General features: G+C 47.8%; 2 protein-coding genes across 2 annotated transcripts; one reads left to right on the forward strand and one right to left on the reverse strand.

Annotated features, from left to right (window-relative positions):
- Window positions 1–16,777: 16,777 nt before the first annotated feature.
- Window positions 16,778–17,722, reverse strand: LOC142004478 (olfactory receptor 6F1-like). The gene has a single exon (XM_074982122.1). It carries the CDS (start codon window positions 17,720–17,722, stop codon window positions 16,778–16,780), a length of 945 nt encoding a protein of 314 aa, XP_074838223.1.
- A 20,136-nt stretch (window positions 17,723–37,858) lies between these two features.
- Window positions 37,859–38,824, forward strand: LOC142004479 (olfactory receptor 6B1-like). The gene has a single exon (XM_074982123.1). It carries the CDS (start codon window positions 37,871–37,873, stop codon window positions 38,822–38,824), a length of 954 nt encoding a protein of 317 aa, XP_074838224.1. The 5' UTR covers window positions 37,859–37,870.
- The last annotated feature ends 23,878 nt before the right edge of the window (window positions 38,825–62,702 follow it).

Here is a 62,702-nt window from a genome sequence, read left to right on the forward strand (position 1 = left end):
CTAGGACTGTATGATTCTATTCCCACATTATCTATCTATTCCCATATACTGTATCTACCTATTCCCATTTGCCGTATCTCTTTATCTATCCCCATATACCGTATCTATCTATCTATTTATCTATCCCTATACACTGTACATATCTGTCTATCTATCTATCCCCATACACTGTATCTATCTATCTATCTATCTATCATTTTCCCCATCTCATCCATTGGTCTCAAAGTTTCTTATCACATGGGCGTCCTGGCAGAAGAAGTGTAGCATTCTTTTGTGGCACAGGCACTGGACAAGGAGTGAGGTGATCTGGAAGCTATCCATCTTTGATTCCTACCCATAACTGCCCTGTCCTGTAAACTCAAGGATGGCACGCGCAGGCCCATGCCTCAGTTTTCCCAGCTGTCAGATGAGGACAGCGGTACTACTTCGCTTTTGCTTGGAAATATTTTGCAACCTATGGGTTCAGTACACATGATCAGGGCTAATTAAAAGTGTTTAGCTGACTTGTAGGTGGCCGATGCTCTACGCAGAGTACAAGGGTTAAGTAATGGTAATAGTAGCTAATGGAAGTGAAGACTGAGAGATTACTTGGCTGCTTTGAATAAGTTCATCTGTAGGAAGGTAACATAAAATACTAAATGGATCATTAATCTAGTGGAGAAAAACCAGGAAAAAAAATCCAATCTCTGGAAGAGACGCTAGACCAATAAGCAGTGAGGGAGATTAACAACTTCAGGGAGAAACCAAGACAGTGCTGGAGTTTCCATTTCTTGATGTCTGGTTGCATTTTGGGAACTTATGCTTTAGTCAAACACAAATCATGCTTTAGACAAATCCAGGTTATTAACCTCAGTGGAGGGGTAACTGTGTGAAATTTAATGGCCTTCTATGTACAGATCTCTTTGAAAAATCTTCCTAGTTCCTTTGTAAAGCTCCACCCCAAAAACAGACTACACAGAAACTTCTGGAAAGGGTTTCTCCTAACAAAAGCTTCTGAATCCTGTGCAAATAAACCAACATATCTCTGGAGTAAGCCTTCCAGTACTGAAATAGGCCCACAACAGAAGAAAGAAAGAAAGAAAGAAAGAAAGAGGACCTGCAGAAAAGGACCTGGGAGTTGTGGTGGACGAGAAGCTGGACATGAGTCAACAGTGTGCCATTGTAGCCAAGAAGGCTAATGGCGTATTACATTGCATCAAGAGGAGCGTTGCCAGTAGATCCAGAGAAGTGATTGTTCCTCTTTATTAGGCTTTGGTGAGGCCGCATCTGGAGTACTGTGCCCAGTTCTGGGCCCCCAATTATAGGAAGGATGTGGATACACCGGAGAGGGTCCAGCGGAGGGTGACCAAAATAATTAGGGGGCTGGAGCATATGACCTATGAAAAAAGGTTGAGAGAACTGGGATTGCTTAGTCTGCAGAAGAGAAGACTGAGGGAGAACTTGATAACAGCCTTCAACTTACTGAAGGGAGGTTGCAAAGATGCTGGAGAGAGGCTGTTCACAGTGGTCGCAGTTTTTTAGGCCTCTTCCAGCTCTATTGTTCTATGATTCTATGATTCATTCGTTTCAGGCTTGCTGGCTTGTCCTCAGGCAGGCTCACCCGGTGGGAGATAAACTTCTCCAAGGCCTGCTGTTTCCATGAATGGCGCATTACCTTGATCAGGGCCTTCCCAACCTGCTGACTGACTATTCTCCGCTGATATGGCTTCACATAGCCAAAGAGACTAACAAGGAAATCCTTCAATGGAGCTTGGCTCTCCAAGACTGGGATGCATCTAAAGAGATTCCGTCCTGAAAACTACACAGCTGGAAATGACAGCTATAGCCTCTCCTTTCCCTGGATAAATTGGTGTTTATGTTATGAGATCCTGTGGTCAAACCTCAGGAGACTTGCATTCTATTTCCACTCCTATCACTGATCTTCTGAAATGGGCTAAAATTAGACCTTGCTACCCAGCACGTTGCCTGCGGTGGACCACGCTGAGAAACAGACACCTCTGGGGGACCCTGGGTAATAAGACCAGCTCATCCCATACCATAAATAATGGGCTACCTCAAGGCTCTCGATTTGCACCAACCCTTTTTTTAATATTTACATCCATCTACGCATGAAAATGTGGAAATTCAGATGATCTGGACATGACAACACAAGCATCAAACCATCATGACTCTGAGAAAGCATTAACTGAAGACCTCCAAATGCATGAAAAACAAATGCTTACTAAATAGCAAAGTCACAGATGAAAGAAAGAAAGAAAGAAAGAAAGAAAGAATTATAATAAAGTTCTCGGTAGTTCACATGACTCACACGAGCAATGACTTCATACTATCAGATCATTTCTGTTTTACTGTATGTTACAAATTGTCCTTTCATATTGTATGGCTGTTTTTGAAAGAAACTGGCTTAAGAATTGCTTTCCTCATGGACTCATTGACCTCCTTGTTTCTCAGGCAGTAGATAACAGGGTTGACCAGGGAGTCAGGACTATGTAGAAAATGGAGAATATTTTATGTAGGGCCTTGGACGTGTTGGCTGTTGGGACTACACAGACAGTGATCAAGGTCCCATAGAAAACGGTCAGCACAAAGAGGTGGGAGGAGCAGGTGGAAAAGGCCTTTTGCCAACTGGTGATGGATGGGATTTTTAGGATGGTGGTGATGATACAAACGTAGGACGTCTGAGCAGTAGAAAGGGCGCAAGTGGCCCTTTGGAAGCGACAGTAAATATCAACAGTTCCAGAGTCTGTGTGTCAACACAGGACACCTTTATCATGAGTAAAATATCAGAAAGAATGTGCTCAGTTTCCTTTGAACCACAGTACGTTAATCGAAGCACAAAAAAAATATTTCCTGTGGTGGTTAACAGAAAGCTGCCTGTCCATCTCCCTGCCACTAACTGTCAGCAAACCTGGCCATTCTTCAGAGCAGCGTAATGGAGGGGACGGCATATCGCTAAATACTGATCATAGGACATCGATGTGAGTAATAGAGGTTCTGCACCTGTAAATGTACCAAAGCACAATGATTGCACGATGCAGCCCTTAACAGCGATGGAGCCGTCCTCAATCAGCAGACCAACCACCTGCCTGGGCAGGAAGATGGAGGTGTAGCCGATCTCCACAACAGAAACGTTCCCCAGTGAAAAGTATAGGGGGGTGAGAAGGTGCTGATCAGCCACAACTAGAGCAAGGATGAGTCTGTTTCCAGTCACCAGTGTAGCATAGATAACTGGAAACAGCAGGAAGAGAAGGGCCATTCCCTTCTCCCAGCTCAGGGCCATTCCCAAATCCCAAGAGGAGGACATCCATGATGAGCGTTTGACTTCTTCCTTCTGCTTTCTCCACCACAGAATCACAGAATCCTAGGGCTGGAAGGGACCTCAGGAGGTCATCCAGTCCAGCCCCCTGCTTCAAGCAGGGTCAACCCCCACTAAGTCATCCCAGCCAGGACCTTGTCCAGCCAGGACTTAAAAACCTCGAGGGATGGAGAATCCACCACCTCTCTAGGCAACACATTCCAATGCTTCACCACCCTCCTGGTGAAGTAGTTTTTCCTAATATCTAACCTACACCTCTCCCTCTTCAACTTCAGACCATTATTCCTTGTTCTGCCATCTGACACCACCGAGAACAGTTTCTCACCCTCCTCTTTAGAGGTCCCCTTCAGGAAGTTGAAGGCTGCTATTAAATCACCTCTAAGTCTTCTCTTCTGTAAACTAAACAAGCCCAAATCCCTCAGTCTCTCCTCATAGGTCTTGTGCTCCAGAACCTTCATCATTTTTGCTGCCCTTCACTGAACCTGCTCCAGCAAATCCACATACTTTTTATTCTGGGGGGCCCAAAACTGGACACAATATTCCAGATGTGGCCTCACCAGTGCCAAATAAAGAGGAATAACTACTTCTCTAGATCTGCTCGAAATGCTCCTCCTAATGCACCCCAGTATGCCGTTAGCCTTCTTGGCAACAAGGGCGCACTGTTTGCTCATATCCAGCCTTTCATCCACCATAACCCCTAGGTTCCTTTCCATCATACTGCTGCTGAGCCAGTCGCTCCCCAGCCTGTAACAATGCTTGGGATTCTTCTGCCCCAGGTGCAGGATCACATGTATCTAGAGAAAGAAAACCATCAAATATAGGTGAAGTACAGTCAGGTTGTGCTGTCAGTTACACTGAGAGAAACTGGGAGTAGATAATCTTGTACCACAGCAGCTCTCCCCGGAAGAACACAGATATCAATAAACATTGGATGACTCATATCACTAAGACGATGAGCTTCCAACATAGATGAACTACGAGTATGGAACCACACTGAATGGCAGGAATGTCCCATGTGACTCCTTTTAGCTCTAGTATCAGAGGGGTAGCTGTGTTAGTCTGGATCTGTAACAGCAACGAAGGGTCCTGTGGCACCTTATAGACTAACAGAAAAGTTTTGAGCATGAGCTTTCGTGAGCACAGACTCACTTCATCGGATGCTGGTCATGGAAATCTGCAGGGCCAGGTATAAATAAGCCAGAGCAGGGCTGGGGATAGCTTCCTTCCTGACTGAGCTAACCTTGTTATCCCCAGCCTTGCTCTAGCTTATTTATACCGGCCCTGCAGATTTCCATGACCAGCATCTGATGAAGTGAGTCTTTGCTCATGAAAGCTCATGCTCAAAACTTTTCTGTTAGTCTATAAGGTGCCACAGGACCCTTAGTTGCTTTTAGCTCTATTAACTCAAACATAACGACTCTCGGGCTGTGAATGAGAAATATTATGAGTATGTCAGGATCAAATCAACTGCTGTAGAAGACAAAATAAATTATCAATCGATTTGAAATGTGAGATATCTGGAGTTTAAGAGGTGTACTACTAGCAGATTTCAGTTACTCCAACTTAAATTGCATCATTTTCATGTGGATTTACACACATGCAACTGGGATCAGAATCAGAATATAAAAAAACACAAAAGGAAAATACAAATGACTTCTCAAAAAGAGACAAATAAGAGAGTCACTTCCATCCAAACAGGAGAGCATGTCCTGAGAAAATTGAAAGACGGGAGAAATTGAACGTTTATTTCTCCCAAAGCTCTGAGCAATAAAATGCAGAAATGTTTAGAGAAAAGAAGCTGACCTTTGTGGTTAATGCAAAAGTCTGAGAGCTTGCCTTTCCCTCTACACATTTCTTAGAATCCTAGAACCCTAGGGCTGTAAGGGACCCCAGGAGGTCATCGAATCCAGCCCCTGACCCGACGTGGTATAACCTAACTCCTTATCTCTGCATCCACTGATGTAGGAAGCACCCATAGAAATGATGTCACACTGGCAGTAGCAATGGTCCATTGACACAGATGCAACATAAATTTATGACCGAAAGAGGAAAATCCACAAAACCACATAGCGAACACAGACTTTTTGGCTTCAGAATATCAACAAGCAGTAAAACTCCTATGATTAAAATAAAATACACACAAAGAGCCTGTCAAACAGATCAATCCATGGAGGACAGGTCCTATCGGCTAGGATGGACGGGGATGGTGTTTCTAACTTCCCTTTTCCAGTCACTCAGAATGAGGCAGTGGCAAGGGGTTGGCTGAGGATCACCTGCTCTATTCTTTTCCTCTGAAGTATCTGACCCAATAGTGCCATTTTTATATTCCAAGTGGGAGAACATTTCATTGTTCTTTCTCAGCTATGTTCTGTTCTAACAAGGTTTGCTAGAACAACCTAGAAATCCCATTAGCCTGGGTCTGGCCCTTCCCCCAGGTCCATCTATGTTCCTCAGGCCTTTACGTGGGACCTCTCGAGTGGGAAACAGCTGGTGAAAATCATGCCTTGCCTTAGCTACCGGCGGTGTAGGGCAGAAAACCTTTGTTTCAATTCTTGATTCTTAGACCAGTGTGTTGAAAACAATACAAACAGCCCATGATGGAGCCTGGAATCGTGTTATTTACTCCCATGCCCTTGAAATCTCACAGCCACCTTTAGGGACAAACTCGCTGGAGAATCCTCAGGGAGGCTTACCCAGTGGGAGATAGACTTCTCCAAGGCCTGTTTTCCCACTAATGGCTCATTATTCTGATCAAGCCTTTCACAAACACCAACCTATGCTGAAAGCCTCTTGCCTGGCGGGAGTTACCCAGAGTCCCGCCACTGGCAGTACCAATACAAAGGTCCATCTTCAAAACCTCAGATGCTAAAATGACGTGTGGTAATGAGAGGTCTGACAACCACGCTTGGTGTAAAACCTAAGGCCCACATCCTGAACAGCACAAAGGGTTAACTATGCTAACATAATGCAGAAAGCAAAACTCAGGTCATAGAATCCTAGGGCTGGAAGGGACCTCCGGAGGTCTTTGGTTCCAGCCCCCTGCCCAAAGCAGGATCAACCCCCACTAAATCATCCCAGCCAGGACTTTGTGAAGCTGTGACTTAAAAACCTCTAGGGATGGAGAATCCACCACCTCTGAAGGTAACAAATTCCAGTGCTTCACCTCCCTCCTGGGGAAATAGTTTTTCCTTCTAACCAACCTGCTCACAGGAATTTGGCAAAACCAGGACTGCTGATCTTGCAGAGACACACTAGCTATATATGTAAACTTTCCAGGAAGGTAGCAGAGCACGTTGCCTGGTACCAATGTGCTCCCCTCAGATAATGAGGACATGCTGGCCCACGTTCAGCACAGGGTCGGGATGACGGCATGATAGATAGTGTTGTTTTGATCATACCAACACCCACAAGATAATGGCTGGTATCTCATTAAGTCAAGGGCTGGTCACCTCATACGTTTAAGGGGAGTCACCTACAATACATTACTTGTTTCCGCTGGGTATAAAAGTGACACTCAGAGGGGTTACGTGGTCCAGCCTGGAGACAGTTTGGAAGTTCCTGGCCACCGAATTGTGCAAACTCCATTGTCCATTTTAGAGCTCCCCTTCAGGAAGTTGAAGGCTGCTATTAAATCACCTCTAAGTCTTCTCTTCTATAAACTAAACAAGCCCAAATCCCACAGCCTCTCCTCATACGTCTTGTGCTCCAGACCCTTCATCATTTTTGTTGTCCTTTGCTGAACCTGCTCCAGCAAATCCACATCCTTTTTCTTACTGGGGGGCCCAAAACTGGACACAATATTCCAGATGTGGCCTCACCAGTGCCGAATAAAGAGGAATAACTACTTCCCTAGATCTTTGTGGGATATGATCCTGTATCTGTGTTTTGATCGTGTTGGTAATCATGTCTCAATTTCAGAAAGGAAAAGGAAGCTTGCAGGATTCCTGCTGGGAAAGGCAACACACTTTTTAAGAAAGAAAAGTGAAATTAAACATGAAGTGAAACTGGCTTCATTAAAATAGGTTCGGGAATGAAAGTTAGGAAGACCGTGGTACAAACACACGCATGAGAAGGGGGAGCAAATAGAACATGTATAAAGTTTGTGAACAGCCCGCAGTAGTCATGGGTCACGTTCCAAATCACTGTGTGTGGCTGTAGTTAAAAAGGGGTTGCAGAAAGTACAGATTGACGTTATTTGTGCAGGTGTGTCTCGTATTCACTTGCATTGCGGCTCTTGAATTATTGAGTTTTTACCACATTTTTTAAAAAAATGGCTTTTCTAGCTATTTTATTCACCAACCGCTGCCCTAACCCCTGACCCCAAGCAAACACCAACCCTAACCTGAACCTTCTCCAGCCTTCACGAGAAGCAGCTGAATTTTAGCTCCGAATCTAGAGGCTCCTGCATTTGAGCTCCCTTAAGCTCAAAAAGTCCCAGGTTTGCATTTTCCTGTTTCCTCCTCCACCCTCAACTGTGCCTCCATTTCAACCCCATGTGACCCCTTTGCTCTGCGCCAGGTGCCTGCATTCTAACCACGTACAGCTGCTCTGTGCTTCTTCCCTTGTGGGAATCTTTTCTGCATAAAGTGTTTGGGGAATTCCTCAGGCTTTTGAGGTCAAACTGTGTCAGCACGGCTCACGCGATCACACATGGCATGAAGGCTTGTTGTGTGCAATAAAATTAGTTTTACTTGCAGTTTTGCGCCTTTAGTTAAAGTCCAGTTACCCCCTCACTGGAAATTATGAGAAGAGGGGATATTATCTATTAAATAAGCAATATATCTCAGAGGTAGCAGTGCTAGTCTGTATCTTCGAGATCAAGAAGCCCTGTTCCACCTCATAGACTAACCCCTTATAACGTCTTGCACCTGATAGACTCACAGATATGTTGGAGCATCAGCTTCCGTGGGCAAAGACATGCTTTGTCAGATGCAAACGGGCCTCTGCTCATGAAAGCAATAGATGATTCACTATTTTCTAACATACTGAAAAAAGGCAGTTCATAAATAAGAATCTGAGAATAGAATCATAGAATCAGAGAACCACAGAATCCTAGGACTGGAAGGGACCTCGAGAGGTCATCGAGTCCTGCCCCCTGCCCTCAAGGCAGGACCACGTACTGTCTAAACAGTCCCTGATAGACATCTATCTAACCTGTTCTTAAATATCTCCTGAGATGGAGATTCCACAACCTCCCTAAGACAATTTATTCCAGTGTTTGAGCACCCGACAGTTAGGAACTTTTTCCTAATGTCCAACCTAAACCTGCCTTGCTGCAGTTTAAGCCCGTTGCTTCTTGTTCTATCCTCAGAGACAAAGAAAAACAAGTTTTCTTCCTCCTCCTTATGACACCCTTTTAGATACCTGAAAACCTCTATCATGTCCCTTCTCAATCTTCTCTTTTCCAAATTAAACAAGCCCAATTATTTCAGCCTTTCTTCATAGGTCATGTTCTCTAGACCTTTGATCATTCTTGTTGCTCTTTTCTGGACCCTTTCCAATTTTTCCACAAATTCTTGAACTGCGGTGCCCAGAACTGGACACAAAACTCCAGCTGAGGACTAACCAGCGCAGAGTAGAGCAGAAGAATGACTTCTCGTGTCGTGTTCACAACACACCTGTTTATGCCTAGCAGAATAATGTTGGCTTTGTTTGCAGCAACATCACACTGTTGACTCATATTTAACTTGAGGTCCACTATAACCCCTAGATCCCTTTCTGCCACACTCCTTGATAGACAGTCACTTCCCATTCTGTATGTGTGAAACTGATTGTTCCTTCCTAGGTGGAGCACTTTGCATTTGTCTTTACTTTCCTTCATCCAGTTTACCGCAGACCATTTCTCCAATTTATCCAGTTAAATAAATTAGTCCACTTAAATAGAGCTGTGCAGTGATAACACACTTGCCCAGGTAGCAAAGAGGTGCGCTACAGCTAGCTGTGTGTTGGAGCTGCAAAGCAGAGGACTACAACTGTTACAACTCTGTCCTCTGCATGCCCCTTCTTCCTGGCTCAGCAGAGGCTATGATACCATCAGGCCAGTCCCTCCTGTACATCTCCTGTCCCTTGCCAAGGAAGGGGAAAGGTTAGAGCAGGAGTTGGCTGGGCTCTGCTATGCAATGGGACCTGCAGGCAACAGGGAGCTGGAGGGAAGTCCCAGGAGCTGTAGCTGGAGTGTGTGGTTACTGAGGTTCATCACACCTGAGAACGGGACAGCAATAATGCATGGGCAGGGGTCCCCAATGCAGTGGAGCACAAATGAGACAGAAAAGTTGAATCTGGCTTGGAGGCCTGCAAAATGTATTTGTTTGAATAGAGAGTTGTCTGGACAGGACTCCCCAAGGATTACACCCAAAGACCCTGGGCTCTTGCATTGCCGGGAACCCAAATAACAATGACATTTCTGCTTATTTGGTGATGAGGAGGCCACATCTAGAGTATTTCATCCAGTTCTGGTCCACTCAATTGGGAAAGGATGTAGAAGCATTGGAGTGAGTCCAGCAGAGGGCAATGAAAATGATGGTGGGGCTGGAGCACATGACCTAAGAGAGGAGGCTGAGGGATTTGGGCTTATTTAGTTTGCAGAAGAGAAGAGTGAGGCTGGATTTCATAGCAGCCTTCAACTTCCTAAAGGGGGATTTTAAAGAGGATGGAGAGAGGCTGTTCTCAGTAGTGACAGAACGAGGAACAATGGTCTCAAGTTACAATGGGTGAGGTCTAGGTTGGATATTAGATAAAACTATTTCACCAGGAGGGTGATGAAGCACTGGAATATGTTACGTAGGGATGTTGTGGAAACTCCACCCCTAGAAGTTTTTAAGTCCCGGCTGGGATGATCTAGATAGGATTGTCATAATGTAGTAAGAAAAGCCAAAAAAGATTTTGAGGAACAGCTAGCCAAAAATTCAAAAAATGATAGTAAAATGGTTTTTAAATACATTAGAAGCAGGAAGACCACTGAAAAAGCAGTGAGGCTTTTGGAGGATAAAGATATAAAAGGAGAGATCAAGGAAGACAGTGCCATTGCGGAGTGATTAAATGATTTATTTGCTTCAGTTTTCACGGCTGAGGATGTTACAGAGGTTCCTAAATCTGAGCCAGCCTTTTTAGGTGACAAAACTGAGGAACTCTCCCAGATTGAAGTGACATTAGAGGAGGTTTTGGAGTTAATTGATAAGCTGAATAGTAACAAGTCTCCAGGACCAGACGGTATTCACCCAAGGGTTCTGAAAGAACTCAAATGTGAAATTGCGGAGTTAATAACAGTGGTTTATAACCTATCCTTTAAATCCGCTTCGGTACCCAATGACTGGAGGACGGCCAATATAACGCCAATATTTAAAAAAGGCTTCAGAAGAGACCCTGGCAATTATAGACTGATAAGTCTAGCATCAGTACCAGGCAAATTAGTAGAAACAATAGTAAAGAATAAAATTGCAAGGCACGTAGAAGAGCACGAATTGTTGGGCAAAAGTCAGCATGGTTTCTGCAGAGGGAAGTCGTGTCTAACTAATCTATTAGAATTCTTTGAAGGGGTTAATAAACATGCGGACAAGGGGCACCCAGTGGACATAATATACCTAGATTTCCAGAAAGCCTTTGACATGGTCCCACACCAAAGGCTTTTATGTAAATTAGGTGGTCATGGGATAGGAGGAAAGGTCCTTTCATGGATCGGGAATTGGTTAAAAGACAGAAAACAAAGGGTTGGAATAAATGGTAAATTTTCACAATGGAGGTGGGTAACTAGTGGTGTTCCCCAGGGGTCAGTCCTGGGACCGATCCTGTTCAACTTATTCATCAATGATCTAGAAAATGAGGTAAGCAGTGAGGTGGCAAAGTTTGCATATGACACCAAGTTGTTCAGGACAGTCAAAAGCAAAAGGGATTGTGAAGAACTACAAAAAGATCTCAGCAAACTGAGTGATTGGGCAGCAAAATGGCAAATGAAATTTAATGTGGGTAAGTGTAAGGTAATGCACATTGGAAAAAATAACCCAAATTACACACACAACATGATGGGGTCAAATTTAGCTACGACAGATCAGGAAAGGGATCTTGGAGTTATAGTGGATAGTTCTCTGAAGACATCCACGCAGTGTGCAGCGGCAGTTAGTAAAGCAAATAGGATGTTAGGAATTATTAAAAAAGGGATAGGTAATAAGACAAAAGATATCATACTTCCCCTATATAAAACTATGGTACGCCCACATCTTGAGTACTGCGTACAGATGTGGTCTCCTCACCTCAAAAAAGATATATTGGCATTAGAAAAGGTTCAGAAAAGGGCGACTAAGATGATTAGGGGCTTGGAACGGGTCCCATATGGGGAGAGGCTAGAGAGACTGGGACTATTCAGTCTGGAAAAGAGGCGATTGAGGGGGGATATGATAGAGGTATATAAAATCATGAATGGTGTGGAGAAAGTGAATATAGAAAAATTATTTACCTTTTCCCATAATACAAGAACTAGGGGACACCAAATGAAATTGACGCGTCGTAGGTTCAAAACTAATAAAAGGAAATTTTTCTTCACACAGCGCACAGACAACCTGTGGAACTCCTTGCCGGAGGAGGCTGTAGCCGTGTCTACACATGCACGCTACTTCGAAGTAGCGGCACTAACTTCGAAATAGCGCCTGTCACGGCTACACGTGTTGGGCGCTATTTTGATGTTAACATCAACGTTAGGCGGCGAGACGTCGAAGCCGCTAACCCCATAAGGGGATGGGAATAGCGCCCTACTTCGAAGTTGAACATTGAAGTAGGGCACGTGTAGCCGATCCGCGTCCCGCAACATCGAAATAGCGGGGTCTGCCATGGTGGCCATCAGCTGAGGGGGTTGAGAGACGCTCTCTCTCCAGCCCCTGCGGGGCTCTATGGTCACCGTGTTCAGCAGCCCTTAGCCCAGGGCTTCTGGCTGCTGCTGCTGCAGCTGGGGATCCATGCTGCAGGCACAGGGTCTGCAACCAGTTGTCGGCTCTGTGGACCTTGTGTTGTTTAGTGTAAGTGTGTCTGGGAGGGGCCCTTTAAGGGAGCGGCTTGCTGTTGAGTCCGCCCTGTGACCCTGTCTGCAGCTGTGCCTGGCACCCTTATTTCGATGTGTGCAACTTTGGCGTGTAGACGTTCCCTTGCAGTGCCTATTTCAATGTGGTGGTGTGCAACGTCGATGTTGAATGTCGACGTTGCCAGCCCTGGAGGATGTGTAGACATTATTCATCGAAATAGCCTATTTTGATGTCAATGTCGATGTAGGCTTCACGTGTAGACATAGCCTGTGAGGGCCAGGACTCTATTAGGGTTTAAAAAAGAGCTTGATAAATTTTTGCAGGTTAGGTCCATAAATGGCTATTAGCCAGGGGTAAAGTATGGTGCCCTGGCCTTCAGTACAAGGGCAGGAGATGGATGGCAGGAGATAAATCACTTGATCATTGTTTTCTGTTCTCCTTCTCTGGGGCACCTGGCATTGGCCACTGTCGGCAGATGGGATACTGGCCTGGATGGACCTTTGGTCTGACCCAGTATGGCCATTCTTATGTTCTTATTGATCCTGCCTGGGGCAGGGGGCTGAACTCGATGACCTCCTGAGGTCCTTTCCAGCCCTAGGAGTCTATGATTCTGACTTTTGTTGCCTTTTCAACGCAAGTGTCTGAGGCTTTGTGCATACAGGCTCTACAACATCCCCCTTTGCCACCAACTCAGTGAAACCCACATTCCCTTAGCCCACTGCCTGCCTGGTTATTGGAACCCTCCAGGGAAACCGCAAGACTAGCTGCTGAAGTTACAGTACAGTTCCGCACGGACACGACTGGCATGGTGAAGTTTGCAGAACAGAATCACCACAGTAACTGCACAACACTGATTTTTTTTAAAGATCTGCTTAATTCAGATTCTTTTGGGGAAATTCCCGGATTGGTGTTGTGTAGCAGTTCACACTAGATGTTCGTAATAGTCCTGTCTGTCCTTGGTATCTATGAGTTGTGGCACTGAAGACCCAGATGGCAATATAGAAACATAGAATCCTAGGGCAGGAAGGGACCTCAGAGGTCATTGAGTCCAGCCACCTGCCCAAAGTAGGACCCACTCCAAGTAAACCATCCCAGCCAGGGCTTTGTCAAGCCAGGACTTAAAAACCTCTAGGGATGGAGATTCCACCACCTCTCTCAGTAACACATTCCAGTGCTTCACCACCCTCCTGGGGAAAGAGTTTTTCCTAATATCCAGCCTCGTACTTCGTCCTGCCATTGTGGCAGGGGGCTGGACTCGATGGCCTCTCGAGGTCCCTTCCAGTCCTCATATTCTATGATGTGATTGTATGATTGTATGATATAGTCCTCCCTCCACTCTAACTTCAGACCATTGCTCCTTGTTCTACCATCCATCACCACTGAGAACAGCCTCTCTCCATCCTCTTTAGAGCCCCCCTTCAGGAAGTTGAAGGCTGCTATCAAATCCCCCCTCACTCTTCTCTTCTGCAAAGTAAATACGCTCAGATCCCTCAGCCTCTCTTTGTGGGTGTTGTGCTCCAGCCTCCATCATGTCTCTAAGAAACACCCATAAATTAATAATGGTTTTTTTATTCCAATTAATTTCAGCATTTGGGGGGCTGGCAGTGGAATCTGAACGAGATACGGCCAAACTCTTCTCTTTCATCGGGGTGAGAATTCAGGTGTAGTCACATTCCAAACAGAGAGAAGTTAGACAACAATCTCAACTGCTTTCTCAGAAAGTTTCCAAGAGCCACATTTACATTAGCCGACTACTTCAAAGTAGCCGGCCCATCTTCGAAATAGCGCGTCGCATTCACACACGCCACACGCTACTTCCAAGTTGAAATCGACGTCAGGAGGTGAGCCGTCGAAATCGTTAGCCCCATCAGAAGATGGGAATAGCGCCCTACCATGGAGGACCCCATTATTGCGAAGTAGCAGGAAGTGGACCGTCTACACATGCCCCACTTCGATGTTTAACATTGAAGTGGGGCACGTGTAGACGGTACACTTCCTGCTACTTCAAAATAGCGGGGTCCTCCATGGTGGCCATCAGCTGAGGGGTTGAGACATGCCGTACAGCCCCTGCAGGCTTTATGGTTGCCATGCGCAGCAGCCCTTAAAGCACCACACACCCGCATTTCCTGTGCAGAAAGCTGAGAGTTTGCAGGCAGCAGCACACTTGTTCAAACTGCATGCTCTCCAGAGGCCCCAATTCGACCACCTAGCACCCATGGCATCCAGCCAGCCCCCTGAGTGCCCTAAGGGCACCATTCCCCAAGGGGACCCAGGGAAAAGAGGCGGTGGGGCCCCTCCTGGGTGGACGCCAAGCTCCAAGACTTGCTGGGGCTCTGGGCTGAGGAGGAGGTGCTCCAGGTAATGGGGAGCAAGCGGTGGAATGCAGAAGCCTTCTCCTGGCTGGCTGAGGGCCTGGCCACCCAGGGTCACCCTGTCGCACTCCTGCCCAAGTAAGGAGTACAGTTAAGGATCTGAGGCAGGGTTACAGCCAGGCCCAGGACACGGCCAGCCAGTCTGGGGCCACCCCCGCTGCTTGCCCCTATTCCAGGGAGCTCAGGAAAATCCTGGGCCCCCGGCACACCTCCTCCCCCCCAGCCACCCTTGGCTGTGCAGCTGAGGAGCCCCGGCAGGGGACCACCCCTGGGGATGATGTGCTCAGGGCCGGAGTACAGGGGATGGGGACCTGGTGCCCACAGGGGAGCAGAGGTGGTGGGCATGGGCCATGGACCAAGGCCCAGTACTAATGGCTGTCCTCTCTCTTCCCCCAGTCTTTCCTCAGCTGCACCATCCGAGGCCCATGACAGCACTGTGGCATCCATGGCACCAGACAGCCCACCGGGGATGCCACACCGTGGCAGCCAGCCTGGGCAGGGACCAGCACCAGGACCAGCCTGCCACCGCCGAACGTCAACGGTGCCAGCTCCAGAGGATGTGGATGCTACAGATCGAAGCTACTTCGATGTCGTGCTCTAGTGTAGATGTAGCCAATGTCACACAACTCAGTTCCTTAAAATCTGGAACTTTACCAGGCAGCAACAAAATCAGGAAAGAACAGAACAGGCTGCTCCTTAAAGCAGAGGGGAACAAGCCTCCACCTTTGTTCAGGCTGGCTCCTAAAGGACTGACTCCGATAATGCACCTTCTTACAAAGCCCAAAGACCACTAGTTTGCAAAAGGAAGACAGTACTGACTCCCTCTCCCCAGCCACCACAAACACATTTAAAGTTATAGCTTGCAGTTTCAACTCTGCTCAATACACCATAAGTTCGTTTGGAGACTCCTACTTGTCTGATTGGAAAAATTGTCTTAGTGTCTCCAGGGCAGCGGCTTTCACTACAGGTCATCTGTGACACGGACTGAATGGAAATCATAGGGTGGATTAGCGTAACTGCTCACAGGTGGCCTGGAACATGGGATTTGTGGAACTCAGGAAACTCCAGATGTGCAGCTGAAAGCCAGCTGGCTCTTGGATAAGCTTGTAGAGAAGATTCATTCTTTCTCTCTGTATAAGTGGTCTAGGTTCCACTCCATGGGACAATGACCCACACCCAGGTGTGTTGGTTGCATCCTTCCCCTTGCTGATGAAACGCGCCTGGAGCGTCCAAGACACAGCTGAAACCCCAGACAACCTGCGACTTGTAACTTCCCACGGGCAGACGCAGACATGGTGTGAAATCCTGGTGGGAAAAAGGTTTTATTAAAGCCCCAATTTCTCATAAAAATGAAAAAAAAAAGCGTTGCCAGAAATGTTTTAACCAGCTCTATTTTTCAATCAATTTCTTCTGAAAATCCCAGTAGGCACCTACCTGTTTCATCAGCCAACTAAATACCTCAGCAAATCTCTCCCTTGAAAGCTTAAATCTGACAGATTTAGAATAAAAAGTAAGGTCTCAGAAGCCAGGTTTTTAATTTTATTTAGGTATGTATATTTAAATGCCTATTTTCTTCTGAAGAAGTGGGTCTTCCCCGCAAAAGCTCTCGACGTAAAAAAATGTTAGTCTGTAAGGGTGGGTAGACATTACGCAAAAGATCAACCCAGTCGGGGTTGATCTTCCAGAGTTTGATTTCGTGCACCTGATAGAGACTCACAAAATTGGACTATATGTGGTTGGCAGTCAACCCAAGTACTCCTCAGTACTGTGAGGAGTAAGGAAGGACAGTGGGAGAGTTTCTCCTGTCAACCTTCCTCTGTAAAGATGGCCAGGAAAGTCGATCACAAATAACTCAATTCTCGCTATGCAATTGCTGTAGCTTGAATTGCACATCTACAATCAACTTTCCTGCCTCGCGTAGACAAAGTCTAAGTTGACACCAGACTGCTTGTTATCTGTGTAGCTACAGACTAACGCAGATACACCTCTGAGACGGAGTGCCTAATAGACTTTCCCATGCTAAAGCAACATGAGCACAGCCTGAGAATCAGTACCAGCAAGATCTCAAGCAGAAAAAAAATTCACATCCTATTGAACATCTTCCACAGAGCCTCTTTCACTTCTTTATTTCTCAATGTGTAAATGAAGGGGTTTAACAGGGGTGTTATAATAGTATTGAAAATGCTGATCACCTTGTTCATTTCCACGAAGTTCTCCTTGGAAGGCCGGACGTAGAGAAAGATGGTGGAGCTGTACCAGAGAATCACAACGGTGAGGTGGGCTGAGCAAGTGGAAAAGGCCTTTCGCCTGCCTTTGGCCGACGGGATCCTCAGTATGGTGGAGATGATGTAAAAGTAGGAAACTAGGGTGATGGAACATGACCCCAGGATGACAATGATCGCAATGATGAAAGCTGCCCTCTCAATGAGAGACGTGTCTGTGCAGGAGAGTATGATCAAGGAATCTATGCTGCAGAAGAAGTGATTGATGGCGTTGGGGCCGCAGAAGGACAAAGTGGCCATCAGAGATGCTGGGATAGAAATAACCAAGAATCCAGAAACCCAGGAGCCAAAGGCCAGCAGAGCGGAGAGGCTGCTGTTCATGATGGTGCTATAGCGCAGAGGGTAGCAGATGGCCAGGTAGCGGTCGTAGGCCATGGCTGATAAGAGAATTTGTTCTGTGCAGCCGAGGGAGAACATGAAATACATTTGCAGGATGCAGCTAATGAAGGAGATGGTTCTGCTCTTCCCCAGCAAGATGGCAATAGTCTTAGGGGCCGACACTGTGGTGTACCAGATCTCCAGGAAGGACAGATTGCAGAGAAAGAAGTACATTGGGGTGTGGAGTCGCGGCTGAACCATCACTAAGGCGATGATGGCGACATTGCCTAGGATCGTTAAGACGTAGATCAGAGAAAACAGCACAACGAGGTACATTTGGAAGTGCCAGGTGCCGGGAAAGCCCAGGAAGATGAATTCTGGCTGGCTCGTTTGGTTTTCTGTTTCTGTGCTAGTCACGAAGCCCATCTGCCAAGACAAAGGAAATTGGTGGTAGCAGGCAGATAACAATGCTGTACACCTGGTTAGGGTGTATCTACACATCAAGGTTTTTCTGGGATAGCTTATTCTGGAGATATTATTACAAAATCAGATATTCCAGAATAGTTCATCCACACTACAGGGAAGCCCTATTATTTCAAAATAGTGTGTCTACACGCAATACAGCCTATTCTGGATTACAGCCCCTGTAAACACTGCTTCCAGCAGCTCTAATCCGAAATGTCGTGTCTGCACAGCAGCTTTATTTCAAAATAAGCTATTCTGGAATAGTTTACTTCAAAATTGCCCCTATTCCTTGTCAATACAGCCTTTATTCTGAAATATTTACAGGAAACTCTCATGTTCAGGAGTCCCGGGACTGAGAAGTTGCTGGATATTCAAATACTCTGGATGATAGAGACGTACACCGAGCTATGCATAACGCTAAAGAAACACAAGATTAGATACTAAGAAACAAACAAAAATGTATGCAGAGTACTTTATTTACCAATAGAGGTAGTACTGTATGCTGTAAACTTATAGGCTGTGCCCACACTCAGCCCCAATAATGACAGTTTGATGCAAATAAGCAGTCTGGAAAAGCCAAATGGCAGCTAATTTGCATAGTCACATGGCTAATGTGCATGTTCTTGAGATGAATTTGTATGTTAGCGACACAAATAGAGCAGTGTAGACCTGGTTTCGCTGGCAAAAGCCACCTTTGTCAACAGAAGCAGGTCTACACTGCTTGACTTCTGCCACGGACATGCAAATTAACCTCATGAATATACACATTACTGGTGTGAATATGCAAATGAGCCATCATTTTACATTTTTGAGCCTACTTATTAGCATCAAACTGTCGGCTCTAAGGCTCAGTGTAGACACAGCCATACTGAATTTGCTGAATTTATTTGTATTTACTTTCACTATATTGTACTTATGGAAACCATAAGCACAATTTGCTTCTGGTTAAAATGCTGGCTAATGGAGACTTCTGAACGACAAACAGAAGTGATGAGAAAGTGCAAAAAACCTGTGCGGGAGAATGTTTAAAGTGGAAAAGCCATTGCACAGGGGCAGTGCCACTCTCTCAACCTCAGAAGCCTGGTTCCAGTGGTACGAAAAGTCGTCATGGCTGCGACCTCCTAGGCTGCAGTGGATGGCCATGCCATCAACAGCAGCAGCCACACCAACAGAGCCAGGACAATTCCCCTGCCCCCACTGTGAACGCCCATGCCATTCAAAGCTTGGACTCCTCAGCCACATGAGAGTCCACAACCGATGAGCCTGTGAAAGCTCAAGTCGTCATCGTCGGACGTGATGGACTACCTACTACTACTACTGAATGACAGAAAGCCAATTAAGACAGAGTTTACCAGACTTAGGAATAAGAGCGATACTTCGTACAATGAGGTTTACCAAATTCAAAATAAGCTGTCTCTATCTCGAAACAGCGATGGCATCATGCAGACTCTTGCAAAGTTATTTCGAAATAACGGCTGTCCTTGTGCAATAATTTTGCTGTGTAGACACACCCTGAGAAGCTACCCAGATTGGAATGTTCCCAGGCAGAACTGTAACAACATCCTCCATTGTCATATCCGCCATAGGCCTTGTCTAGAGAGGAAACAAGTGTGTGTAAACCAGGGATGCTTTTACCACTCATAGGCTACGTCTACACGTGAAGCCAACATCGAAATAGCTTATTTCGATGTAGCAACATCGATGAATAACGTCTACATGTCCTCCAGGGCTGGCAACGTCGATGTTCAACTTCGACGTTGCGCGGCACCACATCGAAATAGGCGCTGCGAGGGTACGTCTACACGCCAAAGTAGCACACATCGAAATAAGGGTGCCAGGCACAGCTGCAGACAGGGTCACAGGGCGGACTCAACAGCAAGCTGCTCCCTTAAAGGGCCCCTCCCAGACACAGTTGCACTAAACAACACAAGATACACAGAGCTGAGAACTGGTTGCAGACCCTGTGCCTGCAGCATGGATCCCCAGCTGCCGCAGAAGCAGCCAGAAGCCCTGGGCTAAGGGCTGCTGCCCACGGTGACCATACAGCCCCGCAGGGGCTGGAGAGAGAGCATCTCTCAACCCCCCAGCTGATGGCTGCCATGGAGGACCCGGCAATTTCGACGTTGCGGGACGCAGATCGTCTACACGGTCCCTACTTCGACGTTGAACGTCGAAGTAGGGCGCTATTCCGATCCCCTCATGAGGTTAGCGACTTCAACGTCTCGCCGCCTAACGTCGAAGTTAACTTCAAAATAGCGCCCGGCGCGTGTAGCCGCGACGGGCGCTATTTCGAAGTTGGTGCCGCTACTTCGAAGTAGCGTGCACGTGTAGACACAGCTATAAGGTCCCATTGACCTATTCCGACTGCAAAGCACAGTAAATCAACCCACAACGGGGCAGCAGCACAGACCCGCATGGGCAACGAAGGTGTGTCTACAATGTCCAGTTCCTCTGGAGTTGTGTAGGTCCACGCAGATCTCACCCCGTAGCATACACAGCTGTGTAGACAATGCTTAGGCAAGTATGGACTCTGTGACTATCAGATACCTGAGCAAGTGTCCTACACAGGTCTCTCCTTTGCACCCAAGGGTCCTGTTGGCAGTCTAGTGTCTCCTGACCCTCCTGCCAAAGGAGCTTTTCCCTCAAGTGGCTTTGCTAATGCCTCCCCTGCCCTGGGGTCTTTCTCCACAACATAGTGTGTCTCCTACAACAAGCCTTTCCCTGGTGCGCGAAAGTACTCAGGTAATGGGGAAAGCCTGTGGTAGCTGGTAATCCTCCTGGCTAGATCTTTCCCCACTGCTAGAGCTTTTCACTTCCTCGTGCCATTATAACCCAACACCCTCGGGAACTGACTGGTGCCGAATGAGTGAATTGGCCAGACAATGGGAGGTCGTATTGTCTAGCACATTCTCAACACTTCCACTGCTGGCTGGGCTGATGGAAGACATGTAGGGGTATATTACAGCTAAATAACAGCACAGAACACTGAGAGCCAGGACTAGGGACAGGAAACAAACTTTACGGGACTGGGGGAAACTCAGCCACATCCATAATAAGTGGTTGTCCAGCTACCTAACATCATGCTAGACCACGGACGTTGCCGGACTACAGAATCTCAGACGAGAGAGGATCAGCCTGTATGCATGGCAGTATGGATGGAGATGCCTTCTCACTGAGGTGCTTACCTACTTAAACCCAATGTCCTGCAGCAAATACCACACGAGATAAACAGACTTAGTGACCGCTCCAGGTTCCCATCCCAGACTCCTGAATACTAACCTTGCAGCTATGCAAACTATCAGCAAAATAACACAAGCCTTGTTTCCACATCCATGTACTCGTAAATCTTCCAGCAACGTTCAGGTGATTGCTAAGTATGCTGAGAAACATAGAATCATAGAATCCTAGGGCTGGAAGGGACCTCAGGAGCCCCCAGCTTCAAGCAGGATCAACTCCCACTAAGTCATCCCAGGCAGGACCTTGTCAAGCTGGGACTTAAAAACCTCGAGGGATGGAGAATCCACCACCTATCTAGGCAAATAATTCCAGTGTTTTTCCACCCTCCTGGTGAAGTAGTTTTTCCTAACATCCACCCTACACGTCACCCTCTTTAACCTCAGACCATGACTCCTTGTTCTGCTATCTGACACCACTGAGAAGAGTTTCTCACCCTCCTCTTTAGAGCTCCCCTTCAGAAAGTTGAAGGCTCCTATTAAATCACCCCTCAGCCTTCTCTTCTGCAAACTAAACAAGCCCAAATCCCTCAGCCTCTCCTCATAGGCCTTGTGCTCCAGCCCCTTAATAATTTTTGTTGTCCTCCGCTGAACCTTCTCCAGCACATCCATGCCATTGTTTTACTGGGGGCCCCAAAACTGGACACAGTATTGCAGATATGGCCTCACCAGTGCTGAATAGAGGGGAACAACCACTTCTCTAGATCTGCTCTAAAGGCTCCTCCTAACGCACTCCAGTGTGCCGTTAGCCTTCTTGGTGCCTTATAGACTAACAGATATATTGGAGCATAAGCTCTCATGGGCAAAGACTCATGGGACATCTCGGTGTTTTTGCAGACACAGACTAACAGGGCTACTCGTCCGATACTTGAGAAACATCAGCTTTCCTCGGAGACGTATTCATTTTTAAGGATGTTAACACAGATATCATTCACTCATGTGCTTTCCACCATTCAAAATCCCACTAGATGCTAACCCACATCTTCCGGTACCAAAAGAGCCTTGCACATCTTTCCCTGAGCAGTCGCATTGTCGCTGACCCTGTCAGACTGCTGCTCATCTAGATGTGTTCTGAGGTCCAGGATGCAGTTATTGACCCAGGTGAGAACACATGGAAAACACTCATATTATAGGTTTCAGAGGGGTAGCTATGTTAGTCTGCAGCTTCACAACAAAACAAAACACACACCCTGGCAAAACCAGCCATCCTGTAGCACATTCATTCTGGGGGCTTAACAGAGATGTCTGCTATTTTACACATTATAAAGACAATTTCTCCATCTTTGCTATTTGCAAGAATGGCATCCAGGCCACTTCACTTAAGGACTTCCACAGGTGACCCCCATGTGCCCTTCCATTCCCTGCCTTTCTCCCCCTTCCCTCCACCCCTGCTATAAAACCCCTGGATTCTTATTTTTGGTCCAGATCTGAAGCAGTGCGTCTTTCCCATGAAATAGTTAACAGAGAGGCAGATGTGTTAATCTGTACTCCAACACAAAAAAGCGGCAGCATCTTATGAACTGGGTCTGTCTCATGAAAACTCATCACCAAATAAATCATTCTGTTACTCTTTAAAGTGCTACATTTCTGCTGGTTTTTTTAAAATAAATAAAATAGCCTTTAAGGTGTCACCGGATGCTGGTTATATTTTAAAAATACAACGTTTTCACTGAAATTTGAAAACAATGTGTTTTGCTGAAAATGCCTCTTTAGTTTTTTTTTGTTTGTTTTGGGCAAGATAAAAACAAAAAGGGACAATTTGGGCAAAAATAATTAGTGTCTCAAAATTATGTAAAAGATTCATTTCCTAATTGGCTGTATCCATTATTTAATTTACAAAACTACAATGTTCTTCTCATTGGAGACTTTAGTTGACTTTAAAAAAGAGCGAGGACACACTCCTCCTGTCTGTACATGTTTGTTGCCTCCTCCGCAAGGCCAGCTCTTTAAACGGCAGATCTCAGCTAGCGCACATTGCCAAGAAGGGCAAACCTACTCCTGGGCACCACATTTCAAGGACGATGTGAAGAAATTGGAGAAGGTCCAGAGAAGAGCAACAGGAATGATGAAAGGTCTAGAGAACATGAGCAATGAGGGAAGACTGAAAGAACTGGGCTTCTTTAGGTTACAAAAGAGAAGACTTAGAGGGGACATGACAATAATTTACAAGTACCTAAAAGAGGGTTACAAAGAGGAGGGAACAAAATTGTTCTCCTTGGCCTGTGAGGGCAGAACAGGGACCAATGGGCTTAAACTGCAGCAAGGGAGGTTTAGGTTGGACATTGGGGAAACCTTCCCACCTGGCCGGGTGGTTAAACACTGGAATAAATTGCTGAGGGAGGTATGGAATCGCAATCGCCGGAGGAGGTTCAATAGATATCTATCTGAGATGATCTATACAGTGCTTGGTTCTGCCATGAGGACAGGGCACTGGACTCAATGACCTCTTGAGGTCCTTTCCAGTTCCAGTGTTCTTTGATGCTATGATGCTACTTAAAGCAGTGCTTTAAGGTACAATGACAAGACAGAGCCACCAGCCAGGTGCAGAGTCACTTACCGTGTCTTCTGATGGAGCTTGTTAATGCAAACACCTTTCTCTTCTCACCAACACATCTCTGCGCAATACAGCACAGTTGCGGTAGCTGACAACTGGAGCATGGAAGGGTGGTAGATCTTCCCTTCCCCCTTCAAGGTCATTTTACATCAGTATTGTAAAATAAAGTGCTTTAAAGTATGTGCAATCATAGAATCATAGACTCCTTGGTCTGGAAGGGGGCTCAAGAGGTCATCTAGTCCAGCCCCCTGCTTCAAGCAGGATAAACCCCCATTAAGTCATCCCAGCCAGGACCTTGTCAAGCCAGGACTTAAAAACCTTGAGGGAAGGAGAATCCACCACCTCTCTAGGCAACACACTCCAGTGCTTCACCACCCTCCTGGTGAAGTAGTTTTTCCTAATATCCAACCTGCACCCCACCTTCTTGAACTTCAGAGCTTTACTCTTTGTTCTGCCATCCGTCACTAGTGAGAACAATTCCTCACCCTCCTTTTTAGAGCTCCTCTTCAGGAAGTTGAAGGCTGCTATTAAATCACCCTTCAGTCTTCTCTTCTGTAAGCTAAACAAGTCCACAGGTCAGCATAGGTACCTGCAATTTTAAACCCCATTCTGCTTTCAGCATCAATGATTCTGCCTTTCGTGACTTTCACTTCGTCGCTTTCTCTTCCCAGCCACACCTGGCAGCTGGTCCCTCGACCTACCTTGTTAACAAGCTGCATCTCAAACTGGCTGCACAAAGAGAGTTATTTTGTACTCCAGCCCCACCTGTACAGCCCTGGGGGGATAGCTGAACTCACCTGAATTTCTCGGACTCCCTTAAGCATGGTTAACATACTCTGCTGGCTCAGGCTGGTCTCCTGGTGACAGCCCAGTGCTGCAGACCACCATTCGGCTTATACCAGGTGGAGCTTGGGTGTGTCTCATTTTCTCCAGCCGGAAAATAATGGCAAATGCCAAAATTAGGCCTTCTGCCCTTGCTAGGTGCAGACAAAAGAGCTGGACAGAGGAAGCCCCAAGGGTGAATTTTATCAGTCCTACTAAACTGAGGAATTGTGTCTTATACACATAACCTGTTACCCATTTCCACATGTGCCTATATCTAGCACTCCTGTGATAGAGGGACATAAACACACCATGAACATAAAAATAATGAGGGCTCCTATGGAGAAAAATGGGATTTTGGTACCTAACTGCAGAAGGGTTTTTCAAAACCCCACCAGGCATCTCTCTGTATCTTTAGATACTTTAACACCTGAACAAATCAGGCCTGGTGGAGGTGACAGCCAAGAGACTTTTAGTGAAGCTTAGAAGTCGGATTTTTAATGGGCAAAATATCTTTGCCAACCTGGCCATTAGGCGCTTTAGAAAATTGAAAATTATTCCCATCTGCTCATGGGAATAAGGGGACTTCAAAGTAGGCGGGGTCCTTTCGAAAAGGAGCCCCATCAGGACGAGCCGCGTGGCAGCGGGGCGCGTCAATTTCGAAGCGCCGCCCGCAAGCTAATGAAGTGCTGAATATGCATTTCAGCGCTTCATTAGTACACTTCGAAATGGCCATTTGCGTGGCCATTTCGAAGTTTGGGGCTAGTGTAGACGTAGCCAGGGTGTCTGTAAACAGCAAAGTTATTCCGGAATTCCGTAGTTACAGAGAGAGATAGCCATGTTAGTCTATATTCTATCAAAACAAAAAGGCAGTCCAGTCGCACTTTAAAGACTAACCATTTGTGTGTGTTTGGCCTCTGCACCGTGGAGGTAGTGACAGCCATCACCATGCTCCTGCTCCGGAGGGTCGTGCGCATTGCAGACCTGGGCATGGTCACGGCTGGCTTCACCACCCTGGGGTTCCCCAGCTGCTTTGGTACCATCAGAGGTACCCACATCCTCATCCTTGCCCCAGACCACAGCGAGGCCCAGTACTTAAATCGCAAGGGCTACTACTCCATCTTGCTAAAGGTCCCTGTTGATCATCAGGGATGGGTGCTCAAAGTTTACATCGGGTGGCTGGGCAGGCCACATGACACCTATGTGTTCCACAACTCTTGCGTGTGCCGGAGGATGGAGGTGGGCACCTACATCCCCCCACCCCTTTCCCGGAAACTGTCAGTCAGGGACATGAATGTTCCTCTCTGAATTGTAGGGGGGTGCCACCTTCCCCCTCATGCTTTTGCTTATGGTGCCCTACAATGGCCACCTGGAGCCCACTTTGAAACCAGTCATGGAACAAGACTGTGTGTGTCTTCACACGTCTGACAGCATAGTTCAGGTGCCTCCTGACGTGGCTGGACATCAGGGAGTACAATGTCCACTGAGTCATGGCCACCTGTTGTGCCCTCCTCAACCTTGTGGAGGGTAAGTGGGAGGCCTCCTCTCCTGGTGAGGGGCCAATGATGGCCCTGGCTACGAGCAGCCAGGCATGGCTCCCATCTGTCAAGCCCACAGGGATGGGCTGTGGTTCAGGGAGGCCCTGAGGGAGAGCTTCTCCCATGGCCTCCAGTGATCCGCCCCAGGGCACCTCTAGGCCTCATCCCTACCCTGTCCCAACCATGAGCCCTCCCATCACCCACCCACACTTCCTCAACCCCTTTCCAATAACGAGGGATAGCAAGTGATGAAAAAATGAAACCTTTACCAACTGCTGTTAATGGAAACTATTTACAAAGTGCATGTTTTAATATATACAAATGCAGGAGCTTGGGACGGGATATAGAGGGCATCTGAAACTTGACAGGGGTTTAGAACAGGGGATGGAAACATCCAAACTTGGAGGGAGACTAGGGACAGGGGGTGGGTGGGGTTCAGTCTAAGAAGGCGGTGGGGGGCCATGATTGCAGGGGGGGGAGTGGGACCCCAAGGGCACTGGCCATGGGATCCCCTTCGCTGTTGGTTCAGAGTCCCCATTGGGGGTGGGATGGGGCTAGGTGCACGGGGAAGTATGGAGGTGAGGGGTTGGCGGGGTCAAGCTCAGTGGCTCGAGCAGGGGGAGCCTGGGAGTCAGGGGAGCTGACAGGACAGTGGGATCTGGGGGTCGGGGGCTGGCAGGTTGAGAAGCGGGGGAGGGAGCTACAGTCAGCAGCCACTGCACCAGGTCTAGGACTGCTGCAGGGTGTTCGGCAGGGGCAGGGCAGTGGGGCTGTGGATGGGGATGGCACCTAGGCAGGACATCAGTCGGTCTCATGCCCATGTCCACCAAAGCCAGCCCTCCAGGAGGTCCGTCTGCTGGCAGAGCGTGGATGTGCAGGCCCACAGGGTGTCATCCTCTGCCTGGTGTTGGCCCCTCCAGCCACAGTTGCCCCCTGACAGTGGTGGGGTGCTCGTCCGCTCGGTCACTGCTCCAGGGCTGGCTGGCCCTGGTGATGTGGTGGGGCTGGCCCAGCCCTCAGATAGTGCAGCTGTATGAAGGGAGGGATAGACAGTGAATACTTCCCACAACATAGCCCCCTTCTCCCCTCGGGCCCTGGGCTGACTGCTGCAACCCCCACCCGCCTGCCCTATGGGCTAGCAGCCTGGTGGGATCGGCTGGCTACTGAGGGGTACCCACACGGGTGGCAGGTGAGCTGGGTGCAGCCTCTGGTACTGACTGTCACCTGCAGACATGCCCGTGTGCCAGGGGCTCACCCCTCGGTGGTGTGCCCGGGGCTGGGCCGTCGCCCATGAGGCTGGCCCACTCTCAGCGATGGCAGGGGCAAGCCTCTACAGGGGGGCCGGGGCTTGTTCATCCCACTGTGGGGCTGGTGCCCTTGCCCAGGGGCTGCCTTCTGGATCCAGGTGGGGTACACTGCCATGCACATGGTTGCTTGTGCTGGGCCTGCAGTGGGGGGTTCTGCCCGAGCCAGCCCGGTGAGGCTCACAGCACACGCCATCCCAGGGTGTGTGACCTTCGCAGTACTCACCAGATGGTCCCCTGAAAAGGCCTGGAGACGTCCTGGGTGCTGCCTTGCTGGAGGGGCCCAGATCTAGGGTGATGACCAGGGTTCCCCGGGCTGGACTTGGGGCCTGACTCTGGCTCTGTCTGGGGTCCGGTGGGGTTCCTGGATACTCTGGCTCCAGCTGCAGTTGGGGGGGCTCCTCCCTGGTGTCCACTTATCTGGGGTCACTGTCTTCACCGCCCAGGAGCTGGTGCAGCTCTGCCTAGAATGGGCAGGTGGCCGTCCCCGCCACCCACGTCCACTGTACGTCCTGGGCCTGCACGTACCCCTGGCAAAGCTCCCTGACTTTGGCCTGCGCTTGCTCCAGGGTGCAGGCGGGGTGTCTGTCCTCTGCCAGGGCTGCAGCCAGGCATGAACTGCCTGGTGTGATGGGGTTCAGGGGTCCCCATGCACTACACACCAGCCGCTGGCAGGAGTGACTCTCACTCGGCAGGTAGAACAGGAGGTTTATTAGGCAACGGAGGCCCAGTTTCTCACAGAAAAGTCAGTGCAGCAATCAGAGACAGTCATTCCAACCCGTCCTGGGGAGAGGAGCCCGGGGGTGCCCCTCTGGGTGTAGCTTCCCCTCTCGCCAGGCTGGCTCCTTCCAGCTCCCTCTCCCCCAAGCCTTTAACTGCCACCCCCGATTCAAAACCAGCTCGGCTCCTCCTTCCTCTTTGTTCAGGGCTGAGGTGTTACCTGCCAGCCTAGGTTATAGCCTCAGGGTCATCCTTAGCCGCTGGGAGCTGCTCTGCTTGTCTCACACATGCACTGTCCCCACTCCATTGTAACCCTTCTGTTAACGCCAGATGCCTGCCAGAAGGGCCGGGTTCAACTCTTGTGGGGTTTTCCTATCAAGGATACAACCAACCGGCTTGAGCCCCCACCCAGTGGCCTGGGACAATTTCACCCCAGTGCTGGGTGCCTGTAAGGCGGTTCTCCCCCCTCGCAAGCACAGAGTCTGAGATAGAAATGGCTTGTTTAATGACCGTAACCTACCCCAAGGTTACAGCGACAGATTCAGTATATCTCAGCACAGAAGAGACAAAACCCCCTTTACCCAGATACCATCCCCATGTGCAGTAGAATCCAGTCTCTTGCTGGGGCTCTTGGCCCTTTTCCACACACACACAGTCACAGGGTGTACCCTCTGCGGTGCAGTCCCAAACTCAAAGCCCACAGATACATCACCAGGGCAATACTAGCTGTCCACTTGTCTGTAGCCTCCCCTTGCTGTCACCAGCCGTCTGCCAGTCGCCATCCTCCACCGCTGCTCCTACCGGCCGCCCGCCAGTTGCCGTCATCCGCCGCTGCACCTACCGGCCACCCGCAGCTCTTGCTGTCATCCACCAGTCCTAACCCCACTGCTCGGGACCACCCTAAGGCATAACCCAGTGATTTCAGCTCATGGTATCTCTAGTGTGGGGTTTCACAAACACCCTAGTATCCAGCTCTATCTTTCAACAGGTGGGGAGGGTTAGTCAAGGCAGGCTTATAGCTATTTGGCCAAGGCCTAGGCAGGGCCAAAGCACTCAGCAAACTAACTCAACCAATACCTCTCCCCTTCATTCCACAATGCTTTAAACCAGGGAGCCCTGTGTAATCAATGTCTTACACAGCTAAGGCGACTGCCCCGTCCCCCACAACAACCCAGAGCATTGGTGAGATCTCACAACTCCCGCATTAAGTGTCAGCTTAAATTGTGATTTTTACAACTACATGTTTACAATAGACCAAATCTCATGGCTGACTTGCTACCCATTAGGCTTTGCCTGAAAAGGTATCACACATGCACAACTTTGCATTCTCATGCAAATGATCACTGGGAGACACACTCCTCCCAGCCTCAGTATCACACCTGCCGCCCTTTGCATTCTCATGCAGATGAGCTCTGGGAGACACATTCCTCCCAGCCTTCAGCAGCGTTGCGTTCCTGCTGCCACGTTCCTTACACCATCACACCTGGACAATGCAGAAGACTGGCCTCCTCCACTTAAAGAGGTCTTGGAGCTCGGGGTGGACAAGGAGGGACCCTGCTTCTTTGACCCCCAGGGTGGGTCCTGGGATCCCTTGGGTAGGCCTCATGAGGGTCCGGGGCAGAGGGGTGCGTGTCTCTGCTGGCTTCTGCCATGAGTTCCTCGCCTGGAAGCGGCCAGGGCAGTGCGTGGGCAGACAGTGTGGTGCTTCTGCTGCTTAAACGCTCAGCCCCATTTCTGCCCCAGAGTGAAGGAACAGGAGGTGGAGGTGACACACAGGCACATGGAGCGAAGAAGTGACTTGCCTATGGACACTAATCTAGCAAGTCCTAGGATCATGTGATAGATCCTAGGGACCCCTCAGGAGCGACGAAGGTAGGAACGGACCTGGGAAAAAGTTCTGGGCTTCTAAAAACTGGAGCATCCCAACAGCCAAGAGGAATATCACTAGCTCACCAGCGTGAAGCCGTTCTCTTGGGTCAGGTACCCAGCGGCCAGGCAAATGTACAGGTGGCGCAGACTGAAGATACGGGTGCCATCTATCGCCCCTCGGTTAGTGACGCTCTGAAAAGTCCATTGAAGACACGATGCTGCTTCTTCCTAGGCAGCACCAAAACAGACCTCCTCAGGGACCAGTTCATCTCATTCAACACAGTGCCCGCACAAGCCTCTCTCAGGTGCCGTTTCTCCAACGCTGGACTTCTCGCATGAAACAGCCAGCTGGGTCTAGCAGGTAGCGCTGCTTAGGAAATGGGGGGGTGCTCTGTGGCTTTCCATGTGCAGTACCCAGAGGCACTGAGGCCTCATCTGGGGTGAATGAAGTTTCTGCTCTACTGCTGAGCCCTGGCTGGCCTTCAGCTCATGTGGTAGAGTGAAAGCTTAGGACCCTATACTCACAGGTTCAATTCTAGGGCTGACAAGCTGTGTCCGTGGGTGTTACACATAGAACATTTCAATGAAAAGAGCTTTTTATATATATTTGGAAGTTTGGGCTTTTTCATCCAAGTGTCAGACATTCCCCTCCCCCTCCCAGCAAAAAAAAAAAAAAAAGAAAATCTGTTTTCAGTTTTCTGACCAAAAAAAAAAATCCTTGAGGTTTTTGGAGGAAAATGTTTCCTCTTGTTGAAAATCCACTTTAAACAAAGAAGTTGAAATAGAGAAATTTCAGCCAATGCTACATTGCATCATCCACTCTGCTCACGCCTGCAAATAGGGTGGGGTGCTGAAGGCTGCCTGGGGTAGCTGCACTGTATTTGGCTGGTGCTGAGGCTGCTTGGGAGAAGCTATCTCCTGCTCCACCCCATACGGCCATGGCTACAGCCCCTCCATGGGGTGCAGGGTTGCCCCCCCATTGACCACTGAGTCTGACCTTCTTCATAAAACAGGCTGGAAAATTCTGCCCATTAACAAATGAAGCTAATGAAGTTGCCACTTGTGGTGAAGCTCAGGTGGCCTGCTCTTATTTATTTTTAATAAGTTCCCTGAAGAGCAATTGTCCCAAGTCAGCCTCCTTCCAAAATTCCTCTCCTCCCCAGACAACTTGGACTCATTAATTAACATCTGGGGAAAACACCCAACCGGGCTTTAAAGACCACACCCTGGTGATTAACACCAGAGTTTTTGCTGCTTCTCAGCCCCAGATGGAGAACCAGCTCCAGGTAAATATGAGCTGAAGGAACATCCTTGGTTGGAACCTCACATCAGCACATCTTCCGAAGGGCAAACTTTCCCAGAGACTTACATTTTGTGCATGGACACATTCCCTCATATTTGCAAGGGTGTGAGGGCTCCTTCGAGCTCCACCCTAGGAGAGAAGAACCAAAAATAAGAAGAATGGAATCATCACCAATCCTGTCTGGGGTGTGCGTGCTTGCAGGGTTCCTCTCGTCTCTGCAACACTAATGTGTTTGGCAATCTAGCCCAGGGAGATACCCAGGGAGCGAGGGGAAGGGATTATCAACGGCAAGAAACTGGAAGAGCCTCAAGCTGTTCTGGAAAAGCTCCCCCCAACCTTGCCAACATCTCCTCTCATTGCTGGACTCTTCACACAACATTATGAGCAGAAGAGGGCAGGAAACCTCAACATTACGATTGACTTTTGAGTGACCTTCTGGCCAGTCCGATTGTTTTTATAACTCCTGTTCAACACCTCGGTGTTGCGGGAGTCAGCATTTTGGAAGTTCTATTTAGAGATGTACACAAATATGTTTTGATTAGAAAGAGAGAGAGAGAGAGAGAAACTCACTGCCTGAAAGCTGAAGACATTTGCAAGTTGTCCAACCTTTCCGCATATTCTCAGCCCCATCCCGATACTGCATCCTCTACAGCAGTGCAAGGTGAGCTCCAATTTTACCCACCCTTCATACTAAATAAGGGAAGAAATTCTATCTATCTATCTATCTATCTATCTATCTATCTCCATATCCCCTATCTCAGAGGAGTAGCCATGTCAGTTTGTATCTTTGCAAAACAAAGCAAGCAGTCCTGTAGCGCCTTTAAGACTAACCATTTTGTCTATTACCTAATGAGCTTTCATGGGAAGGACCCACTTCTTCAGATTCTGGAGCAGAACTGAGAAATAACTTAGAAACAAGTGAAATGTAAAAAGTATGCGGGGGGGACGAGGGGGAAGGAAAAAAGAGAGAAAGGAAAGAAAACCTATGGGAAGAGTTAATGGAGTGAAGGGGATGGGGCCATCCCTGTGAAAATCAAATCTGGGGAAATTTTTCTTGTAATGAGTAAGATAACTGAGATCCTTGTTGAGTTCCTGGTGGGCGGTATTAGATTGACAAATCAATTCCAATTTAGGCATCTCCCTGTGTCATCTGGTGTTAAGATTACAAAGGCGGACATCTGAACTGGAATTCATTTGCAAGTTCCATACCTTTCACTGGGGACTCAACAAGGATCTCGATTATTCACACGTTTCCATTTCTATTTCCCCACCTTCAATGTCCACAGTGATGGCACTCACCTCACTTAACTTCATTCACTCTCCTCAAACATTTTCTTTCCCTTGTTCCCCTTTTTTCTCTCCCACCTTCCTCCTCCTTCCCCCACCCAACACTTAACTTTTTATATTTCACTTATTTCTCAGTTCTCCTCTGGAATCTGAAGAAGTGGGTCTTTCCCACAAAAGCTCATTACTTAATCCATGAAACTTTTAGTTTTTAAGGTGCTATAGGACTGCTTGATTTGTTTTAATCTATCTATCTATCTATCTATCTATTTATCTATCCCCATACACTCTATCTACCTATCTATCTATCACTTGCTTAGAATATACTATCATGGAAAAACACCCTTGACTTTGAGCTGTGAATAAAGATTGCCCCCTGAGTTAAGGTTTGTAACATCATACCTCACCCCCTGCTTATGGGGTTTTATATTATTTTAAAAATAATATTAATAGCACAAAATTGCTGTCTCTGTTACCATCACCAGTGGTCACTTAGGTTCATTGTTAACAAAAAATATTGGGCTCCCCATTTCCAGTTAAGGTTGATTGGGCATGTTTCCGGCTGCATGATGCCATTGTCCTCAGGGCTGCTCTATGAAGGAACACAGCCTTTTGAAAGAGAGACAGAAGTTTCATGAAAATTGAAAGAAACAGAAAATGTTCCACTAAATTTTTCTTTGGCATATTTTTGGGTGTGAAAAAAGAAATTACTTTATTTTACTGTTTTCCTTTTTGCCAAAGGAAAAGACGTTGGTGGGGGGAAGGGGGGATTTCTCCCACCACTTCCCACTCCCCTTTTTTCCAGGCAAATTCAAATTAGAACCAAGAAAAAGCAGCACACTTTTGAAAATGACAAGAAGTCCTGTGGCACCTTATAGACTAACAGATATTTTGGAGCATAAGCTTTCGTGGGCAAAGACCCGCTTCGTTAGATGCATCTGATGAAGCGGGTCTTTGCCCATGAAATCTTATGCTCTGAAATATCTGTTAGTCTATAAGGTGCCACAGGACTTCTTGTAGTTTTTGAAGACACAGACTAACACAGATATCTCTCTGATACTTTTAAAAAGGAGGACAATTTAAAATTGGAGCCGGCTACCACGGGAAGTGGCAGCTTCTCCACCTGTGGATTGCTTCACCTGAAAATTGACACCTTGCTGGCAGTGATACTTTAGCCAAATATCTGTTATGCTGTTGTTGAATCTAGTTCTATCCCTCCTAACAACTGGGTCTATGTCTCCCTAGGAAGGGACGCAGAGGTAGCATTGCCAAATGCCATTCCTGGCTGCTTCTTGGACCTGTTTGGGACTTCACCCAAGGAGCCTGCTTAGGTCAGTGCATAGCACAATAACCTGTTAACTGGTGGGCCGTGTCGTTCAAGTCCCCAGTCAGGCAAAACGTCATTTCTTCCTCTGCTTCCCACAGACTGTTGGGGCCCTCAAAAAAAGTATTCTCCTACCTTGTCTCATATTTTCAGAGAGGTGGATATGTTGGACAGTAGTGAGAGGTTTGCGATGACCTAGACAAACTAGGAGATTAGGCCAAATGAGATTCAACAAAGACAAGTGTCTACTCCTGCACTTTATCAACAACCATGGGCTCAGCACCTGTTGGTGTCTGATGCTTCTATCTTTCCCTATCCAGCTAGTTTCTGTAGGCTAGCTCTGCACCAATCTACTATATCGTCTACCCATACTCTTCGGGGTCTGCCTCTCCTACTTGAACCGTACGTTCCCCTGAACACCAGGGTCTTTATTTTCTTTCATCATTCATTCTACAGAAATGCCTGAATAGCTGTAAGAGATGTTGTACAACCTTGTGAAGTAGGCTCTCTTTTGGTTGTATCTTCCTATATAATTCCTTTAAATTGTAATTAAAACCCTAGATAGGAAAATAGACAGGAGGTAAACTCTGGCAAATCAAGTGTAAAGTATAATCAAGTGTGCCAAGACAGAATTTAAAGAGCAATTAATTATCATAGAATCATAGAAAAATAGAGCTGGAAGAGACCCAAAGAAGCCATCGAGTTCAGCCCCCTGCTCTAAGCAGGACCAAACCCATCAGATCAGCCCAGCCAGGGCTTTGTCGAGGCGAGACTTAAACACCTCCAGGGATGGAGACTCCACTACTTCCCGGGGGAGACCATTCCAATGCTTCACCACCCTCCTAGTGAAAAAGTTTTTCCTAATGTTCAACCTGGACCTTCCCAACCGCAACTTGAGTCCATTGTTCCGTGTTCTGCCATCCGTGGCCACTGTGAACAGCCTCTCTCCAGCCTCTTTGCAACCTCTCTTCAGTAAGTTGAAGGCTATTATCAAGTCCCCCCTCAGTCTTCTCTTCTGCAGACTCAACAGTCCCAATTCCCTCAACCTTTCTTCATAAGTCATATGCTCCATACGGCCCAAAAGAAAAAAAACAACAACTAAGCATATTTTTAAATATACAGAGGTGGGAAATCTGCCAAACAATCATTAGGGCCATTGGACAATCCAGTGGTTAAACGAGCCCTAAGGGGCAACAAAGTGACAGCAAAGAATCTAAATTTTTTTGCCCCAGTCTTCCCATCAGAGTATGTGAGGGAGATTTACCTAAGAGTTCAGAGGTAATTCACATACGAATTTGCAAACATACTTAAGTGCAGATATATAACCTATCCCTTATATCAGACATCTGGATGCTAATAAACGTAACATGCATTTTTTTAAATAAAAGCCTTCAAAGTTGATCCTGGCAATTACAGGCCAACAAGTTTGATTTCAGAACTTGGAAAACTGATTGACAAAATTGGCTAACACATGTATACGGCAATTAGTACAATGTTGTGGGAAAGCATAAATGTAGCTTTTGTAGGGGAGGAAATCATCCTTCACTAATCTATTAGCTTTCTTCGAGTGGATCAACAAGCATGTGGGTGAGGGTTAGAAGTGGTTAGAAGGGGTTAGAAGTCAGGAAACAAAAAGTAGGAATAATCCATTTTCACAATGGAGGGGTGAATGGCAGTGACCCTTAGTGGGACAAGGGCAGTTCAACATCTTCATGAATGGTCTGAAAAAAGTTATCAAAGCTTATCGACTGTTCAACATTATTCAAGATAAGTCTAAGGCAGACGGTGAAGGGCTACAAAGGGTCGTACAACCCTGGGTGACTGAGCACCTACAGGGCAGATGAAATCCAGAGGTCATAAGTGAAAAGAAATGCACATTGGAAAATATGATACCATCTCTATATGCAAAAGGGTGGGCTCCAATTTAGCTATTGCTTCTCAAGAAAACCATCTTGCTGTCATTGTGTCTAGCTGTCTAAAAAAATCCACTCGTGCAGCAGCAGTCAAAATCATTAACATAACATTAAGAACAATTAGGAAAAGGAGAGACGAAACAGAAAAAAATACCATCGTACAGCTGTAAAAATCCCTTGTGCACCCACACCTGGCATATTTATGTGCTGTTCTGGCTGCCCCATCTCGAAAAGGATATTTAGGAACTGGGAAAGTAGAGAGAACAGCAACCAAAATAGCTAAAGGGATGGAACAGCCTCCACTGGAGGAAAGATTAAAAAGACTGAGACTGTCCACCTTAGAAAAGAGTTAGCTAACAAGGGATATGAGGGAGGTGTGTGAAATCATGACCGGTGTGGAGAGAGTGAATAAAGAAGTGTTATCTACCCCTTCACGGAACACAAGAACCAGTACAGTAACAGACAGGTAGCCATGATAGTCTGTGTCCTAACAAAACAAAAAAGCCTTTGTGTGTTAGTCTTTCAGGTGCTACATAACTGCTTTTTTGTTCACAAGAACCAGGAGTCTCCCGAGGAAACGAATAATCATCAGGTTTAATAGAAACGTAAGGAAGTACTTCACACTGCATGTACTCAACCTGTGGAGCTAATTGCTAGGGGAGGATGTGAAGGCCATATAAAATGTCATAGAATCATAGAATCATTCGGCTGGAAGGGACCTCAAGAGGTCATTGAGTCCAGCCCCCTACTTCCATCAGAATCAACCACAACTAAGTCATCCCAGCTAAGACTTTGTCAAGCCGGGACTTAAAAACCTCTAGGGATGGAGATTTTCCACCATCTGTCTTGGTATCGCATTCCAGTGGTTCACCTCCCTCCTGGCGAAGTAGTTTTTTCTTAACATCCAACCTACTTCTCTCCTTCTTTAATTTCAGACCATTGCTCCTTGTTCTGCCATCTGTCACCACTGAGAACAATTTCTCTCCATCCTTTTTAGAGCTCCCCGTCAGGAAGTCAAAGGCTGCTATCTAATCACCCCCAGTCTTCTCTTCTGCAAACTAAACAAGCGCCAAACCCTCAGCATCTCCTTATAAGTTGTGGGCTCCAGCCCCCTAATAATTTTCGTTGCCCTCTGCTGGACCCACTCCAGCACATCCACATTTTTTCTATAGTGGGGAACCCAAAACTGGACACAGTACTCCAGATGTGCCCTCACCAGTGCCAAATAGAGGGGAACAACAACTTCTGTAGATCTGCTCTAAATGCTCCTCCTAACGCTACCCAATATGCCATTAGCCTTTTAGGCTACAAGGTCACACTGTTGACTCACATCCAGCCTTTCATCCACCATAATCCCTAGGTCCCTTTCTGATATACTGGTGCTTAGCCAATTGGTCCCCAGCCTACAACAATGCTTGGGATTCTTCCGCCCCAGGAGCAGGACTCTACACTTCTCCTTGTTGAACCGTATCAGATTTCTTTTGGCCCAGTCCTCCAACTTACGCAGGTCACTCTGGATTCTCTCTCTACCCGCCAATGTATCTACCTCTCCCCTAAAAGAAACATTCAGATTTTTTGAACAGGACTTTTGCCCTAAATAACTGCAAAACTCACACAGAAGCAAAAAATTCTAGGGTTGCAGAATCCACATTTATTGCAAAAAAAAAAAAAATCAGTGGGAGAAGTACAGGTTGGATTTTAGGAAAAACTATTTCACCAGGAGGTTGATAAAGTCCAGGAATGTGTTACGTAGGCTATGTCTACACTAGCCAAAAACTTCGAAATGGTCATGCAAATGGCCATTTCAAAGTTTACTAATGAAGCACTGAAATACATATTCAGCGCATCATTAGCATGTGGGCGGCCGCGGCACTTCAAAATTGACGTGGCTCGCCCTTATTCCTATGAGCAAATAGGGTGCTAATGAGGTGCTGAATATGTATTTCAGAGCTTCATCAGTAAACTTCGAAATGGCCATTTGCATGGTCATTTCCAAGTTTTTGGCTAGTATAGACACGGCCCTAGAGAGGTGGTGGAATCTCCAGCCCTAGAGGTTTTTAAGTCCGGCTCAACAAAGCCCTGTCTGGGATGATTAGTTCGGGTTGATCCTGCTTTGGGCAAGGGGCTGGGCTTGATGACTTCCTGAGGTCCCTTCCAGCCCTGGGATTCTATGATTCTATGTTCATTCACATACCTTTTCTTTCCTTTCACAACTGCAGAGGCAGCACTGGAAACTCACACCAGTATGGAGAACCAAACCAACCTTGAGGAATTCATCCTCCTGGGGTTCCCCACCACTCTGGAGCTCCAGGTCTTGCTCTTCCTGATTTTTCTGCTCACCTACGTGCTGACAGTCATGGAGAATGTGGTCATCATCCTGGTGGTGAAGCAGAACCACCAGCTCCACAAGCCCATGTACTACTTCCTGGGGAACTTGTCCTTCCTGGAGATCTGGTACATCTCAGTCACCCTGCCCAATCTACTGGTTGGCTTCTGGTCAGAGAACAAGAGTATCTCCTTCCCCAGCTGCATGGCCCAGCTCTACTTCTTCATCTCCCTCATGTGCATCGAATGCGTCCTCCTAGCCGTCATGGCGTACGACCGCTATTTGGCCATCTGCCGCCCCCTGCACTACCCGGCCATCATGACCAACCGACTGTGTCTGCAGTTGGGAGCTTTCTCCTGGGCCGGCGGCTTATCCATCTCCATGGTCAAGGTCTACTTCATTTCTCAGCTGACGTTCTGCGGTCCTGGGGTCATCGACCATTTCTTCTGTGACATCTCCCCCGTGCTCAACCTGGCCTGCGATGACATGTCTATGGCGGAGATGGTGGACTTTGCCCTTGCTTTGGTCATCTTGCTGCTCCCGCTTGCTGTCACTGTCCTGTCCTACCTCTGTATCATCAACACCATCCTGCGTATCCCCACGGCCCAGGGACGGAGGAAGGCCTTTTCCACTTGCGCTTCCCACCTCACGGTGGTCACCATCTTCTTCTCAGCCACTGTCTTCATGTACGCCCGGCCCCGGAGGGCCGCCCCATACAACCTCAACAAGGTGGTGTCCGTCTTTTATGCTGTGGTCACCCCGGCGCTGAATCCGCTGATCTACTGCCTGCGGAATAAGGAGGTGAAAGAAGCCCTGAGGAAAGCCTTGGAGAGGAACTGCTCCCTGGCCCAACGGAGAAGCATGGACTCATAGCAGTGTAGGGCTGCAGGGGACCTCAAGCAATCATCCTATCCCTGAGAAGAAGCAGGGCCAAACATAAGAGTCGGGAATTCACAAAGCAATCCAACTCCCCCTGTTTAGGGTTAGAAAGTTGGTCTAGCACAGAAAGTGGCAACCAAAATAGCAAGAAGAGCCTTTTTTTTTCAAATTCAGTAAAAAAAACCCTCAATAATTCAAGAGCCACAACGCATATGAACATGAGACAATCCTTAATAAATAACATCCAGCCATGCTTTTTGTAACGTCTACTTCATGAACAGCCACATGCAGTGATTTGTAATGGGATACGTGTTTACGGCAAGACATTCACAAACTTTTTTACGTATTCTATTTCCTCCCACTTTATATGTGTGTTTGTAACACTGTCTTCCTGACTTTCACTCCCAACCCACTTTAGTTAGGCCGATTTTAATTCATGTTTTATTTCAGTTTTCTTTCACAGTAGGAATGCCGCAAACTTCCTTTTCCTTTTCAAAATCAAGGCTTTATTAGCAACACAATCAAAACACAGATACTGTGAGCATATCCCACAATGCACTCCACATATTAAAGTGGGAGTTACCCAACATTTTAAGATCATATGTTGTTTTCTATTTAGATACGACCTCTTCATTTTTGGGCTTTTACATGTTCACCATTTATTGAAAATAATCAGGAGATTTTTTTTTCTTTGCAATTATAGCAACAGGAGCCATAAAGTCCTTAAAGATCTGCATATGGCTATGCAGAAGCAGGTTTCAGACCCTTGGGTTAGCAGATGGAGATTTTGGGCTGGACTCCTGAGACCTGGGCGTTGTTCCTGGGTCTGTCACTGATTTTCTGTGTGACCTTGGGCTTTTTATTTGATCTACTGTATGGAAATTGTCCCATCAATAAAATATGGATAATTCTGTTTCACTCAGGGGTGCTGTGAGTTTTCATTCCCTAATTGTTTGTGCAGTGACACTGTGAGGATCAGGGCCATAGGAATATATTGGCAGGCAGATCATACCTGGTGAAATTCAGTAAGCGCTTGGGAGTCTACCCGCCTTAGGCATCTTTGGAATCCCAGCCATAGGCTCAAATTTTCTGAAGCCACTAAGGAATTTGACAACCGTCAGAAAGGAATGTGAGCTGGTCACTCAAATGTTCTGTCTCTTCAAAGATCCAGACCCTCACCCAGCAATTCCAAGGATCACCAGATGCAGTTACAGGGTGAAAAGACAAGGAATTGCGCTGATCTGGGCTCAACTACCAGCCCTGCCATGAAACTCCTGTTGGAGCTTGGCAGGTGTTTCTGTCTGCTGTGGTTCTCGATCTATGAAACAGTGATAGCAATGAATCTATCTGTTTTCTCTTGTCTATTTTGCCTAAGATGCTCAAATATCTGAGATGCCCAAATTCCATTGAAATTCAATCAGGTGTGTGCACCAGAAGTCTTAAGCTCTTTGGTGCAGGCTCTTCAGTCATTGCCTGACTGTATGATGTGTAGCACAAAGGGGCCCTCATCCCAGTTGAAAGTAATAGTCATTTTGGATCAGTTCCGTCAGTGCTATACAGCAGAAGGGAAAATATTCCTGACGCGCATTTTCTAGTGCCCTGAAGCATGTGGGTTGATACATCCTAAATACGTTTGTTCTACTTCAGGAGCTATTCCTGTGCTTTCCCCCCTCTGAAAATATTTCCTGGAAGGGACTTCAAGTGGTCATTTAATGCAGGCTCTGTGCACTCATAGCAGGATTAATTATCATCTAGACACTCCCTGAGAGGTGTTTGTCTAACCTCGTCTTCAACATCTCCAGTGATGGAGACGCCACAGGAAATAAACTACTGGCCTTTGTTACATTCACAATTATGGACATATTGAGAAGAATAGAATGTCACTCATTTCCTCTTTAACAGTGTTTTTTAATTGTTTTATTCAATGGAGGTCCTTTTTCCTTTTAGGATAAATTGGCCTTTTGTGGCTCCATTACTATGTTAGATGTAGGGCTGAAGCAAAATTTCTACTCTAATGTCGTTTCAACAGAGGTAAGATAGTCATTTTTTTTTCACAAAACCTCTCTTCTGTAAAAAAAAAAAAAAATGAGTTACAAAACTTTCAGCTCCTCAAACTGAAGCTTGTTCCATAGATTGGGGTTAGGTCATTGCTCTGATGATCCAGTGGTTATAAATTCTACTGTCACCAGGACCTGGGCTGCTGATTTATATGCTCTACACAAGTTTGGTTAACTCCTCTCAGAGAATGGGTAACCATCCTCAGATAGAAGTCATTAACAGTTCACAATAAGGCTAGGAGGGCATAACGAGTGGGATTCTGCAGAGGTTCATTCTGGTACAAGTTCCATTCAACGTCTTACTAGCTATTTAGATATTGACATAGAGAATATGCTTATTAAATCTGTAGGTGATACCAAGCTGCCAGGCATTGCAACTGATTTGGAGCACAGGGTCAGAATTCGAACTGATCTGGGCACACTGGAGAAACGGCCTGAGGTCAATGGGGTGAAGCTGAATAAGGCCAAGTGCAAAGTGCTCCCCTGAGGAAGGCCCAATCCGGGTCACACCCAGCCGGGGAAGTGGCTGTCCAGGGAGGAGTCCTGCACAAAGGGATCTGGGCTCAGAGCGGAGCACAAGCTCCAGAGGAGTCAACAGGGTGAGACTGTTGCAAAAAGAGCCAACCTGATTCTGGGAGGCACTGCCGGGTGTTGGGAGCAAGACACGAGAGTCATTCTTCCGCTCTGCTCTGCACTAATTAGACCTCGATTGAAGTATTGTGTCCAGTTTTGTGCACCACATTTCAAGAAAGATGTGGAGAAACTGGAGAAGGTCCAGAGAAGAGCAACAAGAATGATGAAAAGTCTAGAGAACATAAGTTATGGGAGAAGACTGAAAATACTGAGCTTGTGTAGTGCGGGAAAGAGAAGACTTAGGCGGATATGATAGCAAGTACCTCAAAGAATGCTACAAAAAGCAGGGAGAAAAATTGTTCTCCTTGACCTCTGGGGAGCGGACAGGAAGCAATGGGCTTACACTGTAGCAAAGGAGGTTCAGGTTGGACGTTATGAAATACTTCCCATCTGTCAGGGTGGTCAAACACTGCAGTAAATTGCCTAATGAGGTTGTGGAACCTCCATCCCTGGAGATATTTAATAGCAGGTTAAATTGACATCTATCTGGGGTGGTCTAGATGGTGTTTGGTCCTGCCATGAGGGCAGGTGACTGGACTTGATGACCTCTCAAAGTCCCTTCCAGGTCTGTCAGATTGGTATTTCTCTCCATGCCTTCTCTGGGGTGTGTGCAGGAATCAGGGGATAGTATTGAGGGTGCAGGAGGGCGGGAGGTGTGTGGGGAAGAGGGCAAGGTGTGGGGATGCATATATCAGAACAGGGGATGGAAGGCGTAGGAGCCAGGGCAGGGGATGGAGAGGGTAGGGATAAGTGGAGAGGGCTGGGTGTCGGGGGGTGCAGAGGTGAGGATTTGGGGGTGAGGAGGAACTCAGTGCAGGGGTTGGTGTGTGGGGGCAGAGTGAGGGGTCGGGATGAGCAGTGGCTCAGGGCAGGGGGTGGAGGGTGTTGGGAGGGTTTGAGGGTGAGGAGGGGCTCAGGGCAGAGGGTGGGTAGTACAGGGCAGAGTTTGGCAGGCTCAAGGCAGGGGGCTGGGAGGTGTGGGGGTGCAGGTGTCAGGATTTGGGGACTCCAGGTAGGGACTGGGGGCTCAGGGAAGGGGGTGGAAGGTCTGGGGGTCTCAAAGGAGGGGGCTGGGAGGTTGTAGGGGCGGAGCTGCCCGTGGCAGTGAGGGTGGTGCTGCTCTGACAATGGTTCCTCCCAGGTAACTCTACTACAAATTGGACCTTTTCTCATCTCGAAGTCCTGTGGCACCTCAAAGACTAAGTATCTGTTAGTCTACAAGGTGCGACAGGACTTCCTGTTGTTTTTGAAGGTATACACTAACACGGCTCCCTCTCTGACAATCTTCTCATCTGGCACTTTCAGGACCTGACCGGTGAAAGATGAGAGAATTTGCCAGACCATGGGAGGTAATTACTGTCTGGCACATTATAAACACGTCCACTGCTTAGGAGGCTCTTAGAAGACATTAAGGGGTAAATTAGAGGTAAATAACAGCACTAATCTGGCAGAGCCAGGACTGCTGGCTGGAAACAAACTTTATGGGACCTTGGGAAACTTGGCCACATCCATGATCACACATGGACCTCCAGCGAACTAACATCCCTCTGGATTAAGGATGTTGCCGGACGAGAGAGTTCCAGATTAGAGAGGTTCAGCCTGTTGTTATTTAATATCATCAGCTGCTGAGATTCAAATAGTTAACACTTGAAAACACCATTTGTTATCACAATGTGTCAAAATGGAGTTCAATCTACCTCTGATAAATTCTCAAGCAGCATTTCTTGTACTTGGCTTGTGCGTACATTTTGTCAGAGGAGGAGCTGAGTTAGTCTGTATCTTCAAAAACAAGAAGTTCTGTGCCACAGGACTTCTTCTTGTTTTGGCGCATTTTGAGTAGAATTAACGGAAACAGGCTTTCATCGGCGTGAGTGGTTATTACCGACAATCACCAATTCAAATGAAATCCTTCCTTTCTCCGATGCAAGAGTCGCCACATAAAAAAGTTGTGCTAAATTGCTGCAAACTTAAACCTTTCATTAGACCAGTGCCCGTGTCACTGTGAGCTGAAGTCCTGTTGACTTTCAAAGGGACATCAGCCCATCAGTTTTAAATGTATTGCTACATTCCTTGTGGCCGGGACAAGGCTCAGGCCCTCTGAGGTATTTAGATTTCTAAATCCCACTGAAATAAATGTGAGGTAGGTTCCCCTTTTTAAAGGCTGGACTTAAGCAGCTTGGGCACTTACTGTCCTAAAATTGTTGAAAGTCAAATGGAGAAGCCGGAAATGGCTTAAAAAAGCCCTGGCTGGGCTGATTTATTTGGGGTTGGTCCTGCTTTGGGCAGGGGGCTGAACCCGATGACATCCTGAGGTCCCTTCCAGCTCCAGGATTCTACGATTTTAGGATTCTATGAAAAAAGGTCAGATTTTCACAGTTACTCAGGGCCCAAGGCTACGTCTACACGTGCAGCCAACATCGAAATAGCTTATTTCAATGTTGCGACATCGAAATAGTCTATTTCGATGAATAACGTCTACACGTCCTCCAGGGCCGGCAACGTTGATGTTCAACTTCGACGTTGCTCAGCCCAACATCGAAATAGGCGCAGCGAGGGAACGTCTACACGTCAAAGTAGCACACATCGAAATAGGGATGCCAGGCACAGCTACAGACAGGGTCACAGGGCGGACTCAACAGCCAGCCGCTCCCTTAAAGGGCCCCTCCCAGACACAGTTGCACTAAACAACACAAGATACACAGAGCTGACAACTGGTTGCAGACCCTGTGCCTGCAGCATAGATCCCCAGCTGCCGCAGAAGCAGCCAGAAGCCCTGGGCTAAGGGCTGCTGCCCACGGTGACCATAGAGCCCCGCAGGGGCTGGAGAGAGAGCATCTCTCAACCCCTCAGCTGAAGGCTGCCATGGAGGACCCAGCAATTTCGACATTGCGGGACGCGGATCGTCTACACGGTCCCTACTTCAACGTTGAACGTCGAAGTAGGGCGCTGTTCCTATCTCCTCATGAGGTTAGCGACTTTGACATCTCGCCGCCTAACGTCGAAGTTAACTTCGAAATAGCACCCGACGCGTGTAGACGCGACGGGCGCTATGTCGAAGTTGCTGCCGCTACTTCGAAGTAGCGTGCACGTGTAGACGCAGCTCAAAAGAAGCAGCTCAGTCTCTTGGGGCATTTCTGGAAGTGCGTATGGTCCAGATCCTGAGTGTTATTTAGGCTCCTAATTCCCAAAAATTTCAGCAGGAATAAAGCATCGAAGTGCCTGTGCGGCAGTCGGTGCTGGGGCACCTGAAGTCAAGGGGATTCAGGAGCCTAACATCTTTCCTTTACGTTCCTGAGTCCTGTAGATGCTTTTAAAAGTTCTACTCACTAGACAGGAGTTTCCTGAGACCTGATCGCGTGGCTGCAGTGATGGGGCTGCTGGTGATGAACAAGGCTTCCAGGCGGTACCCCAATAGAAGGACATCAGAATTCAGTGGTTTTAGACAGTCGGAGGTGCAGGGACTCTGAAGGTAGTTTTTTGGCCAGGCATCCCCATCCCTTGTGCTTTCCCAGCGTGTGTGCAAATGGGAGATGTTCTTAAAGACAGGAACAAATGACTGAGCTCAACTCAAAGCACAGGGGATTCCTCAGGTGCGGGTTGGGGCCTGTGGTTTCACACCGGATGCAATTACAGCATGTGAGACCCACAACAAAGAGATGATTAGCTCCAAAATGACAAGCAATGGGGCCTCGGGTTCTGGGTGATTGACATCCCTTGGGACAGCCAGAGCCTGTGATCGGGCAGCTTCCATTAATTGTTGAAAGGGGAAGCTCATCTACTCCATCCACCTTAGCCGGTGGTCCATAGTGGACCCCCAACCACAGCACAACCCTTGTTACTTCCACCTCCTTATGCTGCATGTGCATGTGGAGGTGCCTGCGAGGGAAGGAGCCCTCCAGGAACATTCTTGTGTGTGTGTGTGTGTGTGTGTGTGTGTGTGATATTTTGCTGTGTCATAGACACAGTTCAAGGTCTCCATAGGTCCACAGGAGGTTTCGATTAACATAGCCACTCTGAAGCCAGCTGAATCCCACCCATTTACATCAGCTGTGATCTGGCCAGAAAATGGATAACTAGAGTTACCACTGGCCTGTATATTCATGGGAAGAGGCATCCTTCAGTCTGCATAGACTATGGCCAAGCCAGTGGAGCCGACGCTGCCTGAGGAGGGTGTGCATGGTTGGGATTCCAGCTTGCTCGAAGACGGCGGTGTTGGTCACTCTGTCCTTCCATGATATTCCAAGGATGCGCCTGAGGCAGCGCAAGTGGAAGACTTTCAGCCTCTTTTCCTGGAGGGCACACAGGGTCCATGTCTCTCTGCCATAAAGGAGGGTGCTAAGGATGCAGGCTCTGGAGACTTGCATTTTGGTGTGAGTGTACAGCTTGTTATTATTCCACACTCTCTTGCTGAGTCTGGACAGAGTTGTGGCCGTCTGCCATATCATCCTGTCATCTGTCTTATCAGCTCTGTGTCTGCCTGAATAGTCCTTACGCTCACAACCTGCCCCTCCCTAACGATCTGTCTCTTTGCCCATACTATCTATATAACTATCTTCATACACTCTATCTATCTGTCTATCTATCTATCCCCATACACCAAATCTATCTATCCATCTACCTATCTATCTATATCTGTCCTTTGCTAATGGGCCATCTCCAAGGAAAATGGACTCCAGTGGGCAGTGGCTGTGGGTGAGTTCATGTTTCACTCTTGAGCACGAACATCTATTTAAAACCATATCATGATTTTTGGTCATTCCTCCTGACTCTGTGTGCAGCTAATTTCATGGTAAAGCTGGAGGGAGCTGGAGCTGGTGGGGCCGGCTGTGTGACTCATACTGCAGCAGCAGCGAGGGGCTGGCCTGTAACAAGAGCTATTGCTGCCTGAGGAGGCAATGAACAAGCTGGTGCAAAGAATGCCAAGTATTTGCCCTTCAGGGTGCAGTGTTTCTATAGCTCTGATCACAGATGTGCTGTGACATGGGAAAGCCCAGATCAGGGGGATTTGAAAGAAGTTAATGCCATTGACTCTTCGCTAAGTAAAAATAACAATCAGTTCAAACTTCCTCGTGTGCTCGTTAAAGTCATCCCCTTTAGCAATGCAGCTACTAAACCTAAACCTCGCCAATTAACCCCTAGGGATTTAGCCATTTGGTCATTAGAACTTTCCCTGCCTTAATTGGGACTCCGTGGAACGCTAAGCTCAGCTGAGGCCAGGGCGTACCTGGGGGTTTGTCAGACCTCGCAAGGTTTCAAGGGCCAGCGGCCGAGCTAACGGCCTTTTAACAGGTCCCGCGGGAGGTCACTGGAACAGAAGCACAGCTCGGAGATGCAGGTCGTGGGGGGGCTGTCCAGAGCTGCTGATTAGAGAGAAAAGCAGAGGCTTTGATGGCCATGAGCCGCACAAAGGAAGGGAAGGGGTTGATCCTATGTCAAGTTGTGGGGAGTGAAAAGTGTCAGGCCACTTATACCAGCTGCTGTGAAAGGTGATCCCTTCGTTCACAAATTCCACCAGAGTCCCCCCGAGTGAGGGAATGCCAGGCCTGCGTGGATTGTAATAAGACCACTAGAAACACAGTGGAAAGCCCTGGCAGGTGCAATTCCAGGATTCTGGGCCTCGGTGATCAAACTCGGCTGCCCTGATCGGGAGCCCCCCAAGTCTGCCGGTGTCCTTGGCATCAGACCTACTGACCCTGCCCCAAAATGCTGTTCCCTCTGGGGGTCACAACCTGACACGGGCTCACAGCTCCGGTGCCTCTGACCCTGTTGCCATCCCTACCGTCCCGGGGACGGGGGTCAAGCCCAGACCCACAGACATGTACTGACAGCTTCCAAACCTCACCAGGGCCTGAGTGATTTTGCACAGCTGAGAGGTCTTCATGAGAGGTCTGTGCCTGCAGCCGAGAAGGCTCCATCCCAGGCTTTTGCAAACTCCTCTCTGCTGACCCACGGCGGCAGGTTCTCAATTCACAATGGTGCTAATCAGTAGAGCGACGAAGGGTCCTGTGGCACCTTATAGACTAACAGAAAAGTTTAGAGCATGAGCTTTTGTGAGTTAACTCACTTCTTCAGATGCTGGTCCCAGACTAACATGGCTACCCCTCTGATACTTGACAACATGCAAGGCACTGCATTTAGCCGTATGGAATGGAAATCTATGGCAGATTTCCAGGACCAGCATCTGAAGAAGTGAGTTAACTCACGAAAGCTCATGCTCTAAACTTTTCTGTTAGTCTATAAGGTGCCACAGGACCCTTCGTTGCTCTACAGATCCAGACTAACACGGCTACCCCTCTGATACTTGACAATGGTGCTAATTTGACAGAGAAATGAGAGACCTGGGCCCCTGAAGTAAACGCAACATGGCTCTGCCTTGTGCAAGCAAACCCTGGGCTCCTGATGGTGTGAGGTGGAGGGAAGGCGGGAGAGCAAGGCACTGAAGTTTTGGGGGCAGGGGAAAGGCCTTGCCCTGGGGTGCAGATGGGGTGAGACCCCTGAGTGGGTGGGGGCAGGGGAAGGCCCGGCCCTGGAAGCAGGGGAGTGAGGCCCTTGGCTGGTGACATGGGGGGCAGGCCAGGCTGCGGATGAAGGAGTTAGGCCCCACGGCCTGGACAGCAGGGGCCAGTTTTGGGACGTAGAAGAGTAGCCCCAGCCTGGGAGAGCGAAGGGGTGTTGCGTTTCCAGGTGTCTGGGTTTTGACTGGCTGTCCTGTCACAGAGGGACCTTTGCGGCTCCGGTCAGTACTGCAGGCAGCTGCCGTGTCTGGCTGCTAGACTCAGGGGTGTTCTGCGCCCACCCTAAGCACCACCTCCTCTGGTCCCAATCCAGCTGCCATCAGCCAGCGGCTACCACCACCCCCACGAGCTCCGCTTCACTCCTTTGTTCTCCAGAACATCGCACCACCGTGGAGGAGAGGCTGGAAACAAGCCAGCGGTTCCCCCAGTAGCCAAGAAGGCCAACAGCCCATTGGGGTGGATTAGCGGGAGCAGTTCCAGCAGCTCTAGAGAAGTCATTATTCCCCTCTCCTTGGCACTGGTGAGGCCACATCTGGAGCGCTGCGTCCGGTTCTGGGCCCCCCAGTATAGAAAGGAGGTGGATGCTTCTCAGGGGGTCCAGGGGAGGGCAACCCAAGTGATTTGGGGGCTGGAGCACAAAACCCACGAGGAGAGGCTGAGGGATCTGGGCGTATTTAGGTTGCAGAAGAGAAGCTCGAGGGGCGGTTTGATAGCTGCACAGAGCTACCCTATAAAGGTGTTTTTTAGACACTTTTCTGAAGTACTCAGGCCCCTCACTCCTGGCCCTGTACGCGCAGGCTGCCCAGCTCACGCCAGAGAGGCTCCTCCTGCTTTTCCAGCGCTGCGAAGAAGCAGGTCCCGCATTTCCGGCTGTGGGCCGGCGCTAACTGGGAATTTCTGCCCTGTTCCTGGCTCTGCTAGAGTCCCTGCGTGACAATGGCCAGGTCCCTCAGGCTCCTGATTTAAAGCTCGAATCTACAGGAATCGGGCACCCAAATCCCCTAGGCAGCCCGGAAATTCTCACCTTCCCTGCCTGGAACCTATTGCTAGCTGGTGTACATCAGGGTATGGTCCTCTGGAGCGCGTGGGGTCCACTCACAGCCGGTGTAAAGCAGGGGGCAGTCTAGGGGCGTCAGCAGGAATTAAGTACCAAGGTCCCAGCCAGTGTAAATGAGTGACACCTACAGTGGGATCAATGGACCGGCATTCCCACGGGTGTAAATGAGTCAGAGCTGCATTGGAATCAATGGGCCAGCATCCCAGGTGGTGTAAATGAGCCAGAGCTCCATTGGAATCAATGGGCCAGCATCCCAGGTGGTGTAAATGAGCCAGAGCTCCATTGGAGTCAAAGAGCCAGAATTCCCAATGGTGCAAATGACCCAGAGTTGCAAAGGTGTAAATGGGCCACAATTCCCAGTGGTGTAAATGAGCCAGAGCTCCATTGGCATCAAAGAGCCAGAATTCCCAAAGGTGTAAATGACCCAAAGTTGCAATAATGGTGTAAATGGGCCAGAATTCTCAGTGGTGTAAATGAATCATAGCTTCTTTGGAGTCAATGGGCCAGTATTCGCACTGATTTAAATGAGCCAGAGCTCCATTGGTGTCAATGGCCCAAGGTTCCAGCTGGTGTAAATGAGCCACAGAACCATTGGAGTCAGGGGGCAGAGTCCCTCCGGGTGTAAATGGGCCATCACTCAATTGGCTTCAACGGGCCAGAGTCCCAGCTGGTGTAAATGAGCTTGAACCCCATTGTTGTCAATGAGCTAGAGTCCTATAGCTGGTGTAAATGAGATATAACCCCAGAGGATTCAATGGGCTGGACTCCCAGCTGGTGCAAATGGACCATTGCTGCCTTGTCATCAGTGCCAGACTCACCTCTGGTGTAAATGAGCTTTAATCCCATTGGAGCCAATGGGCCTGAGTCCCTGCTGGTGTAAATGAGTCAGATCTCCATTGGTGTCAATGGGCCAGAATTCTCACTGGTGTAAATGAGGTATACCTCTATTACAGTCAAAGGGCCAGGGTCTCAGCTGGTGTAAATGAGGCACAGCTCCATTTTCATCAATGATCCTGAGACCCAGGTGTTGTAAATGAACCTTAGAGCCATTGGAGTCAATGGGCCAGAGTCCCAGCTGGTGTAAATGAGCCACAGCACTTTTGGAGTTATGGGGCCAGAATTGCTACTGGTGGAAATGAAGCAGAGCTCCATTGACATCAGTGGGCTAGAATAGCCAGTGGTGTAAATGAGCCATAGCTCCATTTGAGTCAGTGGGACTGAGCTTTAATATCATTGGAGTGAATGGGCCAAAGTCTCAGGTGGTGTAAATGAACCACAACTTCATTGGTGTCAATGCATCCGAATTCCCAATGAAGTAAATGAGCCATAGCTCCAATGGAGTCAGTGGGGCAGAGATCCACCTGGTGTAAATGATTCAGAGCTCCATTGGAGTCAATAGGCCAAAATCGCTGCTGATGTAAATGTGCTTTTACCCCATTGGATTGAATGGTCCTGAGTCCCAGGTGGTATAAATGAACCACAACTCCAATGGCATCCATGGGCCAGAATTCCTACTGGTGTAAACTAGCTAGAGTTCCATTGGTGTCAAAAGGCCAAAATCCTTGCTGGTGTGAATGAGATTGGAGTCAATGGGCCAGAGTCCCAGCTGGTGTAAATAAGCCACAACATCATTGGAATCAATGGGCCTGAGTCCCAGCTGGTGTAAATAAGCCACAGCTCCATTGGAGTCAATGGGTCAGAATTCCCTCAGGTGTAAATGAGCCAGACGTCCATTGGTGGCCATGGGCCAGAATCCAGCTGGTGTAAATGAGCCATAGCACCATTGGAGTCAATGGGCCAGAATTCTGACTGGTGTACATGAGCCATACCTTCATTAGAGTCAAAGGGCCAGGGTCTCAGCTGGTGTAAATGAGGCACAGCTCTATTTGCATCAATGAGCCTGAGACCCAGGTGGTGTAAACGAACCATAGAGCCATTGGAGTCAATGGGCCAGAGTGCCAGCTGATGGAAATGAGCCACTGATCCTTTGGGGTGAATGGGCCAGAATTCCCAATGGTGTAAATGAACCTTATCTCCATTGGAGTGAATGGGCCATGTCCCCACTGGCACTGTCTATGAATACATATGGCATTGACTCTGCCCTTTCCCGCAGGTTCTCCAGGTGTATTACAGCCAAAATGGCCCTTCTCTTCTGCCCGGGGTGCGGCAAACCCCCGTGAGGTACTATCACACCCCAGTGTGGCACCTCCCCTGTGCTCCTCTGTTGTGAGAATGTTTGGAAACAGTGGTTTTCTCACACCTTTAGCACCTTGCACAGAGATTGTGATCCCTAACAATGGGCCCCAAGCTTGACCCCATGGCTGTCAAAGCCAGGCTCCCATTGGCCTCAGCGTTACCAGGGTTGGGCCCCGTAAGCCGAGCTGGAGGTTGGTGTGAGAGGGTCACAGGAGACCTCTTGGGTTGTTCCCCTGTGTGCTGATCACACCACTGACACACACCTCCTTGCTGTCTGGGGCTCTCCCAGCACCCTGTCCTGCTGAGACAGATGCTCTAGTCTCCCCCAGCCAAGGCACAGACTTGGGGTTACCCCCCGCCCCACAGAGCACTGAAGGCACTAGTTAACCACAGCTCCCAGGGAATCAACCCCCATCAGGGCTTGTTGGAACAAAGTCTGGAGACCGTGTATGAAGGAAGCAGGAGGGTTTATTACACACAGCGCTGGTGGAGCGTCGCTTCGCCCATCAGGACTCAGAGAAGAGAAATGGGTGTCACCCACGCCTGGATAGGTTCTAGCAGCAAGAGGAAATGAGCACAGTAAGCCAATCATCTCAAAAGGTTACAGAGCGTCCCCGCCCGTAGCCTATCTCCAGTACAGGTGGTTTCCTCTACATGTTAACCAAAACAGATGCACAATGGCCAGTGTGTGTCAAGATAGGATAGGGGACGTGGTGGTGTATCCGGGGGGTTTATCCAGAAGATTTAAAGCACAAGACATTAACAGCACTAACAATTGGTTGCCACATGCCGGGCCTCTCCTTGGAATGGAGTTGCTGAGGCAGCTTTTCCTCCCTTCAGACTTCAAGGCCCTTCGTGCCTGAGCTGGGATGTCCTTCTCTGGGTCTTGTGAGAGAGATAAGGGAGGAGGGGGCCCAGCGAGGCATCATTCCACTCACGCTAGCTGGGTTTCTATATTATAGGCCTACTCCAGACTTTAAGAATTGAAGAGGGGGTCTCTCGCACAAACCATGCCCTGCCTGAGGAATTTTCACCCTACAGGGATCAAACCCCAAATACAGTCATCTCCCTCTTTGCAAAAGATTTGCACAGGGGGCTCATGAGGTAAACCCCCTTTCTCAAGGACAGCAAGAGCTGCTCAGTGCCAATAGCCATTGACATTGGGTTTGATTATGAACAAAAGAGTTTTCTTAATAAAAAAACAGTGGGATTCCAGTATCAGAGGGGTAGCTGAGTGAGTCTGTACCTTCAAAAGCAACAAGAAGTCCTGTGGCACCTTATAGACTACCATATTTTGGAGCATAAGCTTTTGTCGGCTAACACCTGCTCATGCATCTGACGAAGGGGGTCTTTGCCCATGAAAGCTGATGCTCCAAAATATCTGTTAGTCTATAAGGCACCATAGGATTTCTAGTGGGATTTAAGTGTTTATAGATAAAAACAAGCCGATAAAAATGAGTTACCAAATCAAATGAAGGAAAAAATGCACAGCTAGCTCTAGTCCTGTGTGTTCTGACCCTAAATAGCTGTCTTTATACCAAGTGAAATCTTTAGGTCAGAAATAATCTTATCGTGACCTGGGTCTCCAATAAAGTCCTCTCTCTTTCTTGGGGTGTGTCAGCTGCTTTTCCAAGGCAGGCTGAAGGCAAAAGATGGAAGAAGCTGAAGGCAAAGATGGAAAAACCCCAGCCAGGACTTTGTCAGACCAGGACATAAAAACCTCTAGGGATGGAGATTCCATCACCTCTCTCGGAAACACATCCCAGTGCTTCACCACCCTCCTGGAGAAATTGCTTTTCCTCATATCCAACCTACCCTTCCCCCAGTGATCTGGAAAAGCGGAGTAGGAAGGGGTGCAGGGTCTGCGAGGGGTTGTGACCTGTCTAAGGGGTTTAGGAAGGGGTGCAGGGTGTGGGAGGGAGTTGTGACCTGCCCGAGGGGTGTAGGAAGGGGTGCAGGGTCTGAGAGGGGGTTGTGATTGAAGAAGAGGTGCAAAGGAGGTACAGGGGGCCTGGCAGAGACCTGAGACAGGGGACAGGGATGTAGGGTCTGGGAGGGGGTTGTGACCTGCCCAAGGGGTGTAGGAAGGGGTGCAAGGTCTGGGGGTCTATTGATGCAGCAGTGGAAGCTCTGAGTCATGCTGGATAGGCAGGAAGAAGGTTGGGGAGAAGGAGGGGTTGGGATGCCAGAGGCAGGCTCTGGCCAGGAGCTGCCTAACTGGGTGGCTTCCGGCCAGCAACCCAGCCTGTTCCTCAGCCAGGCTTCCTGCCTGCTGAACCCCCACCAGGTATATTGGGAGCTGCCTAGCCTGCAAATAGGCAACTCCCATTGCCTGGAAACCAGTCCATGGGCGCTGCAAGATTCTTCTGATGGTGCGAGAAGCCTCTGAGCCTTCAGAACAGCTCCCATAGCTCCTGCAGCCAGCAGCTCTGAGCGCAGCACCGGGGCGGGGCAGGCAAGGAGCCCGGCTGATGCTCCTGCGGCTCTGTGGGCCAGATGCAGTGGTTTGGCAGCCTGAATCCGGACCGCATGCTGCCTTTTGTCCACCCGCCCCCCCAGGTTAGCGGTGAACGTGTTCCAGCCCAAGAGCCACCCAAGTATCCCCCCGGTGTGTCCAGGCCTTCTGTGTGAGGGTCACTGGTCCCAAATGAGCAATATGGTACCGCTTCCTCGTTACTCCATCAATGCCCCACTCCGCTGAACACACAGGCCCGGGACACGTTCGTAGTGAAAACAAGCACAAGTTTAGTTAACTAGCGGTAAGGGCACAGCAGTCGCAAGAAGAAATACAGAACACAAATGGTTACATATTGGATAAAACCCTCTCCGTAGACTGACTTGCCTAATTCCATGGGGGGACCCCTCCTTGCTCCATTATGTCAAGAACTAAATAACATTTCATGGTTTACTTGCTCCACTCAGGTTGAGATTTGGTAGCCCTTCTATTTTTTCCCCAAGGTGAATAGTCCCAGGTTTATTAATCTCTCCTGAGATGAAATCTGTTCCTTGACCCTTGCTTCTTTTCGCCTTATCTTTTCCAGTTCGCATACACGGTTTTGGAGATGTGGTACACATGCCTCTTAGAGCTGGAAGCGACCTCAGAATGTTGTCAAGTCCAGTCCTCTGCCTCTTGGCAGGAAAGAGCCCCACCTCACCTCTTATATATATATTTGCCTCCCTAACTCCTAAACAGGCCCCTCAAGGGTCAATCTCACAAACCCAGCTAGAGCAGGCTAATGCTCAAACCTCTAAACTACCCCTGCTACATCCAGTATTCATCATGTGGCCATACCAAGGCATTATACATAGGCTGGTCCCAGCTCTCCAACAGCAATGACAAAACCTGTGACTCCAGAATAGGAAGAAGTTCTACTCATTAGTGGGTGACGGCCAAGAAGATTTCCTGTCTTATTATGTGTCCTATCCCTAACCTTTTCCTATCAGCTTCTGGGACTGCGACTGCACATTGAGTGGGTGTTTTCAGGCGGCTGAAACTTCTGGAGAACTTGGAGTTCATGCTGACTCTGGGGTCGCTTTCTTCAGTGGTTAAAGGTAATTTCGACCCCATCCTTGTGTATATATAGTTGGGATTAGGTTTTCCCATAGGCACTACTGAACCTTGAATTTAACCTTTCATTTTCTGGTTCAAGTCACCCAGTTTTGCGAGATCCCTTTGTTACTCTTCACAGTCAGCTTTGGATTTAACTATGTGGAGTACTTTTGCACCCTCTGCAAACTTCTCCACCTCGCTGTTGACCCCTCTTTCCAGATCAGGTATGAAAATGTTGAACAGCATAGAACTGGGGGTCAGCAACCTTTCCGAGGCAGAGCGCTGAAGTATGATCTTGTGACACCTAAGTACAGTTCGAGTGCTCGTCATAATTTTTAAAGTCACTAATAGTCCTACTTACAACAGATTCATTTACAAATGAATTAAAATAAATTTCTGCCCATCTGGGTTTATTAAATATCTAAAAACGTCTGGGATTTTATTACAGGTCAAACCTGTCCTATCTCAGAGTCTCTGGTCCAGCAATGTCTGTGGTCTGGTAGGACCATAGAGGTTCCTGAATCAAGGAGCTCCAGCCACAGAGGTGTAGGGGCTGGGGGCTCAGCCAGTCTGGCTGGGAGCAGAGTCACTGCCGGCCCTGTGTGGGGAGCCCCAGGCTACATCTACACGTGCATGCTACATCGAAGTAGCTTATTTCGATGTAGCAACATCAAAATAGTCTATTTCGATGAATAATGTCTACACGTCCTCCAGGGCTGGCAATGTCGACGTTCAACATCTACGTTGTGCAGCACCACATCGAAGTAGCTACTGCAGGGGAGCGTCTACACGCCAAAGTAGCACACATCGAAATAAGGGTGCCAGGCACAGCTACAGACAGGGTCACAGGGCGGACTCAACAGCCAGCCGCTCCCTTAAAGGGCCCCTCCCAGACACACTTGCACTAAACAACACAAGATCCACAGAGCCAACAACTGGTTGCAGACCCTGTGCATGCAGCATAGATCCCCAGCTGCAGCAGCAGCAGCCAGAAGCCCTGGGCTAAGGGCTGCTGCACACGGTGACCATAGAGCCCCGCAGGGGCTCGAGAGAGAGCATCTCTCAACCCCTCAGCTGATGGTCGCCATGGAGGACCCGGCTATTTCGATGTTGCGGGACGCGGATCGTCTACACGTTCCCTACTTCGACGTTGAACGTCGAAGTAGGGCGCTATTCCCATCCCCTCATGGGGTTAGCAACTTCGACGTCTCGCCGCCTAACGTCCAAGTTAACTTCGAAATAGCGCCCAATACGTGTAGCCGTGACGGGCGTTATTTTGAAGTTGGCGCCGCTACTTCGAAGTAGTGTGCACGTGTAGACGCGGCTTAAGACTCCCAAACTTTTCAATCAGAACTGTTGTGATCTAGAGGTATCCAGTTTTGTTTGAAAAACCTCAATCACTTATCAGAATACATTTTAAACTAGTTATTAAGACAGACCGGGTGCTTGCGAACAGGAGGGAGATTTGAGAGGCTCTCCTGGAGGAGGAGAAGGAAGGAGCAAACTAAAGCACCTTTGAGTAAGTGGCTGCTTGTGTTTGGGGGTTCTGGGCTTGTGTGTGTTTGTTTGTTTGGAGTTTGGAGTGCTGAGCTGAGTGTTTCTTTGAAAGGCCATGTGCTCAGGCAGGCAGTTGGAAGCTGTGAGTCTTGATTAGGTTTCAATTTAAACACTGTGTGCTGATTGGCTGAGCTGTAGGCAGAGGGGGGACCTATCAGGGAGGCCGAGCACTTAAACCCCGCTAGTAAGCGACCAGGGAGCTTTGCGACCAGGGTGAGTTCTAACAGGAGGGAGTTTTGAGAGGGGAGTTTAGAGGGAGAGCTTGGAGGGAGCCAGTGACTTCTATTGCCCTTAAACTTAAACCCTTTATAACAACCTCTATCTGAAACATTTAATTAAACCCTCATATATAATTAGAGTAGGAAATGGAGGCAGAAGCCCAGCAGCAGAGTGGGGGCTATCCTGTTTAGTGTGTCGAGTGCAGTATGTATGACTACCTACCCTGTGGGTGGGTGGCGTATGTGTGCGCTCGATGCAAGGAGCTCCTGGCCCTCAGAGACCGAGTGTGTGCTTTGGAGGCCAGGGTGGATGAACTGGAGGAGCTAAGGAAGGCAGAGGTGTTTGTTGATGAGACTTTCCGGGACATAGTAGGGCTGTCCCACCTCCAATCTGACAGTCCTGATGCTGTTACGGAGGATGAAAGGCTCAGGGAAGGAGAGCAGTCAATGGGAGCACAGGGAAACCATCCCATAGTTGGGACCCTCCTTCCAGAGGGTGCTATGGTATCCTCTCGCGCTGAGGATACTTCTCCGGGGGAGGGAGCACCAGCTGTTAGGAAGAAGCTGGTTTTAGTAGTGGGGGATTCGATCATTAGAAATATAGGTAGTTGGGTTTGTGATGACCGGGAGAACCGTATGGTGACTTGCCTGCCTGGTGCGAAGGTTGCGGATCTCTCGAGGCATCTAGACAGACTTATGGGCAGTGCTGGGGAGGAGCCGGTGGTCGTGGTACATGCTGGTACCAATGACATAGGGAAGGGTAGAAGAGACGTTCTGGAGGCCAAATTTAGGTTACTAGGAAAGAGACTGAAATCCAGAACATCTATGGTGGCATTCTCTGAAATGCTTCCAGTTCCACGCGCAGGGCCAGATAGACAGGCAGAACTTCAGAGTCTCAATGCGTGGATGAGACGATGGTGTAAGGAAGAGGGGTTTAGATTTATTAGGAACTGGGGACACTTTTGGGGTAGGGGGAGCCTCTACAGGAATGATGGGCTCCACCTAAATCAAGGTGGATCCAGACTGCTGGCATTAAACATTAAAAAGGTCATAGAGCAGTTTTTAAACTAAGAGGTGGGGGAAAGCCGATTGGTGCGGGGGAGCGCCTGGATCGGACGGAGACTTCTCTTACACGAGGCTCCATAGATAGGGATTCCCTAGAAGTTAGTCAGATAGGGAACGTGGGAAATAATATATGGGCAAGATCAGATGTGAAACAATCGCATGTAAAAAAATCCAACGCGTCTGTGAAAGGCGGACATGTAAATAGTGGTAGTTTTTTAAAGTGCTTTTACACAAATGCTCGGAGTCTGTCTAATAAGATGGGTGAACTGGAGTACCTCATATCAAAGGAGGAAGTTGACATAATAGGCATCACAGAAACATGGTGGAATGAGGACAATCAGTGGGACACTATCATACCGGGATATAAATTATATCGGAAAGACAGAACAGGTCGTGCGGGTGGCGGAGTGGTACTATGTGTGAAGGATAATATAGAATCAAATGAAGCAAAAATCCTAAAGGAATCAAAATGTTCCATAGAATCATTATGGATAACAATTCATTCCTCTAATATGAATATGGCACTAGGAATATATTACCGACCACCTAACCAGGACAGTGATAGTGATGCTGAAATGTTAAGGGAGATTAGAGAGGCTATCAAAATAAAAAACACAGTAATAATAGGAGATTTCAATTATCTCCATATTGATTGGGTACATGTCACCTCAGGACGGGATTCAGAGATAAAATTTCTTGATGCCTTAAATGACTGCTTCTTGGAGCAGCTAGTACAGAAACCCACAAGAGGAGAGTCAATTCTCGATCTAGTCCTGACTGGAACGCAGGATCTGGTCCAAGAAGTAACTGTTACTGGACCGCTTGGAAACAGTGACCACAATATAAAAACTTTTAATATTCCTGTGTTGGGAAGAACACCGCAGCGGTCAAACACTCCGGCATTTAATTTCAAAAAGGGGAATTACACTAAAATGAGGAAGCTAGTTAAACAGAAACTAAAAGGTAGAGTAACTAAACTAAAATCCCTGGAAGCTGCATGGAAACTGCTTAAAGACACCATACTAGAGGCCCAACTTAAATGTATACCCCAAATAAAAAAACACAGTAAGAGACCTAACAAAGAACCACCATGACTTAACATCCATGTTAAAAAGGCAGTGAGAGAGAAAAGGGCAGCTTTTAAAAAGTGGAAGTCAAATCCAAGTGAGGAAAATAGAAAGGAACATAAACACTCCCAAATTAAGTGTCATAAGCTGTGTCTACACGTGCACGCTACTTCGAAGTAGTGGCACTAACTTCGAAATAGCGCCCGTCGCGGCTACACGCGTCGGGCGCTATTTCGAAGTTAACTTCGACGTTAGGCAGCGAGACGTCGAAGTCGCTAACCTCATGAGGGGATCGGAATAGCGCCCTACTTCGACGTTCAACGTCGAAGTAGGGACCGTGTAGACGATCTGCGTCCCGCAACGTCGAAATTGCCGGGTCCTCCATGGCAGCCATCAGCTGGGGGGTTGAGAGATGCTCTCTCTCCAGCCCCTGCGGGGCTGTATGGTCACCGTGGGCAGCATCCCTTAGCCCAGGGCTTCTGGCTGCTTCTGCGGCAGCTGGGGATCCATGCTGCAGGCACAAGGTCTGCAACAAGTTGTCGGCTCTGTGTATCTTGTGTTGTTTAGTACAACTGTGTCTGGGAGGGGCCCTTTAAGGGAGCGGCTTGCTGTTGAGTCCGCCCTGTGACCCTGTCTGCAGCTGTGCCTGGCACCCTTATTTCGATGTGTGCTACTTTGGCGTGTAGACATTCCCTCACAGCGCCTATTTCGATGTGGTGCCGCGCAATGTCGAAGTTGAACATCGACGTTGCCAGCCCTGGAGGATGTGTAAACGTTATTCTTCGAAATAGCCTATTTCGATGTTGCTATATCGAAATAAGCTATTTCGATGTAGGCTTTACGCGTAGGCGTAGCCATAATGTAGTAAGAAAAGCCAAAAAAGATTTTGAGGAACAGCTAGCCAAAAATTCAAAAAATGATAGTAAAATGGTTTTTAAATACATTAGAAGCAGGAAGCCCTCTGAAAAAGCAGTGAGGCCTTTGGACGATAAAGATATAAAAGTAGAGATCAAGGAAGACAGTGTCATTGCGGAGCGATTAAATGATTTCTTTGCTTCAGTTTTCATGGCTGAGGATGTTACAGAGGTTCCTAAATCTGAGCCAGCCTTTTTAGGTGACAAAACTGAGGAACTCTCCCAGATTGAAGTGACATTAGAGGAGGTTTTGGAGTTAATTGATAAGCTGAATAGTAACAAGTCTCCAGGACCAGACGGTATTCACCCAAGGGTTCTGAAAGAACTCAAATGTGAAATTGCGGAGTTATTAACAGTGGTTTGTAACCTATCCTTTAAATCCGCTTCGGTACCCAATGACTGGAAGACGGCCAATATAACGCCAATATTTAAAAAAGGCTCTAGAGGAGACCCTGGCAATTATAGACCGATATGTCTAACATCAGTACCAGGCAAATTAGTAGAAACAATAGTAAAGAATAAAATTGCAAGGCACGTAGAAGAGCACGAATTGTTGGGCAAAAGTCAGCATGGTTTCTGCAGAGGGAAGTCGCGTCTAACTAATCTATTAGAATTCTTTGAAGGGGTTAATAAACATGCGGACAAGGGGCACCCAGTGGACATAATATACCTAGATTTCCAGAAAGCCTTTGACATGGTCCCACACCAAAGGCTTTTATGTAAATTAGGCGGTCATGGGATAGGAGGAAAGATCCTTTCCTGGACTGGGAATTGGTTAAAAGACAGAAAACAAAGGGTGGGAATAAATGGTAAATTTTCACAATGGAGGGGGGTAACTAGTGGTGTTCCCCAGGGGTCAGTCCTGGGACCGATCCTGTTCAACTTGTTCATCAATGATCTAGAAAACGAGGTAAGCAGTGAGGTGGCAAAATTTGCAGATGACACCAAGTTGTTCAGGACAGTCAAAACCAAAAGGGATTGTGAAGAACTACAAAAAGATCTCAGCAAACTGAGTGATTGGGCAGCAAAATGGCAAATGAAATTTAATGTGGGTAAGTGTAAGGTAATGCACATTGGAAAAAATAACCTAAATTACACATACAACATGATGGGGTCAAATTTAGCTACGACAGATCAGGAAAGGGATCTTGGAGTTATAGTGGATAGTTCTCTGAAGACATCCACGCAGTGTGCAGCGTCAGTTAGTAAAGCAAATATGATGTTAGGAATTATTAAAAAAGGGATCGATAATAAGACAAAAGATATCATACTTCCCCTATATAAAACTATGGTACGCCCACATCTTGAGTACTGTGTGCAGATGTGGTCTCCTCACCTCAAAAAAGATATATTGGCATTAGAAAAGGTTCAGAAAAGGGCAACTAAGATGATTAGGGGTTTGGAACGGGTCCCATATGGGGAGAGGCTAGAGAGACTGGGACTATTCAGTCTGGAAAAGAGGCGATTGAGGGGGGATATGATAAAGGTATATAAAATCATGAATGGTGTGGAGAAAGTGAATATAGAAAACTTATTTACCTTTTCCCATAATACAAGAACTAGGGGACACCAAATGAAATTCATGGGTAGTAGGTTCAAAACTAATAAAAGGAAATTTTTCTTCACACAGTGCACAGTCAACCTGTGGAACTCCTTGCCCGAGGAGGCTGTGAAGGCCAGGACTCTATTAGGGTTTTAAAAAGAGCTCGATAAATTTTTGCAGGTTAGGTCCATAAATGGCTATTATCCAGGGGTAAAGTATGGTGCCCTAGCCTTCAGTACAAGGGCAGGAGATGGATGGCAGGAGATAAATCACTTGATCATTGTCTTCTGTTCTCCTTCTCTGGGGCACCTGGCATTGGCCACTGTCGGCAGACGGGATACTGGGCTGGATGGACCTTTGGTCTGACCCAGTATGGCCATTATTATGTTCTTATGACATTTGACATTACATTTTTTGTTTGTTTTTCAAAAAACCTGTTCTGCTGGTACGTAAACACCCAACAATCCAACCCAAATGATAGATACAGGTTAAACCTCTCTAATCCAGCACCCTCAGGACTTGACCAGTCCTGGATGAAAGACTTTTCTGAACTACAGGAGGTCAATATTGTCCTGCAGCATTACCAACACTTCCACTGGTTACTGGGGTCTGAGAAGAAATTTGGGGTAAATTACAGCTAAACAAAAGGGCAGAACACTGAGAGCCAGGACTGGTGGCTGGAAACAAACTTTATGGGACACTAAGAAATTTGGCAACACCCAGATTGTGAATGTTCCCAGACAAGGGAGTTCTTCACTACACAGGTTCACCCTGTATTAATTAAAACATGCTTTGGTGTTACAACAATATACTGGTGATGGAGGACAAGGTTTTCTGAGCAGTTATTGCATTTGTGTCCTATGATAACCTCCATCCTTATATATCTTTGGATCATTTATTAAATTCCCAGAAAAAAAAGAACACAAACATAATCAATTCAAGTACATCTCAAATAAGGTATTAAACAGTAATTTCATTGCAACAATATCCCTCATTCTGTTTTCTTTTAGCTGTATAGAATCTTTCATGTGGAAAATGTCTATCTAAGGGATGTTTTCAAATTTTTATGGTATAAAACAGAGTTATAGCTGCTGTTTTGATGATCTTGAGATCATGGAAGCACAGAATGATAGAACACTAGAACTGGAAGGGACCTCGATAGTTTATCGAGTCCGATCCCCTGCCCTTCTGGCAGGACCAAGCACCGTCTAGACCATCCCTGAGAGATGTCTCTCTTCTCCGGTGATGGAGATTCCACAGCCTCCCTAAAGCAATTTATTCCAGCATTTAACCACCCTGACAGTTGGGAAGTTTTTACTAATGTCCAAACTAAGTCTCCCTTGCTTCAGTTTAACCCCATTTCTCCTTGTCCTGTCCTCAGAGGCCAAGGAGAACATTTTTTTCCTCCCTCTTCCATGTATCCCTCTTTTAGGTCCTCTAGAACCACTGTCATGTCCCCTCTAAGTCTTCTCTTTTCTAAATGAAACAAGCCCAGTTCTT

This window comes from Carettochelys insculpta, chromosome 32, assembly GCF_033958435.1.
Source record: "Carettochelys insculpta isolate YL-2023 chromosome 32, ASM3395843v1, whole genome shotgun sequence".
NCBI lineage: Eukaryota > Metazoa > Chordata > Testudines > Carettochelyidae > Carettochelys > Carettochelys insculpta.

Coding starts and splice junctions, on each gene's coding strand:
- LOC142004479 (XM_074982123.1), top strand. CDS start 37,871: ATGGAGAACCAAACCAACCTTGAGGAATTCATCCTCCTGGGGTTCCCC.
- LOC142004478 (XM_074982122.1), bottom strand. CDS start 17,722: ATGGGCTTCGTGACTAGCACAGAAACAGAAAACCAAACGAGCCAGCCA.